A 72,089-nucleotide genomic window follows, 5' to 3' on the forward strand; every position below is an offset into this window, starting at 1 on the left:
ATCTGTTTGGCTCCTCTGCTGGAGATTAAATACCACAAGCAGAGGCAGGAAAAATCGACATTTGTTTACACCTCTGCTGCCCTCATGCACAGCCCAACTTACTTATCTATGCAGGAGCTGTGGGCAAATGCCACATTTTAGTCTGTTGCAGCCAACGCTGCAAGAGGTCATTTCTAACTCTTGACACAAAAAGTGCACTAAACTGTATATGGAGCAATTGAGGTCAATGCTTCTGTACGTGACTTTGGGTTCTGCACTGCTGGCAGGTTCAGAATCACATCTATTAAATTGCACACTGTTTTAAAGCAGATCTGAGAAAGAGCAGAAAGACATAACTTACCTGTTTTTTTCTCCATCTTCTTCTCACCACTTATCTGAGCAAGAAACTGACTGCAATTTTTAATGTTGCACCAAAGCAAAGACAATTGCTTGTATAGCGCATTGTCTTTTAGGAAGGTTTCTGTACATAGAGTGTGTTGCTTTTTTTGCTGACCTTCATTTGTAATCTAAAATCCACAAGAGTTCAAGCAGTGTACCCCAGGGGTCTCACGGCAAAAGGTGAAAAGAGCTGTATCTGACTTACGATAAAACAAGACAGTGAAGGTTAATGAAATACAGGCAATACACAAAGAATTAATAAATAACAATAGTATAAAATTTAGCTTATATAGATAATGACCAAGCAAGAAAACAAATATTAATATTAAAACCTGAAGTTTCACCTTGAAGATCCCTAACAGGAGAACAGCCTAATAGAGGAAAAATTGAATGCAACTTGAACTGAGAGACTAAACTTCAAAGAGGGTCTTGAGGAGTGCTTGGCATGGGCACTGTAGTGTAGACATTAGCCCACTGAAAGAGAGAAGGGAATATCTCCAAGCAAAGCACCTCTTTCACTAAAGCAGAAGTGAATTAATTAGGACAAATGATTATTATTATCACTATTTTTACCAAGTATTCCTAGTTGCTGTTAGGAGTAACGCACCTAAAACTAACACGGAGTTTTCAATTCTATATAAAGAACTCTGTATAACTACTGGTTTTAATCATCACACTTTCTGACTTCTACTTCGTGGAAAGCCCCAGCTTACTTCTCACTTCTGAATCTCTTCACCTCTGATGCTTTCAGGTTATTGTATTTCCTACGAGCATGAACAAAGCCGAGCTGGATGTATGGTTGTTTTTTTTTCATTTTTACTAATGCTTTGAAAGCTGCTATGTATATTACTGCCCCAATCTATTTTGCTGCTATCTTCTACTGCTTAATATATGAAGATCTCTTAAAGGAGCTCATGTTAAACGATTGATCCACTAAGGAGCAAATGAATAGCTGAGGTAATAATTGCTTTCAGCATCCCAGCTAGACCTTGAAGAGGGCATCCTGTTCCAAATCATCTTAGATGTTTGCAGCAGCCAGGAGTGATTCTTACCTGATGTGATTAGCATGGGGCACTACTGCTAATGCAGGCAAGTTCTCTGGATTAATGAAAAAGGAAAACAAATGTGAAAGCTATCTTTTGGGAAGAAGCCTTAGCATAGCAATGGATTTTACAGGAAAAACAGAGATCTGCTAAGGATGTTGTAGCCACTGTTGGCATTACCTAATGTGATTTCTGTGTCAGTTGTCTCCAGAGCAGGGTGCACACACCCCAAGGAGTGTGCAAGACAATCCACTGGGGTGCAGGAAGAAAATATTTTTGTACCATTAATAAACAAAATAGAAATACAAGTTTTTAAAGTAGTGTGTATGTCATCTTTTTCTCATCCTTTTTAATTTCTATTTTTTGTAAGTTTTATAATGTACATAATATATTGATACAGAAGTACATGTGTATAACTTATTTATAAATAAACATACATATATTGGGGGGGTGCTCAAAAATTTTTTACTTTTAGGGGTTCATGATCAAAGAAGTTTGGAGACCACTGGTTTGTGTCATATTTGAGCCACCTTTTGCTGAACGTCTGTCTGACCAGCTGCAGGGCATAAGTCTTAGTACAGTTTAGGACATCCTCATGTGGCTAATCTCAAATAAGTAGCACTATTGAAATAATTTACCTTTTTTTTCCACCATGGAAAATTAATCTTGTGGGTGAATGACAGAGGCAGAGCAGGCTGGTAACATGGAGACAATCATACTTGTGTTCATCTTCTACTTGGATTGCACTTAGTATTTTAATAAATTCTTTGCAGTTTTCTTTGCTTTAAAGAAAAGGTGGATACACATTGAAATGTCAGCACTGCAAAACCATATGTCCATTCTGGAAAAATACCTCTGGTGATGACTGCAGCATTTGTGATGCAAGGTGAGTGAAACAGCCGTACAGCGCTCCATGAGCAATGGGTTCATCTTCCAAAAATAGATTTTTGAATTGGGGAAAAAATATGTATCCTTTTAGCAAATATTCTAAAATAGCTTTGTCAGTGGTTAAAAGAAATGAAAAGGGGAAGTAAGTGTTACAGTATAACACATGTTTTTATTGGCAACCAACAGCAGAAATGGATTCCGTGAGAAAAAGCTGAAGAAATTCAATGTGCATTAAAAAACAGGTAAGAAAATAATTTATTTCTAAAGAATTTATAAAGTCATTAGGAGCAGAAGTAACTCTTTTCACAGTTTGTTTGACTGACAGGAGTGTTTGATTTGTGGAAGTATTTGTTCAGTCTTTGTAGTTTGAGGAGGTTGAGTTTGTCTAGCCTGGAGGAGTGTTCAGAGGGCTTATGTAGGAAGGAGCTCATTGTCTGTGTTCAGGGTGGGTAAGACAGGAGTCCCAGGCTCCAGACTGAGTACAGAAAAGTCACATCTGGAAGATTTTTTCTTTTATCTGATTTAAAGATGGCACTTGAACAAATCGCCTGAGGAAATTACACTCCCTATCATTCTTTCAAAGAAGATGTTCAATAAACATTCTGTGTCAGAAATTGAATGGATCTGACACAGGGAAAGGATATGAACAAATAAGACCCCATCCAGCCCTATTTGTTTTGTGAAATGGTGATTGCTAATTCTTATATTGTATTTTGAGTTATACAAGGCTAAATCCAGGTTTTGGTCTACCTTTATTTTGTCTGTCAGTGACCAAATTCCAAAAGACAATTCCCACAGATGAATATTTGATTTATAAATTCCCCCAAATCCCATGAATTATAAGTGATGTGCTTTTATTTTGCTATATCAATTGTATAATTATGTAAAACTGTGTAGAACTGAGTACTATAACAAGCCACATTTTATTGAAAATGTCTGTATGGAATTTAGGCCTGACCATGGTTAAATAAAGATGTGAAAAACTCCCTTATTAAAGTCCTATTTAAGCTCTTTTCTGAAAACAGGGTTTCAGTGTTATAACTACTGATATAGTTAATTTATTTAGCTAACTGTGTATTTAGCTGGCTATGTATTTAGCTCTTGCTCAGTTGTGTGTTTCCACTCACGTTTTATGTTGCTGAGTACTTTACATACATATATCCATCTCAGGAAAAGGCTGAAGTTTTCAGAACTGCTTATGTAATTTAAGAGCATAAGTCAGATTTTGCCTTCTGAAGTCTCTTAGGCTTCGTAAAGAAACATTTTACTCAGCATCTCTTTCCAAAGACCTGCTAGTGTGAAACGTGGGCAAGGTGCCCGCAACAGCAGAAAGCTTTCACTGTCCTGGACAGACATCTCTGACTTTAGACACTGTGAAGAGGCATCTGCATATTCGTGCAAAGGTGGTGAAGATGCTATTGAATTAATACTCACTGCATTCAGAGCTTATGTATACTCAGGTTGGCAATATACAGAACTTTTCAAGTATTTCAGGTAAAGCCAAACAATTAGAATTGGGCAAAACGGTCTTTCCATGGAGAAAGGCTATTACAGAAGTGGGGGTTTTGGTGTTTTTTTTTTTTTTCCTGTGGAGCAGTTAGTGTGAAAAGTCTGGTTTCTGTTTTCCCTCCACTATTTTCCTGTTTCCTTGACAGCTTAGGATAAATCCCAGGGAGCCACTGGAAAAGTACATTGGCTTTTACTAGTTTCTATATGACTTTTTTTTTGAAAATGGTGAAAATTATATAAGTGAATTGATATTGTCTGTAGAAAGTCCCATTAAAGGATTAAAGCGGAGCCTGAAGTCCTATAGCTTTTCCTTTTCACTTTGTTTGATATGACGCCATAGCCAGGGAGTTCAACACCGTAGCCTGATACCTCTACCTCTCTATTGAAAGGTTAACTCCTAATGAGAAATCTGCAAAATATTTCATTTTATGTTCGGTTGTGCTCTTTTGATCCAGTGCTTGCATCTTTACGAACACACACACAGAGTAGCTGTATTCTGGTTTGGTTTTTTTTTTTTTTTTCTCAGTTTTGTGCCCTGACTTCCATTTAAGAAATTACCGGAGCCTGTAAAACCAAGTATGTACACAAATTAGAGTAGCTGAGAAGTGAGCAGAGGAGCGCCCTTTTTGCTTTCATTGTCCCATAGGGGCTGTAAAGGTCGTCTGCCCCACTGGGGCGAGCCAGGAGCTGAGGGTGGCCGTGAGGCCAGCAGGGCCATGGCCTCCCCAACCAGGATCCATCCAGCAACACTCATTGAGGGAGCAGGGATGGGACAGGGATGGCAACCAGAGTCCTGCAGCCGCCCAGCAAGGCTGCAGTGATGGGGCTGGTGCAAAGTCCAGCGGGGTGCAGCAGGTGATGGTCAGCAGGTACAAGGTTGGGCACAGACTGTGGTGTAGCTCAGGCAAGGACCGAGGCTGAGGATCTGGTCACAAATGCCGTTCCCAAGAAAATGGGAGATGTAAAGCTGCCCCAGTGGTACTCCGTCTCTTTCTGCCCCGGCTCTTTCCCAGCGGTGTGATCCCAGGTTACCCAGCTGGGCTGCAGCAGGAACGGGGATGGGCGGCAGAGCTGGGGGCTGCACTCGGGTCCTTGGAAAATGGGGGCTCAGCAGCAGAGCTGGTCTGAATTGTTCCTGTGAGTATCACTGAGAAATGCCGTTGTTTTACCTAAAGTGTTTTCTTGGAAACTTACTGCACTATCAACAAAGTCACTGGGTCCCATCTGGGGCTCTCAGGGTCCTGGAGCATGGGGCCAGCAGTGTGAAAAGGCTTTAGGGTCTGGCATGGCCTGAGGAGCCCATGCTGGGAGTGGAGGCTTCAAAGTATTTGCCTGCTGCACAGGCAATGGGCATACTCAGCAACTCAATAAAATTCTTGAGGCTTTGCTGCATCAAATAAACATGAAACTTTCAGAAACATCAGCCTCCTGGAACAGGGGCAGCACCCAAAGTGTCCTTCATCTCAGGAAACATCATAATTTCTTGGTATCTTTGGCTTGTGAGAAATTAAAAAAAAAAAAAAAAGTCTCTGTGTGTATAGTTTTGTTCTGACTCAGACGAAACCCAAATCTCAAAAGTGCCTGAACTTCCCAGAAACCTCAGAGCTCTTTCTGATCAGCTTTGGAAGGAGGCTAACTCTACTGCTCACCATTTGGTTCCTTAGAACAAAAAAAAGTTGATTTCTGCGCAAGTCTTTTTTCAGGAAGCACGTTGTTCTCTTGTGGCTGTGGTTGAACTTTTCAGAACAGAATGTTAAAAGAAAGACTTTCACAGTAGAAAAGAGAGAGGAGGCTACAGCTGTAATGAGATAGGATAGACTGGAGCAGCTAAAAGCCTTGACCACTGAGAACATCACCTTTATTTGCATTTACAAACAGCCACAAAGATACTGACTTTTTGTAGCGTGGTATGGACTTACTGCTCTCAGGAGGGGATAAAGGCAGACAATTTTGAAATCTCTCTCTCTCCAGGTAATGTTTAGACCGTAGCAGAAATGTTAATTTGTAACAATGAGGTTTATTTGTATTTTAATATGAAGTTTCAATGCGCCTCTTCAGCACACTAAAAATATTGCTAAGGATGTTACTGACATGAGCATGCAAATGAGCTTCATATTACTTGTTTTAGATATTAAAGTGTCTTTCCAGGCAGTGATGTAGCTGAAGTTACACACAGGTAAAAGGTCTAATCTGAACAATGTAGAGCTTTTCCATGTCTCATCAGAGGTTCTTTTTTCTTTTTACTTTGTTTATCACTACCTCACCATTCACAGGCAAGTGTAGGGGTGTGATTTGGACTAAATCTGTGCTGACTTGCCAAAACCATCTCAATATAAAAGTCTTAATGGAGTGAAGGAGCTGGTTTGTATAGTCTGCATGACTCCCTTTAAATGGCTTTTGGTTTTGGCAGTTCCACGCAAGGAGATGGGCTTATCTTCAGCTGGGCACAACAAAGTAAAAATTAATAGTGTCTGGTTTCTGGTGAGATTCTATGGGGAGAAAACAGAGCTTTGTTGACAGTGTAAGTGCAGTTTCATTTACGGATTGAGAACATGACCCAGCCATGCCATAAAAATAAAGCCGATGATAGACTTGGCTTTCTCTTGCCTCATGTATGTATGTGTGGTGGAAACTACTTTTCCTGTGTACACGGTAGGAAATCAGTCCTGCTTTAAATAAATTGATTGGATGTTGAGCTTGTCAAGTTGTTTTGTGTCCTTGCTTGAAACAGCTTGAAACTGGTTCTGTGCCAGTGAAGCTGCTCAGAGATAAGGATGGCTTGAAGTTTTTAACTGTTGGATGTTGAACTGACTGGGTAGTAAATCAAGGCCCTGGCTGTAATTTATAGACAAGTCATGAGCTAGCTGTAGAGGTCAAGGACCCCATTGCTAAAACACAAGGAAGGGAAAAGGAAAGTGATGAATAATTTGCAATTCAGTGCTTCCTTTTTTTATGCCTTCTCATGCAGGTGATGCAAAGTCCATTTTTCAAAATCTGTTTGTGAAACAGCTGAAAAACCGCTCATGGTCCTTACAAGTGAGGAACACCTAGCAAAAGGAAATACAAACACTATTTTATGCCTTGTATTGTATTTATGAGGTTAAAGTTCAGCATAAAATCAGCATGAAGCCACAGCATTAAGATGAAAAGACTTATGGCACCTAGTCTGAGTCAGAGGAAAAATGTCCCTTTCTTCAGAGGTGTTTCAGGTGCTTTATGACTGTCACAAGTACAGTAATATGGGAATGAGCTTTCAGTTACAACCCTTTTTTGGGGGGTCAGAAAATTGCCATTTCAGTCATACATCAAAGCCATGGCATTAAACATGTTCTTCCTGCCCAGTCTTGGCAGCAATTCCCTGGAAATGAACAATGGGGGTTTTCAGCAGGTGCTACCACCTCAGCCCCGGGAATCCAAAACTGACTCAGCACTGTCTCTCTTGCTGTGATCCTGCTCAACCCGAGGCAGCTTTCCATCTAGCTGAGACGAGGACACTTGCCCCTCTGTCCCCAAGTCTCAGGCACCTTCGTCCAAGGATCTCCTCTGACATGAAGCTATGCCACCTGCGCTGAGCCCCAGGCCAGGGAGCGTGTGCCAGGAACTCTGAGGCAGGTGCAGGTGTTTTGCTTCCAACATCTGGAAACTCTGTCACCCCTCAGCTGGGCATTCTAGGATCCTACGTTGAAATTGCTATATTCATGGTATCCCAATGCCTTGCATGAGGACCGACTCCTTGTAGTGTTTGTGAACAGGACTGGCTCACTTTGAAGTTATTCATTGGACAGTACTGAATTTTGATAACTACTGTGGGCCATTGCTTCCTAGGCTTTAATGTTTTCCATATTTTTTTAAGCTTTTTGAATTATACTTCTGGGCTATCTAGGTGAAGCTATCAGGACTCGGCAATTTTTTGCCAACTCTCTTCCTCTCACTTTCATCAAAGCACCAAACAGCCCAAAGAGCCCCCCAAAAATGGGTTGTATGGAGAATCCCTTCTCACCTTCTGCCTATACTGCATTATTTACCTCCTGCCTCCAAAAGTGCCAGACTTTCCTGCTGCTTGCCTCTCCTCAGCCCTGCAGATGTGCTCTATCCAGCAGGGGAAGTCAGACACAGTAGATACCTTGGCAGGAATGAGTCAAATGGAAAAGGGACAAAAGGAAGTCAATGTTCGGTATAGATGAGTAAACTCTCCTTCTTAGGGAGTTCATGAAGGAGATGGAGGGCCAAGGGGTGAAGATAACCTACTTTTCAGTTTCTTACTGTCTAAAAAAGATTGTTAAGATATGGGGGGTGGGGGGGTTAGGGGTGGGGGGGAAGGGTGTGCTAGTAAAAGTAATTATGAGGACAAGTGGAAGAAAGAGAGTATTGCTGGATGTCAGCACTCACCTCCCACTCTAGGACAGCAGATATACATATTTCCATCCCAAGCTGTGTGCTGTCAATCTTGATATCTGCTGACCAAAACCCAAAACTTTTTCATTATTGTAACAACAGTTTTCCTGCTCGTTGCTGATAAGGACAATCTTTTTGACACTGAAACATCAACTGAAACTTTTATCTCAGGACTGAATACATGATTTTCAACACTGATGGGAAAAAAAAGTCAATGGAGACAGTGTCAAAAAATGTATGAATTATATCAATAATTTCTTTCTTGTTCTTTCCTTCATGTTTACTTTGCATTGTTTCCTGAAAAATAGAATACAGATCCAGAGAGCAGGGAGGCAACACAGTTGGAAGAATTATGTCCTCGGGTTGATGCCTACTACAACAAAAAAAGAGTGCTTGCTCATATGTGGAATAACTCAGATTTCTACAGAGTTTGGAGGAGCACAAGTTCCTTGCTGGAGGTACCACTGTAAACCAGTGATGATAACTCTTGTGCTTCCATGGCACCACCTGGTGGATAGCTACCCATCACTACAGCTTCCAAATCCTACACGCATGATGGCAATTGCTGGACAAGTTTTTTGCATTTTGTCTACAGCTGGACTTGCGCTTGAGCCCAGATGCACCCACAGCCCAGTCCATGGTCAGGCACAGGCATAGCCGAGTCCCCAAGCCTTTATCCCTTCGCTGGGTTTCAGAAGGATGGGGCACAGGTGAGGTCAAGTGTACTCCAGGTTCATCCCCATGCAAATACTTGAGTCTGGTTATCCATAAATACTGAGCCAGAACTGTGGCTAGGTTAATGTGTAGATACAAAATAAATGGGGTTGTGGGGCTGGGACTATGTAACCCTGGCTCCTGCTTCAATGAGCAGTATTAAGAAAACCTGGTTTTATAGCATGCATGATTGGCATTAATAGTCCTTTACATCCATACAGTCAAGTGAAGCTGAGGTAGCCTACAAATAGCCATTCTCCGACTGAGGCAGATGCACAAGGGAAAATGGGGAATATGGTTATGTAGTTAAAGAGCAAACTTTCTCAAAAAGTTTGTGCAGAGGGAGAGTGATTTTCACACTATTATCTCCTAGTTCCACAAGTTTGACATTCCAAACTACTTTTTAAAACGTCATTTTACATTTAATAAATGGTTGCCTTCCTTTTGGCTTTTCCTGTTGATCTGGAAACATTTAGCTAGCAGCCTATATCTCCATGCTGCAGCTGCAACAATATCCTTCAGAGAAGGATTCAGCTACATCTTGCACCAGCAGCGTGACTCTTGTGTCAGTGCAGCTGCCTGGGATTTTCCACCCAATCATATTCGAAATGGCTGATGATGCTGGATTTCTCTCTTTTCCCTGCAGAGAGATTTTTTATGGATAAATGGAACCGGCTTAGGTTCAACTCCAGATCACCTCAAATCCTTTTTTAATTGCATTAATTGGTTCCTTTTAATTATAATTTGAACTTTCTTCTTCCCCATTTTTTGCTCTTAAGGGAAAGTTTTTCATCCCCATAGTTGCAGAAAAGGGTTTGAAGGTATGAGTAACAGTGAATGACGACCCATAAAGCAAGTATTGAAGAAATAATGTGACTTTTAAAACAATCTTTTAGTATTTCTCACATTTAGGACTTCTAGATCTAGAGACTAGCAATAGGACCTCCAGGTAAAAGTGTTAAAGAATAAAAATACAGTGATACTTTCTGGTCCCTTGCTCTAATTCTGCCACATTTAATTTGACAGGTCTATATGCATAGCTAGCAATACCCAGACTTAATCTGCTAGACCAGCAGTTGCACCAGCTGGTACTAACTTGGATTCATGTTTTCAATTGTTCTAACCTGTACACCCACAGAATTGAAATAGTTATATCTCTTTATGAGAAATGGCAGGAGGGGGCGGGAGGGGGGAGAAAATCACTTTAATACTCATCTGTTATCAGGTTTCATCTAAGTTTCTCTCTACAATAATTTAGTTTCATATACTGAGTATACCAAGGCCAGTTTTGGGAAGCTGTATGCTGAATACATGCTCGACAATGGCGGTAATGAATTTAACTCATTAAAATACCCATAAGTTAAAACTTGCCTTTCTGGAGTAGGTCGCAAAGGATAGGATTCAGCTCATGTAAATTGATAGGTCTAAAATGTGGGTGTCTGGGTTAATCTTGTCAACTGGGGAGAGATGGGTACTTCCAGAAAGAGATTTCATTGTATTCCAGGACAGCTATTTCAGAAAGGTGGGACAGACCATGCCTCTATCTTCAACAACCAAAATCTAGCCAACAAGGGTCGGCAGCTTGTACACAGCTAATGTGATTCTTATCCACAAAACTGTTGCACTGCCAGTTGATTAGCACTGGAGCTTTAAAATCACACTTATCTGGCTTGACAGGGTAGAGGAAGATGAAAAGGAAATGGTGTTTTAGCTGACAAGACAAGGCTGAAGGTAGCTACAAACTGTAGCTCAGCCTAAGAGAAAACGTTTATTGCCAATCCAACCATTTTGTACCACCGCCCAAGTCTGAGTCAAGCGAAGTAACGGTGGCAGTGAAGAGGCGGCCGAGGGAAGTGTTTGGGTTGCAGTTGCTCCTGCAGCTCTGCAGCTCGGTGCCGGCCTGTGTCCGGGCTTTGGCCTAGAGGTTGGTGGTCAAAGCTCCCTAGTTCCTGTTGCATCTGACCGTCAAAGCAGAGGCCGGACAGGTCCCTGAAGACCTCTCAGGCTCCCCGAGTCGCAGTCCCGGCTGCCCGGGGAGCGCACGCTCCGCTGTCGCATTGGGTCAGCGGGGCATGCGTGCCCTGCAGCCGTACAAAAATGTACTTCCCGGGACAGAGCGCCGCACTGCATCCAGCCAGAGCCTGCTGGAGAGAAAGAAGCTGGGGAGAGGGGGGATAAGCAGCAAAGACTGACTTTGAAATCGGCAACTTTGTTTTTCCTGAAGCTGACCTGGCGTAAGTGACAACACCAGAGGAGCATTGCAGGCGCTTGGAATAGGGGCCGGGTGGGCCGTCCCTCCTGCTGCTCTGCTTCCTTTCCCTGGGACAGCAATTGTTTGCTCCTGCCTTCTTCTGGCAGGAGCAGGAGGATGTTTGTGGTGCCAGATGTTGCTGTTAGGGAAGGGACAGCACAGCTCATCTTGAAAGGGGGGGGCAGGGACTTTCTCAGGGAAGGAGGATCTCGCTGCGTGCGGGAGCGAGGTTTTAGGGTTTCACACTCGTGAAGGTGCATGCCTTTGTATGGGGGAGGAAGGTGGTGTCCAGCGAGGCTTCTGCAAGCATGATGAAGAAAATCAGCCTAGCAAAGAATTTAATGTAAATGCATTGAGTGTAGCTCAAAGAGCTGCAATTACTGACGCACTAGCCTTAATTTCTATCCTGTTTGCTGGAATTCTTTCTCCTTTATAAGTTTTGCTATTCCCCATTGCTTCCTCATTAGGGAATGCAAACTAACCGTGTCATAAAATCGCTGATTTAGAAAACACATTTCATTTTTCCCATTGTTATGAAAAACAATAGATGGAGCTGAAACCTACAGGAAGTATCCCTTATCATTCCCAGCCACAGGCTCGTTAAAGACTCAGCCTCTCACATTTGCAGCTATGTTTCTAGAATCAGAAATTATACACAGGTCACTGCATATTAATAAAAGCTGAGGCTGCCCCTCATCTATGTGTGTGGGAGTCAACAAGGAAGGTGAATAATATCCCCCATATCTGAGGTGAAGCAGGAGGAATCTGCAGGAGAGGAAATCCAGTACAAATTAGTTCACGCCATGGGAACCAGGGAAACACAAAATATTTTGGTCTTTTGATCTACTTGTGCTCAGAGACTTGAAAATCTACCTGCTGTCTAGCTGCCACTGGAAGTTCAAAATCAAAACCTTTCAATTTCCCACCAAAGCCTTAAAGTTAAGGTTAAAGATGCTTCAGCGTTAGATGGGGAAAAATAAATCAAACCCAGAGAAGAGTTTGCTTCACGTCCTAGCAAGGGCCTTTTCTTTTCACAAAGCCATAGTGCCAGACTACATAGAAACAAAGAATTCCTGGAAATTAATTTTTTCTTTTTTTTTTTTTTTTTAATAATTACTTTTCTCATTTGGCTCCTAGCTGCTTCTTAGGAGTTTGTTCAGTGCTGAATTGGTCAGGAAAATGCTGCTGCAGATGCTTTTTGACTGAATTTATACTCTCAGTCAGCCAAACAGACTCGTTTCTCTGCCACTGGATTCAGCTTCCCCAAAGGAGTCCAGGTCATGTAGGATAAGCAGCAGCTCATAGTGGTCCAGCAGGTTGGCCACCTCAACTGGGATAGCTATTGCTGCTTTCAGTGTCTGTGTTAGAGCTAAATATGCTGGGGCCTTCCTCCAAACGTCTTCAGATTCATTTGTTCACTCATGTATTTTACTGCAGCTATAGTAAATGCTCCCACAGTTTGCTGGTCAAGAAGCTGCAAGCCCCACTCAGTGCAGCTCCCTTGCCTTCAAGGGAGGCTTGGAATGGGAAGGGGCTTCAAGCTGGCATTTGGCTGCTGCCATCAGGCCTGTAGTATTTGCATGTGACAGCATACAGGATTTCAGTGCCCGTCAAATAATTGAGGACACCCATGCTGACTGCTTCAGGAGCTGGGCATCATGGCAGAAGTCACCAGGAGGCACTCTTACCTGTCTCCTCTCACACTGGCTGGAGACTCACTTCACACCTAACTTTGCAACAGCAGGAGCTGTGGCAGGTGCAAAATTAGATTTTCTGAGGTGGCAAGTGGGTCCTCTTGGGAGGAGGGACAAAAAAGGGAAACCCCACATAGCACACAGGGAGGAAAGCCAGGTGGGAAAAGCAGGACTTTCACTGTGTTCATGCAGGGAAATGCGTTTCAGCCTCCAAATTCCTCCCACCCCTCTCCTCTGGTTGTGGTCATGGCAGTCAGTGGGGTGGGGAGCAGCAAGCAGTGACCCTCCCACCTTCATGGAGGTGACGGCAATCAGTGAGGCTGAGCTGCTCGCTGAAAACGAGCAGCTGGGTGGGCAAAAAGCAGAGGTTGTCTTTAGGTTGATTGCCCGCCTCCAGCACAAAGCAAGGCAGGTGCTGCAAAGGTCTTCCGAGCAGCGGTGTTGGCAAGTGCTTCCCCACCAGCGCGTTACCTGACAAGGCCCTGGAATAGGCTGGTGACAGGGCTCCGTGTTTCCCACCGCCACTCCACTTTTCAAGCTGCAAAGCTGCAAATACTCTGGTCACAGGTGCGAGAGGCGGGAAAAGGCACCTTGCAGTGCTGCCTGGTGATGCAAATGAGGACTGATGAAGTGCATCCCTTCCTGTATTAGCAACCAGGTTTTCACCCCCACTTGGGACAATATGCCTTTTCCAAAAAAACAGCATAGGCTTGAATCCGACTAAATTTAAGAAATCTAAATACGTAGAGCACCTTCTAACCAGAAGCCTGTTAGCATGAACTGGACTAAATCCGGGTTGACAAGAGAAGATGGGACTCAGAGAAGAGAAAGGGATAATAATGGAGTGGGGGTAAGAACATACATTAATTGAAATGTTTATTTGGTGGAACAGCTATTCAGAGTACCTAAGATAACATCCTTTCCTGATGCATTATCTACAATGCCTAAATTGCTATTACAACTGGGAGACATACTAAACAATGCAGAAAATAACTTTAAAAAAAAAAGGTGAATGAAAATGCATAGTGTTTACTGAGATGAAAATAAAGAAATTAAAAGGTTTCTGACATGTAAGGGAACTTGCTGCTTAAATATAGATCATAAATAATTTTTAAAATAAGAAATAAATTGGGTTTATTCTTTTCCCATTTGGCCTTCTTCCATGAAAAAAAAAAGGCCTTCTTATCTAGAAGGGTAATTTCAGAAGAGATCACGCAATCCATCCTACCGCTGTGGCAGCATTAGGTAACAAACCAGGGGAGATACCCAAGAGCGGATGCTGTGTGCTGCCCCACCAGCCCTCTGCTTGCGCGCTCCCCTGTCAGCCCGGTCTCCTGGCTGGTCCCCTGCAGCTGCGGTGTGCCTTGGCCTCCCTCTGCAAAGTCCCTCAACCCAACCTGCAGCACTTTGCTGTATAGCACGACAGCCTACGTGGTCTGCCATCTCCAGGAAGCAGCCCCAGGGTCCTCTGCCTCGCCCTCTGTCACCCTGTGGCTGGTGCCATCTTCAGGAACAGGCGATGCTCTGGTTCAGGCCATGGGCAGCAGCCTCGGGCACTGCCTGGAAACTGCTCATTCAACATTGCAAACGTTTGAGATGTTCAGGACTGCTCCTCTGGTGTGCCTCTTCTTCAGCTCTTTACTTCCACTTAGGAAGGCACACCGCACTTTTCAGCGCAGGAGTAGCAGAGAGTGGCTCACTTTGATGTGTTTTGTTGCCCTGAATGATGTTTTCCTTAAGAAACACTGCTTACCTTAGAGGCACTGCTTTGGCTCACGGGTTTTTTTGTGCCCTCTCCCCCCTCACTGGCAATGGCATCGCAATTATTCAAAAACTCCTTACGGAAAACTTCCCCTCGTACACAATTTGGGGAAACCAAAAAGTGCACTAGTGCTTTCAAGTTTGTTTTGTGTAAGATTTTTATGATGTGCTATATGCTTGATACAGTGATAACAGTAGTCCTGTTAGCCTATATTGCCAAATTGAAGTTTGTTTGGGGTTATATAAGCTTTCGCTGGCATTAAACAGTCTCTGCTTTGATCCCGTTGTTTATTATTGTGCTGCAAAGAGTTTCAACAAAAGGCACAAATGAAGATCTGCAGATGCATTCCTGAGACGTGCAATGGAAATGAAGATATGCCAAGAACTTCCTGAGAGAAGAATTGCAGAACAGAAAATATATTTAATCTTTATTTGGGACCTGAAAAGACTGCTATTTTAGAGCTCAGATTGCAAACACCACAGAAGAGTGCACGCTGCTCTTTGCCAGAACATGATTGCAACTTCTCTGGGAGACAATTATTGGCACTTAACAGAGCTCAGTGTGAATACCAAGAAAGGAACTGATCTTCCTTGGCATCAGAATACTCCAGCATATGAATGTGTCTGAATTAGAAATGCAAAGTGTACGTTAGTGCAGGGGCCCCGCACCCTGTTGGACTACATTTCTTGGGCTTAAAAAAATTCTTCTAAAGCTTCTTTCCCGTTCATGTTGTTAAAGGAAATGACTGAAGACAATACAATAAACAGTCAGTCATGCAGCAAAGAAATATCTGGACTGAGAGCAAAATTCATTGTTGCCTGGGTGAAGGGTAGGTACAGATGAGCTGATAGAGCCTGCCGTTAAAAACTGAATGGCAAAAAGACCCCCAGATTAGCTTTAATCTGTCTACATAAATTTGGGTTCCTCTTCGCAATCAGTATTTGCATTGGTGATACATTCAGTGTTATCACATTGTATGTACGTTTTCTAAGGGTGTCAGTGCTTTTATCAGCCATCGACGTGCACGGCCCATCACGTTATGTAGCCCCTAATATATGAAGTATATGGCGTAGCATAGCACAGCGGAGCAGAAAATCAACCTGGCGCTTTGCGTCTCTCCTCCCTCCGGGCACCGGCCCTACAGCCTTACCTGCTGCCCGGAGTTTGGCCCTGGGTCCCCGTCCGCTGCCAAGGAGCACCAGCCACAAAAGCGGCTCCGTGGGCTGTGCCCCGGTGGGAGCCCGAGCCGTGCCGCCGCTGGAGCGCTGCAGGCGGGCGGCCGAGATGGCGGTTTTGCACGTGAGGCTGCTGCTCCTCTGGAAAGCTGCAGCTGATAGGACTCCTGCCAAGGGCAAGCGGCCCGGGCGGCTCTCCTCCCCAGCTGCCTGGGCACTCCTGTACAGGCTTTCCCGAGCCCTCCTGTCTCCTCCTGGGCTTCTTTCCCCTCCCCGCCGCCCTTGGCGCTCGCTGCAGGTCCAGAGGTGCTGCACCCCTTACGCTCCCTCTTAGCTGGCTCCCCGCACCCCCTGAGCATCCCAAAAGCCACGTGTGAACTGGGTTCTTCCCCAAGTCACCCCGAAGTACTTTCCCTGCCCTGAGAGGGAGCTTTCTGCATGCACAGCTTTGCCAGCAAAAGCAAGGAGGACATGAGGAGCAAAGCTGGAGCCCCCTGAGGATGGCAGTAAGCGTGGAATCATTCCAGGAGCCGCCGTGGTGTTACTCCCACCTCGGCAGGACTGGAATCACAATCTGACCCTCACCTTTTTTTTATCTGATGGTCTGCAGGGTTAATTACGAGATTGAAAGCACTGACTGATGTCTGTATCATAGGAGTAGAATCCTGGTTTCTGATTTGAGCGACAATACAGACCCCTTTGGAAATACACACCACCTAATTTCTCTCTCTCTCTCATACCCCATTTCCTTTCTGTAAGAAATAACACTATATCTTTTTATATCTTGCTGGAAGGATTTCTTAGCAAATGTGCAGCTGGAAAAATCAAAAGCTTTTCTGTGTGTAACTGCCATACAATTAATAATTAATGAGCAGTAAGATCATCTGCCTTTTTTTTTTTTCGCCTTTTTCTTAAAAAGAAGGGGAAAAAACAGATTTCTGTTGAGACATGGATGACACCTTTAAGCAACGGTGCATGATAAATTAAGAAACTGGGTGGAGTGCTTCCTTCCTGTAATCCGTTTGTAATCAGTGAGAAGTTAGAGACAAATACGACGTCTTACATAACGTCTGAAAAACAACCTTTTTACAGTAAAAAAAAAAAAAAAAGAAAGAGGCTCTCACAACTCCCAGGTGGGCGCCTAATCCTGAGACCTTTTAAAGGCCTGGATTATGGTCTCCCTGCTTTGGCAGGTGGAATTGCTGGTCCTGGCCAGCACTTTCACCTTTTGTTTCCCCTTCTCGTTCAGTAGGCAGGCTTGTTTCTTGTCCACCTACTGTTGGAGGTAGAAGTAAACGTGTCTTCAAGGGATTTTTGGTGGCAGTCAAGACTTGACAGCATCTGCTTACCCAAAAAGGAGTGAATATATTTTCCCAGCAGCTGTGTGATGCAAGAAGAAGACAGAGGGGCAAAAAAACCCTACAAAAACCTACAGGGACCCCACCATCCTCCATGTGACAGCCACAGCCTTTTTTTTCAGCACCTGCTGCTCTAGAGCTCACAGCCGCTCCGAAATATCTACTCAGCATATTCCAATTTGTCACATCCTACACCTGGACAACAAAACAAAACAAAAAAAAATCCACTTTCCAAATCGGTGCGAAACAAAACCGAAATATTTTAGTTGTTAAAGGCAAAAACAAACCCAAAGCATTAAAAAGCTATTATTTTAAACCACAGAAAAAACACTTCGCTTCCATGAGTGTATTGACCTTTGCAGGAGCTGGCCATTTTCCTGCCTGTTTTGTCCCAAGGGGTAGAAAGCGCGCTTCCAAGGAACTAGGAAGCTGGGCAGCCTGAAGAAAGGCTTTCCCACTTGCTCATCCTTCATTTGAGGCTGGACCAGGTGATCTTTAAAGGTCCCTTCCCACCCAAACCATTCTGTGATATATCCATCAGCTTGGTTAATCAGGGAGCAGGCAGACAGGAAGCATTGGTTTCCTGCCAGTCTGCCCACCAGTCACTCAAGTGTCTGGGTTGGCTGAGGTCTGGTAGGAAACAAGCCCTACTTGTGGCTAAGGTAACCAAACAACCTTGATGACCACCAGCAGAAGTTTTGCTGGAACCTATATGACCCTAGTAACACACTTTTTGACCTAAGCCTTGCCCCTACTGCCTTCAGTTGGTCAGTTCCCAGGTGTTTCAAGGCACGCTCCCAGAAATTGAGGCCCAAATATATGTCTACTTTGGGAAAACATCGGTTGAAGTGGTCTTACTAGCACCTCCTAGGAACTATGGGGCAGAAGACCAAGACAGAGTTCAGTTACTCTATTGCTTCAACCGTAAGAGTGTAGAGGGACTACCAGATCAGTACCTCCTGCAGAACTATAGAGATTTGTCTCTTGAGCTGACACACTCTTCTTCAGAGAAATGGGCATGTGGCCATATCAGCAGATAGCATCATGTCTGTCTAATCTTGGGGGCTCAGCTGAAGCAAGTCCCTGGAGAATGGCATCAACTGAGTCCATTTTCTTCCAACACAACTCACCTGAGCTTCTGATCACTCTGCTGGTCTCTGTTTTAGGAGAAAGGTCCCTCTGCAAAATGTAGTAACCTGATGGACTGAGGTCTGGATCCTGCCTCCTCCCAACCCTTCTCCCACGGAAATAACACTTAAGGTCCTCAGTCCTGAGCCCAGTCCTTAGGCTAAATTTAAATATATCTTTAACAAAGATAAATGACAAACAGAATTGAACTGTATATGACTGGTGGAAAAATACCTCCAGTAATTAAATACAAAGGAAGAAATTCTGATCCCTGCTTTATTTCTTTTTTTTTTTCCTATTTAACAGCCCCTTTACACTGTGTGAGAAAGTTAAAGGAGACCCACTTACGTTGGATAAACAGAAATACGAGCAAGGGGAAGTCACTTTAAAAGTTTGACTGAGTATCGGGATTATCAAACTGAAATCTGCCTAGCAGAGGTTAGTCAGACCAGCAATCAGTCAGAAAACACAGAGTTTTCTAAACTATTTCAAAAGCAGTTATTAGTTTTCTCGAAGCTGAGTCAATTCAAGCTAAGGCTCCATCCACTTTGTGCTCTGCAGGTGGTTTTACTCAGAGTGAGCTTATGTGCTGCAGCATTTCACTGCAGTCTGCAACGGAGGCAGTGATCAAAACTGCAGTGGCGGGGTAGTCAAAACTCTAAAACCCCTGGCAAACTGAGGATCAGGGATAAAAATTCCAAGCATTTTCAATGAACCAAGAAACATGTATTTTATTTTGAGCTCATGAAAATTTTATTTTCTGCCCAAATGCATATTTTTATTTGGGAATTTATTTCTAAAAAAGTCAGTGCTAGATTCACAGGGGCACTGTGAGGTGGCAGCCACAGACCTGATGCAGAGCTCTGGTGCTTCATAAAGTGGGCTTTACTTTCAGCTGCAGGAAACTGAGGCACCTCTTGGTTCTGGATCCAAGCATCGCTTCCCTCTCAGGAACAGTCACCTGACTGCAGAGTGGTTCTGCACAGAAAGTAGTTCAATATTTTATCCAACACAGAACAGGAAAGACACATTCTGCATCTGGACTTACGCTTTGATGCATGCCACAGTGCATCTGATGAGCCTGGTTATTCCTAATTTGCAGGCTGTGCCCCCTGCCTATTCCTACCTAAGGGCTATTTCCCCTTTTCCCTGCTCCCCTGCTTCTCCCTCCCTCTTGCACATTGTAAACTATTCACTCCCCTCTGCCATCTATCATCACTCTCCCTCTCTTGTTTCCCAGAATTTTTCTCTCCTTTTGCTTGCAATAAGCTCTCACTCACCTGTTCCCACTCTCCCTACACACAGAACAGGAACACTTGGTCAGACCACAAGAAAAACACATGCCAGGAGTCTCATTTGGAGAATTCCTCCAGTTTTGCCTAAAAACCAGGGGGCATGTGTGTGTTTGGAGGGGGAGGAGATGTTGAGAATCTCAAAGTCTTGAGACAGTTTGGGCCTGGGGTGTAACCAGGAAACTCACCTCAATGTACAAAGTAAGAAGTTTCCCTGGATGTGATAGAACAGGTCTAGTTGGAGAGATCCTGACCCCAAGCTACGCTGCAGTCCAGTCCATGTTTCCCCAGGAAACAGAAGGCCCATCTCAAGCAAAGCAAAGACCCATATCATATACTGCTGCCGTTACCATTGACTTAGGCAGCACTCATTTCCTCTGACAGAAATGTCCTATGCTGAAATGAAAATATGTCAGTTTGAAAACACTGAAAAGAATCTTTTTGTCTTTGAGTGTTTTCCCTTCATTTTCTCTTGGGCAGAATCACCTGAACCTGATGTTTTGGGGATGAATAACTATCAGTTGAAATGTTTTGACCCTATGAAGGCTCTGCTGCTGGACAAGGAAGCAGGTCACACCTCCTTGTGCAAGGAAAAAGTGTTAGGCAGGTTTTCTTTCTCACCATACTACCCCTTCATGCGCTTAGGACATCTGGATACTGAATCTAACTTTAAAAGTAATTGACCGCGATTGTCTGCTTATTCCCTGGAGAGTTAAGAGGAGTGTCTTTCTGGAGGGCTCCACAGGTGGTGTCATGTTAGCACTGAAACAGTCAATCAGTCATAGCTGAGGTCTGGAGTTTCATCAGATGTGTAATGGTATCATAGCACAGCCAGCTCAACAGCATGGGCAAAAATGAGGTTTGCCACCTAGACGATGAACACCAAAGTAATGTATTCTGTCTGTCCTTGTCACTGTTGGCATCACAACCCAGTTCTGAGCTCTGGAGGTGGGTCGGTGTTAGGGAGCTTGGAGATATCATGTTGACTGTGAGACGGTGGTCTCCTCTTTCTTTTCACTGGTTGCCTGCCTTCCTTCCATCCCTCTGCAAATCTCACCTTGCTGTGGGACACTGTGCCATGGTGATCTCACTTGCCTAGAATGGACCAAGATCCTGAGCCCTTGAGACCTGCCCAAAACGCCCTGGTGCTGGATGACAGCGAAGCAAAATTCTCCCAGAACACTCTTCTCCTTTCCTTCTCATGTGCTATGATACAGGATGGACAGCACCAGACCTCCTTTCCTCCCCTCTGTTCTGCTTGCCCTCCTTCCACAGTTCTGGGACTCGTTCTGTCAACCTCCCTCACTCCTACCACCTTCCCTCACTTCTCCAGCCCTCCCGGCTCCTCCTTCTTTCCACACAAATTTACCTTTCCATCTTTTCACTCCCAAAGCACAGGACTTCTTTCTTGAGGTTTCCCACCCTCCACCACCTGGTTCACACTCCCATATCGCTGTGCCTACAGACCCCTCCACCACCACTGCCTGTGCAAGGTCTCTTTGCCCCCCAGTGCACCTCAAGCTAAGATGAACAACCCTTTAGGAAGGGTGCAATGACAGCTTGCCTCTCTTGCTTGTTTTCATGTCACAGCTAACATCGTGCCATGCCCTCCAGTGGTTGGGCCTTCCTCTGTTCAGTGACTGCCAGGCCGGATCCATCAGAGGGACCCAAAGCAGATCCTGTATGTAGCCTGCAATTGTGCATTACCCCAAACCCTCCTCAGCTGCAGAAGAGAAGGTAGTGTTTGATTCTCTGGGAATAACATTGCCATTAATAAAGAAATACATTTAGCCTTAGTGCAGCTCCCCAAGGCCATTTACTTTTTCTCTGTTTTCGTGCAAGGAAGCGGTTGGTATGTCTTGAGGCTGGGGAGCCCTCAGAGCCTTGTGCAAATCAGACCTCCCTTTGCATCTGCTTATTCCGGGCACCAGGAGCCACGGCCACATTCAGGTTGCCCTCAATGTTGGTGCAGATTCACCCTAAAGGAAGATCAGTGCACTGGAGATATACTGAGGAGCTTTCTAACATCACTTAAAAAAAAAAAAAAAAGTCTAAAATATTACCAGTCTAAAATGCCTTACAGAAAAGTCCCGTCTCTGTCTCCCAGGAGAACATAGTCAAAGTGCAGATTCTTACCAACAGAAGCAGGAACCCAAATACTCACAGACTGCTTGAGAGGGCTCCAGGGAAGATTTGCAGGATGAACTCCTGACCCTACTGAGCTCAGTAAGAAGCTGACTGTGGACTTAGAGAGGGCTAGAACTTCAACCAAAGGAAATTGATCTGTAAAAATACACAGTATTGCTCATAATCATTCTGAAAGACATGATCAGTCTTCAGGGTGATGCTTTCTTAACACCTAATTGCTTTCTGAGGAAATTTTAACATGGCCAAACGAGTCCCATCAAATTGATTACCTTGTCATAAATAATAATTAACAATTAGCAATTCATACTTAATAATAAAATGTTAATTCATGCATAACTTTCTTTTCATTATACTATGTTATGGTATACCATAGTACATTGTACAGAAGCATTAATTATGGCTTATACTCATTGCATAATATAATACTCCAGGACTGTCAAATTTAATATTTTTTTTACCAAAAGTAAATGCTGGTTGTTTTTGTTCTGAAAGTTCCTGTCGTGGGAACAATTGGGCGCCAATTAATCTGTCGTGGTTTAGGCCAAATCCACCACTGGGGACCCGAGGGACCCCAGACGGGACCGACAGATGCTCCCCTCTACCCCTCTTCAAAGAGAGAGGCAGAGGAGGAAAAAGAGACTTATGAGTTTAGGAGGAACTAAACTATTTTAATGAAATATTAATAATAAAATAAAAACAAATAATGAAAAAATATATAAAAAACCGTATCAAGCTCCCGAGATGACAATCACATCACCGGCTGGCACTGGGGCAGTCCCAGGCTGGACTCTGTGACAGACGGGAATTGGATTCCGGATCTGGATTCAGGATCAGGATCACAGGCAGATGAATAGAGTCCTCCTCAGACGTCGGCCATTGAAGGGAGAGTGACCCTTTGATGATCCCTCAGCTTTTATACTGAGCATGAGGCAGATGGGATGGAATACCCTGTGGGTCAGTTTTGGGTCACCTGTCCTGTCTGCTCCTCCCTGCAGGTGGGACCCCACTATGCCTTTCCGCTTCCGACCCTCCAACGGGGCAAATAACAAAGTTGGTTGGCCTTCGGGGTTATGGCAATACGTATAAGCAGGAGCCTCTCTGCATCCCATGCCTGGGCATCAGCTATAAACATTGGTCTTATCACTCTGAGAGAGTGAACATTGTCTGCACAATATGCAGTTAATTTCAGTAGTTAGAAGAGGCCCAGCTAAGAAGCGAAGTTACTGAACAAAATTGGTTCTGTTGTACCTCAAACCAGGACAGTTCCTTTCCCCAGTTTTAGAGGGGTAATGAATACAAGTTTTAACATTTTAAATATTTATAGCCTTAAGGATCAAAAAGTGGAAAAAAGCTCTATTTCTCACCTGCTATATTTGAACTGAAAGATTGTTGTTAAAAAAATAACACCCTAGGAAGCATACCAAATCATCTCATTAGCTTTTAGGAGGTCTGATTCAATAGCTTTTGCATGCTTTGAGGTTGTGAGACTGAAACTCCTTCCTGTTTACCTGTAGGCTCATGGTGAGAAGTCTGACGGCAGCTGACAAAGACTGACAGTTAATTCAGTTTTTATATGTGAAAGTGAGAGGAGTCAAGGCAAGAACTTGAGTCTCTGTCCTGCAACCATGTTTAATATAAAACTCCCCAATGCTTCCGCATATGAAACAATATAATAAGTAGCTCTAGCTTGTGGAATCACCCGAATGTTTTGGCCACCATTCAAAAAAAAAAGCAACTAAGCACCTGCTTATATTAAGGATCCTGAGTATCCCCACTATTTTTGTGGCAGACTGTGAAAGGATGAACATCGAGTGCAGACCACAGTCCTCACTGTCTCAGGAGCATCCCTCAGGAGTCATTATTACTGGAAATAATCCCTGGGAAGTCAATGGAAGAACGTAACTTCAAGACAATAAGGATTTTATTTGCTGTTTTTAAAAAATCTTAATTGCATAGAAAATTATGCGAGTATCCATACACAGCAAAAGGAGCTCTTACTTGGCTGTTAAAACCCCCAGATAAAGAACCTTGTAAAGGTCTGTTTCTCTCCATTGCCTATATTCGAGTGCCTTAAATGACTAGCTGTGGTGTAGACATCCACAGTGCAAACACCCAGAGCTAGGTGAGACAACCCCACCCCTGCCTCAGATAACCCAAACATGAGGTCTCTCCACAGACTCAGAAGCTCTGCAGGCTGCAGGCTGAGATACCAGATCTGCTGTCATCTCAGGGAGGGAGAAAGCACCCCGTGATGAAGTCTGCCTGCCCAGAGGAACCGGAACCCTGTCCAAAACGGGCCCAGCAGTGTTCTCCGCACAAGGCAGAGTGGCTCTAAGCAGGGCTGGGGAAGGAGGTCCTAGCCACCCTCGGTGCAGTAATCTGGAGTACTGGCCCAGGCAGTGGAAGACGCTTCAGTCTGGACAGGTTCAGGCTCCCTACTCCCACTTTCCAGGACAATCCCCGAAGTACACAGCTGGGATGTGTATCTTTTCCTGTCCTTTTGGTGAAGCTGGACCACTCTGCTGAGAGGAAACCAAAGCCTGACTGACCAGGTCTTGTAAGTAGTAATAACCTAAGAAGAAAACTATTTCTGAAACCTACCATCCACTGAGAGCTGGACAACGCTGAGCTCTGGTCCTTGTTACTAAAGGCATTTATGTAGTTCATACAATGCATCTCCCATGGAAAAGTCTGTGGAGCACAGGCTCGCTGACATGTCAAGTCCTGCTTTGTCAGCTCAGCTTTGCTGAGAAGAATGGATTAGATTCCTCTCTTTTAGCTTCTACGGACTTTTGACATGTTTCAGGCCTAAACCACAGATTTAGCTCTTCTTAAAGAGAAGATTAAACCCAAACCATCATAGCTGAGTGTTTGAGTTATGAAACTGTTTTATAAAAGTGCATGTTGGTGACATTTCTATTCTCTCTTCCTCTACCAACAGCCCAAATGCAGGGAGTGACACTTCCCTCCCCCATAAGGTTTTTAAAATAAAGCACACATGCCTAGGTGAAGAGACTTCAAAGCTGTGGAAAGGACATGCATGCATGTATGTCCAGGGCTTGTTTCCTAAATCATAAAAAAAAGGAGACATGCGTCTGTCTTCAGGGTTGCAGTCTGGATTGTTGGAAGTGTTTTCTTTCTCAGCCTGCTGTTTTGGTTGGGGGCAATCCACTTTGGGGTGCCAATCCGCTCTGCACCTGCACGCAGAGAGCCTGGGTGCCACCTGGGGTTCAGCGTGGAGATGCCTGCACCTCAAAGGCCGCCTGTCCTCTTGCCTCTGCTCTTGTGTGGAACTTGCATCTACTAGCTTTCAGGCTAATGGTTTTATATCGTGTTCGGGCAGATAAAAGTATCATACACCGTATGTACATCAAATGCCTGTCCAGACTGCAGCGGATGATGCTCCTTTAAATAACTTTTTTTTTCCTTCCTCTGTTGGGCACTGCAACACTGAAGTCATGTTGAGAATATCGCTCTAAGCCTCTTCTCAAAATGAGGGTTAGGACCTCAAGCCATTACTTAGTCATTTCTACACTTCATCGCAGAAGCTTTACTCAACAGTAAAATGTTCTTGGTCAGTTATGTAGCAGACACTGCAGATTCTCTCTTCCATGGGTGTGATTAGAGTCATCTCCTCTGGCCACCTGCATATTCTCAGTGTGAAACAGAAATCATGTGTCGGGCATGGCAGTAGGTACCAAACTGCAGTGGAAGAGTAAGATGGATTTTTTTACTGTACTTGAAAAAGCGAAGACAATTAGAAGTGAGGAAGGAGTTAAAGTTGCAAAATACACGGTCATTTCCTGAGCCCTGTGGTTGGATGAGTACAAACTTTCAACTATTTCTAATTCTTCTCTGTCATTTAAGAGGCTTTGAAGGTGCACTGTACATCCCAGATCAGGTAAGGAGTACAGCTTTTCACTTCTTGATTGTTTATTCAAAATTGGTTTTCAGTGGAGTCAGTCAGTCAAGACCGATTTGTTCTCCCTCCTATTTACATCTGAAGGGAGAACAAATTTCACTGCAATCAAAGAAGTACATATGTGTTTCTGCGAGATGGCTGTAAGCTGTAGAAATAAAGAATGAACTGTATGGGTTAATAATAGAGTAATGATAATGAAGAACTTATGTTACACAGTCATAATTATTACAGCAAATGCTGCAGCAAAAGAGAAAGAAAACACCGCCAGTTTTAAGGAGTTCACTCTGCACAAAGCACTATCAAAATAAGGGGTTATCAGGTGTATAGTTTGCTTTAGTAAGGAGAGTAGTAAAAATCATAGCATGTCTTCAATGGCATTTTTAAAAGGAGGAAGAATGAGTTTCTACATATTGGGGGAGGAAAAAAGCAGATAATTTCGGACCAGATTTATTTGTAAATCTGGACCTGAAATCTATCTTTAGCTATTGCAGAGTCACGTATTGTAGTCATCCTGAGACTGTTCCTGAGGTCTGCAGCAGTGAAACATACACACAGAAGTGACTGTGGAACCATATCGTAAAATGATATTATTTCATCGGGGGCTTTTGATGCATAAAAACTGAACTCAGACAGACGGGCACCAGAAGGAAGTCTCGTAACACAGTGCGCTCTTGCATACTGCATTTGTTGTCTCTTAATAGACAGGGAGAGAGACTGTTTGCGTGAAGTTTTTTTTTTAATAGTTCAGAAACAAGCATAAAATAGCCATCTGTAGGGCAGTTATTCTAATAATGCGCTGTCACCAGGTCACCCTACAGAAAGTGAAATTGTATGTGCTGTGAGGATCCCTGGGTGAAGTCATACAGTGGAGATTCAGGGTTTTGGTATTTGATTTAAGTCTTTGCTTGTAATCAGTTTTAATGTTTGGACATTGGCTCCTTGAGTGTACTCGGTGTTTGGTATAAACGCTTTCTGGATTTTATACGTAGGGGCTGGGAGAATCTAGCTGGGGTTTTCAAAAGCATTTGATTGATTCAGACAGGTAGGTGCCATCAATGTTTGGACTTCATTCCTAAATCACCTCCACCTTACTTGTGAGATGGCTGCTATGGCAGACCTCAGACCGCTGTAATGAATTTCACCCTTAAAAGACTCTGTGAGCCACAGAAGTTTTGTCACTGTCACCTACAGATGGGGAACGCGGATGAATCCCAGTTGACGCCAGACTTATCACCTGGTTTTCGCAGCTCCCCAGTGCTGGTGATCTGATCAAGAATCCCAGGTCTTCCCTTGCGAACAGCTGTACGTCAGTTTAGACACAGCCAGAGCGCATGTCACCGTTCTGCTGGGGAAGAGGCTATGGCATGGGTAGAAGCATTTGCATCAGCCTTAGTCTTCTCAATTGGAGTATCAGTGCTCAGCAATTTGCTGTTTCTTACAGCTCTGCATGGCCTTAGCTGCCAAATACTTGCAGCCTGCGCTACAGCTTGCTAGATGAAAGCTGGCTGAGGTGTGCCTACCCATCCTGCAGTCACCTTTCCAAGTTACTGCACAGGCACAGCTCAAGGGAAAGTACTCAGCAGCTTTGTGTGGGAAGAGCAAACTGCACCCAGGCCTCCCCTGTCACCAACAAGCAGCTCACCCACCACTTCTGCCTTCAGTTTTTAGCGTCCCTGCAGGTACATTTATTGAAAATGTGTATGTATTCATCTTCTGTCTTTCAGGGTGGGTTTGCATTCAACTCAGACGTATCTGCCTGTGCAGACAATTTTGCTCTCACTGATGACTGTAAGTGCAGAAAAGGCCAGTTGAGGGGATTAAAAATGTTTGCCCTCAGTGCCCTTTTTCAGCATGAGTGCCTTTGTTTGGTGTGAGAAAAGGGTGTAGTTCTCAGCTCTCTGTGGGAGGAAGGCGTACGTTATATGTAGCGGTGTAATAGGATGGAAAAGAAACAAACCCTAGAAAAGCCATTCCTTGTATGGTAAATGTGGTCTCCCCCAGTTACTGCTGTGTTCTGGTCAAGTGGCTAGAGGGGAGAAACCCAGCAGCCCACAACCCGGCCTCAAGAAGTTATCCTGTGGTGGGCTCCCTCGGTCTTGCTCAAAAATGAAGAGACACCAAGACTATTCCTCAATGTGTTTAAAAGATGTGGTGGTGTTTTGCACATGTATTGCTGCCTAACAACCTGACTTCATATTTGCATAGTTTCCAGATAAAAAGTTGTTTTGAAGCAGAAGACCAGGGGGCTTCATCACTGACAACTAATGTTTACAAAGCCTTCAACTGGACAGAAGGACATTTTTTCTGTCAGGCGTATTTATTGACACTGTTCTTATGCTTTTCGCAGCGTGCAAAATGAGCTTGAAAATGGAGCTCTCTGAAAAATGACTTTACGGAAATGGGAGCATTTGGTCCTTGACAACTGCCTCAAAAATTCCTGGATGAAATGAGCTCATATTATAAGTAAATGTCTTTGGGACTGTTGTTGGGCTTGTTTTCTCTTCCTGCCGGCTCTCGAATGGGAAGGTCAAGTTGGTGTTCCTCCTGTGCTTACTATTTATATGCAGGAAACCTGAGAGGGACTCTTAGCCTGAGAGTTAGGGTTGTTATTTTAAAATAGATTTTAAATGAATGATATAATCCAATTTTTGTCTAAATTTAGGTTCTAATCAATGAGAAATATCCCACAGGGTTAATTTTCTACAACCTTTGAAGCTGGTAACATCAGTTTGATCTGGTCTCTTTTCGTACCTTTTTGATTAGAAGCCTTCTGTCCTTACTGAAATTTTCCACTGGTAGTCTTATTTTTCAGCATTGAGTGTTTAACTGAAGCTAAATACTCAGCCAGAGGAAGAGAGAGAGAGAGAGCTGTACAAGCTCCATGCAACAGCTCAATTTTTTTAAATGCTGGATTTTAGCTCTCATTGATATCGTAACAGAGAGATTCTGCCTTTTCGCGCACAGATTGATGAAGGCCCAAGAGTTGTTCAGGCTGGGGCAAGGCATCTATAATCTTGTTCATCAGGAACTGCACATTTTTGTCACGTTTTCACACTACTGTATGAGGAATTCAGGCTCAGTAGCTGAGGAATTGAAAATAATTTTATCATCACATCCTCTCTCTCCTATCTACCGATTAAGTCTTGAAATAACAACAGAAACTACACACCAGTACAGTCATGATGAAGCAGCTAGGGTTACTTACTACCAGATACACTGCACCTGGTTCAGATCTGCAAAAATAAGAAGGAAAAATATCAAGTCACCAAAAATTATGTGCTCTTTTATCTTCTCTTCATCTTCAGATGTGGATATTATGCATTTTTAGTAATGCTACACAGGTACGTAATGCTACAGCTAGTGAACTGCCTTTTAAAGCTATGAAAGGCAGTGTTATCAGTACTTGTCACTGTTTGGTGTTATCTTTAGATGTGCTGCTTCTATTTTTTTTTCTTTTTTTATAACAACTGATTCTTAAAAGATTTCTCTGGTCCTTTCTGCAGCTCTTACTCGTAGAGGAAATCTGATCTGCTACAGCACGGAAACATCAGTGGTGACCACGGCGAGACAAATTCCTTAGGGAGCTGCCTGTAAGTCTGATCAACATTTAGGATGAAAAGTTTTGCATTTTCTTTGGCAGGATGTTACATGCAGAGTTTAGCTGTATGAGGCAATTGTTGAGGCAATAAGGGAATATTCAGGAACACAAGCCTCTGCTTTGAGTAAGTGAGTAACCACAAAGAAAGGAATCATCTTGTAAAGACTTTTTCTTTCTTTCTTTCTTTTCCCCACAACTTTTCAAAAATCTGATCAGTCTGTGAGAATCTCTAAATCATGCCCAATTGAAATCTGTTCTCCCAGGATCCTGGGTACACTGAGTAGACCCAAATTCTGGGCTACAGTGGTTCGGCAACTAAAGGCTGGGAGAATAAACTTTTCATATTTTTATTACTTCATCTTGTGACAGTCAGGCAGTGCAGGGATCAAAGGGAAATCCTCCTGGAGCACAGGGGGGTGATGGGAGGTAGTGTAGGAAACCATGGATAAGCAGGAACAGAAATGGTGAGGGAAAGAAAAAAAAAAAAAAAGAGGAAAAATGGTAGTATGAAATGGAGGCAGATGACAGAGGGCGGTGTCTGGACAGCACTTAAGGGGAGTTACATGCCACAGATGACATAAGTGGGTTGTAGAGGACAGCAAGGTCTTATCCTTTTAGCTCTTTTCCTCAAAGACTCTGGAGAAAACAACCTCAAATATCCAGGTCTCCATAACCTAAAAATAATCTTCAGGGCAAAGTAGGTTTGCCTGCACCCTCTAGTGGTCTAGACAAAAAATACGTTTTTACTCAACTAATTTTGCTCTGCACCCATTTGCTGGGACTTGTCGTACTCTGGTCTTTAGCTTACCTGACACGTCTGTAACAACAACTGTTCTTAGCCTCTAAAATAAGATGGCTGCATCCAAACTTCTTTTTGGGAATGGTCTTTGGTCTATGATAAGTCCTAACCTGCACAAGATGGTTGTGTGGGGCCCAGAGTTGCTTGAGGGAGGGAATCAAAACTGTGCCAGAATTGTAACAGCCCAAGGAAGTGAATTTCATGGCCTGAGCCTAGGTTCTGGCAGCATTTAATTTACTAATATTGACATACCCTTTGTGTGGTAACAGCTCCCTTGTGCATGCGGACTATGGTATAGGCCTCAGTCATCTAAGACTGAATATTACAGAAGAATACTTCAGCACAAAAAATCGATCAACAGGCCATTCAGAGGGAGCCCATTCAGATCAGAGGCCTGTCTCCCTGATCAGCCCTCATCTACTTGCTGCTGGAGAACACGTGCTGACTGAGAGGTAGGACTGCAGGAAAAGGCAAAGTGGCCTTGTGATTTTGGTGACTGAGTGATGTCCTGGGAAATGAGATTCTGCCACTGATTCCACCTGAAAGTCTTGTGTGACGCTGAGAAAAGGGCATCTCCTTAAGAATTAGATACATGAGAAATGCCTGAAATGGAGGTGGGGTGGAATTTCAAAACCTCATCTCCAAGTGGGGACAATTCTCATACAGTCTCTGACTACTAGGGAATTATACCCTTATATATGTATTATACAGTTGCATCTCATAACTTAGGATAGCAGTACTTAAGATAGAAGTACTTAAGACAGCCGTACTTACAATACTTAAGGACAAGTATAGAGCAGATATCCAGTTGCAATTACAGAGCAATTGGATTTTGACAGGACTGGGAGACCTGGTCTAGCACCAGTAAAGAGTATGCTTAAAGCACATCAATAAGACTTGGTTTCTTTTTTAGAAATACAAGTGCCCTCTTTTCAAACACAGTCAAGGAGGAGGAAATGGCGTAATTCCTCCTTTAGAGCACTCTCCTATGAGAAAGTGCATGCATGTTCAACATTCTCTTTAGAAAGTATTTAAAGCCTTATCCACCTCCCTCCTTGCTAGCTAGCAAGTATGGTAGCTACCACAGTCTGAGCTGATTCGCACCCAGCCAGTTGAAGCTGGAAGAGTGAGCAGTGGTCACTGGACAAAAAACAGAGCAGATGCCTGAAACAGCATTCAGCTAGAGGACAAAATACCTGATCTATACTCTCATCTTCAAGGACACTCTTTCACATTAAGTAGTCACTGGATAACCCCAAAGGCCAAACGAAAGAGTACAGACCAGGCCATGCCCTCTCCCTTCCAGATGACTGCCCCTGTCACTAGGCTAGAGAATCTCTTGGCCTCCTGCACGGTGTTTTCATCTTTCACTGAGCCGTCATATCTATAATTTTTTTATTGCACATCTTTGATGTGAAATATGGGCAGTACCCAGCAGCTCTGTGGTTAAAACAATCTCCTGCTCAGATAATAAGTTCCATGGTCAGACTTGGGAGGCAACTTGAGGCATCTATTTCCTGACCTTAACCGCTACTCTATCATTTAGACAGGGAAGGGAAGTGTTTTTCTTCTATCAACCATCTTAAAAGATTGTAGCAAATCATATTCAGTCCCCAGAAAGAAAAGGCAACAGGGAATCTTCATAAAAGGAAACTTCACAAAGAGGTTCAAGGCTCAGGTCTCTCAGTAGTTTTCCTGTGTGAGAGAGGATGTTCTGTGAGACTCACTAATATTTTTTTCCAAGTTTTCATGTTTCCAAGACTCATCCATAGTCTCCTCCAGATGGTCTATGTATGTAACACTTGAAGTGGACTGACTTCATGCTGTACCTCATCATTTTGCTGACTCTTTCAGATCCTATTCTGAGACACCTAAGTCTTCATTGGTGTCTTAATCCTTTCACCTATGTGACACTCATCTTACAGAGCCTGAAATCCTGTTTCAGATCTGGCTTCAAGGGGTTAAGCTTTCAGAAAGAGACACCAACTCTGAGTTCCTCATTTTGAGGTGCTTATTAAAAGACACCTGAGTCTAATTTGCAGAAGTATTCACAGATCCAGATATAGTCAATAGAAATGTGGCTTTGAAACAGTAACATTTTCTGTAATGCCAAAAGCTCTTAGAAATCAAGTCCTAGGCAACTCAGGGGCCTCTGTGCCTCACTTTCCTGTTTGTAATACAGGGTTAAATAATCTTCATACTAGATTATGGCTGCAAAGAAAAAATTCTTGGGTTTTTGATGCTACAGCACTGGATGCCACAAAAATGCCCACAAATAAATTATTTATTTGGTATTGACAACAAGAGTTTGAACAGTGCACTGTACATAGGGCATTGTGTCACTCATTGAACAATGCGGAGAAAAGAGTCTAAACCTTTCTGATGGGGGTATTTTGCCTTTGGAAAATTGCTGGGAGGGCATTGGTTCCAACAAAGATCAAATGGAAAAGGGCAGGCTTAAACTTGTCCATTTTCCAGCCACCTGACTTGTGAAGTTTCTTGGCAGCTGGCTCTCTTCTGCTTGTGGACTTCCAGCTTTTCACTAGTAGGATCATTAAACTGCAAAGCAACCAGGGGAACTCGCTGATGAAATTCAGGCTCCCAGGCTCTTCAGCTGTTTATTTGTCCAGGCTGCTAGAGCTGTAACCCTCCTGAGGTGTACGAGCATTGGGAGTATTTTGGCAAGGAAGGAAAAGACATTTTCATTATGGACTCCTTCCCCTCCCCTCAATCCCAGCTGTCTGCAAAGCTGATGATCTCAGTTACTCAGTGCTTAAATAATCAGTGCAATGATCAGAGCTGTTGTGGTCTTTAGAAATACAGGGTTAGTGAAAAAGTTGGCAGCTTATCCATGATGGCAGCTAGCAGAAGTTGACTGCTAGTACAAGAATGTGAGACTGACCTGAGCAGGAGCAAGATCAAGCCCTCAAGTTGAACTAAACACTGCTTTACACATTTCATACGACATCTTTTTATAAGCCCAATTCGTGACCTAAATCTGTACGTACTTGTCAAAGAAAATATTTGGAACCCACTCTCACACGAAGACATGCCTTCTTAGTTACACGTTTCTCCCATTGGGCATAAAGATATCGTTAGCACCTCTAAGAGGATCAAGAATGAACTCATCACTGAGATGTTTCAGGTTCAGCATATGTTAAATGTTTGAGATTTGAAATTATATATACTTGTGAAAGCTTTTTTTCAGCTTTTTAAATGAAAAAAAATCCATCAACAACACTTCTCAGAGAAACTACCAGGACATGGTGCAGTTTTACATGTTATAGTGGGCTGATAGGTTTGCTCAACTCTATTTCTGGTAATGTTTGTGGGCTGTCTTACACGACTACATGAACCCCGACATGAGAGAGGCTGAGATCACAACCGATCTGAATATCAGCAACATAGATGGTTGGTCTACCCTCAGCTTGAAAATGTTGACACTGAGTGAGGTGAATTCTCAGCACCTCCCTGTTTTTGCTGCTGCAGTACTGCAAAAACGAACTTTGAAGTCTCTCACAGCAGTGCCTAGGGATCACTTTGTTATAAGGGGAACACCAGCATGTGCAAAGATTATTCCTATGCCAGTTAGCAGTAGGAGAGCAGAGAAAGGCAAATTGTACTACAGAAATACCAGCTGCTTTGATCGTGCCTGCTCTTCTGGCTGCTTTAACTTGTCTCTAGGACTAGAGTAGTCATGAGTGTAGAAGGAAAAATAGGTGTTCTGAAACATCTTTGCTTCTTCTAAAGAGCATGGGGGCACCTGGGGATTTGACTTCCTCATGTTTGTAATAAAAAAGGTAGTGTAGCAGCTTGCCATTGCCAACAATTTCACAGTTCAGACTAATGTGCTACAGGAGCTGCAAATGCTCCTCTACCCCCACCTGTCTCAGCAAATAAAAAAGTTCTCATCTCCCATATACCATCAGCTTAAACTTTTCAAGTAAATCTAAAAAAACCAAAATTAATAAGTAGGGGCTTGTTCACAAAGGACTGGCCAGAAATTCGAATTGTGCCAGGCGTTAGAAATAAAGTCATGCTTCTGTATCAAAGATAATTTGGTGTCCAGCCGTGGGCCCAAGAGAGCCAAATACTAAATGCTTTCGCTTCCTGTTGCCTTCAGCAGAAGATAAATGTATTCACTGGGTCTCAGCGCATTCATAAATTGGGTCTGTCATGTGTTGAGTCAAGCAGGATTTGGTGTAGGATTTGCAGACTGTTTTTTGTAACCACATGGAATACTCTGCCGTTTTTTCTGAGGTACAATCTTATTGCTTTGATCCCAGGCTGCAAAAGGGATGGGTGAGAGGCATTTTGAGCAGTTAGCGTGAGACTCACGGTGACATTTTCCCAAAAGGGGAGATAACACCAACAAGCTCTTCAGTGGCTCTGTGGGCAGTAGAAAACACTAGCTTATTTTCTTCCTAAAATTATGTGACTTGAGGTGGATTACTATATAGTGAACATTGTAATTGTTGTTACTGCACATATCTACAACCTTCTGAGTTATTATGACCATAATGCACAGAAAACCATATGCAGTTGCAGAAATCAGGGAAAAGAACTAAAAAACATTAGGTGGAATTATAAATGTTTGAACCCCAGGCTTTCATCCAATTGGCCAAATATTTTTATGCAATGCACAGAAACTTAGATAATCTTGCGACCTATACCCTTTATCAAATTTAGAGTTAACCAACACATTCACATTTATTGAGGGAAAGAGGGGAAATACAGACCTGTGAATATAGACCAGAGATCCTTTTCAAACAAAGCTGAACAGCAGCTGGGCTCAGTAGGTTTTGTTTTTGGATTTTGCTTATATTCTTGCTTCTAAATTAATGATAAAGTGAACAAGTGGAAGCGTTTGATGCCTGCTCTGGCTGACAGTCACCCAGGACTCTCACATTCCCTCCTGGATTCTCCCACATCACATCCTTCCCCTACAGATGAGGCCCCACGCTCATCCACAAACCTCATTTCTCAGGCAAGAAGGTGTATTGAAAACACAGAGTCTTTCACTTTTAAGTCCAAGCAGTCTATGCTGTTTCTGTGAACAGTATTTATTGTCTGGCTTATAGAAAGCATTGCCTGGTGCAGCATCTCTGTGCATGTTATCCCCACGGTGGTCCAAAGAGACATGGCCTTTGCCTTCCATTTCTGCAGCCCAGTGCTGCCGTGCCCTTTTACTTTCTTCTGGGAAGAAAACAAACATCAAAGTCTCCCCTGAAATAGATTCAGTCTGCGCTTTCTATGTCAACATTAATGTCTCAGTGCTCTCCTCCTCCGGACGAGAAATGTGCTGTAGAGACTATCTTGTGGGTGCATATTTCCTTTTCCAAGATCTGAGCCGAAGCTTAATTCTCTTGATGTGTAGCCATCAAAGGCAGTGAAGATAGACAACTCGCAGTGATGCTGGTAAATAAAAATCTTAAAGACTGTTACGTGCTGTCTTACTGCTTCATGCACAACCATTAAATGGCATTATACAGAAACAGAAAGTTAAGCTTGCAGCAATTAAACTACTAAATAGCTCTGAAGATCAAGATGAAATATTTTCAATTTTATATATATATTTATTTTATATTAGTTTTGTACATATTTATTTTGCTTATGCAACAAATTAATCCTAAAACATCCCTAAACTAAGTACTTTTCCACAATCACTCACACTGCTGAAACATGGTGCCATAGATTTTGGCAATGCCCTACGTACAGACAGTTGCAAATGACAGCACTTTTTTGAACACACATCTGCAAGACACAGACTTTAGTGTTAGGACTTTTTTTTCTATGTTAGGGCTACAAAGATTGTACTGCTGCTGAATCACTACTGTTAATGATGAAAAATGACAAGTGTTTCCCCAGTGGAGAGACAGCCAAATATCGTATCATTTTTAAAAAGCCAGCATAGCATTCTAAGATCAGAATTACAGACTATGTAAATGTTCTTTGCAAATCAGTTTGTATTTGTCTTTTTGACACTGACAAACACCCTTTTTGACACCCCCCAGAAAAAAACCAAACCAAACCAAACCAAACCAAACCAAACCAAAACAAAACATCTAGTTTGGGGCTCTTCTGTGCTGTTTATACACTCTGTTTAAAATGTTATCAAGTCTTTTTTCACTTTTTGTATGCTTAAAAGCAGATTGTTTCAACCACTACTTCCTTATTTCTCCTCCCTTCCTCTTAACTCTTTCATATACAATATTTTAGATACCCGTGCTTTTCTTCTTCGTTTACAGTCTATGAATAAGTTGATCTACGCATCTTCCCAACCAACTGGGATTATGAAAGCCAAGCAAACTTTCAGGTAGTTCTCATCAGAAAAGCAAGACCGGGTTGAAGAGGTGACAACAGTTTGGTAGGAGTGGGGTTTTGTCAGGCTTTTACCACCGAGAATCTCATGGACTTCTCATTCATCCTTCTAATAGTGTTTTATTTTGACAAGCCTACATCACACATTGCATCGGAAGTATCAGGATAGCTTGCTATCTGCTGCCACACAATACTGAAAATGACCCAATCATCTCTTAACTTTCCTTAAACCCCGTCCTTCACAGTGATGCATCCATATCCCCACTGATATGAGTTAGTCATACCAGCAATGACAGGATGTCACAAGAGATAGCTGAGGTCTCGTGCTGGGGTGAGGAGGTGTGTGTAAATGACTCTGTGCATGTCCCGTGAGCCCAGTTCTGTTAAAAAAGCATTAGGGTGGTCTCCGCTCTGAGGACAACCTGCCCGGTGTTGTAACTCCATGGGCCTGGATTTCATTTTCACTCAAGTCCTTTTCTCTGGCCTTAAAGCGGAGAAAACAGCTTCCTAGGTATCTTCCTCTGTAATTGTCCCTCTTAGTAGGTAATTGTAGTCAGTGTAAGCATAGGATCTTTATATTGTTATTCTCCCATCCCAGCCTGGGAAGGGGCGGGTAGTGTATATAAAGGACCTCAACAAGAGGTAGAGCAAGTAGATACCTATAGGCCTGTAAACCGACGCTCATCATCCGTCTCAAACAACCCAGGAAATCAGGTATGTTTGTGCAACAAGAAACAGCCCTACTTCACCCCTGCGTGTCAGGAGGGAAAGGAACACTCGCACTCCATCCAGTGATTTGTAGTGAAGGCACCATATCCGCCTGCCAGACTCACCCTCGTCCACCACCCCAAGTCCTTTATATCCAGACTACTCTGTCTGGAAGAATGCTACAGAAATGCAGAGTTGAGCCAGGTAGCTTTTCTCTGCTGAATGCCTTTCCTTGTCTGCTGAGACAGGATATACAGACAGGATATACAGACAGGACATCTGTTCTCAAGGAGTTTAGCAAGGGAAAATTTAAAATGTCTGTGGACATACCATGATCTGGGAAGACTGGGTAGCTGAGTGGCAGTACATACCTGCCAGGACTTTTGACCTAGAGAAAAGCCATTGGTATTGACGCAAAAGCAGGAAAAGCAAGTACTTTTACTTGACTGCTACTGAGGCTTACAATAGACAGTGCCGGCAATCCATGCAGCATGGGACTATGCTCATCAAGGGATGATTTAGCTGCACAAGCCAAGGAGACTCTTCTGGGAAAGGGGCACAATCCCAGAAGGCAGAGTAAGGCAAATGTGCATTCGTGGCTCACATTATATGCCCAATACCAGGCCTCTGTGTGTTCATATGTCTGAATGACTTGTTGGTATTCACCCCAACCTCACACTAAAGGAGAAAAGATTTCTTCACTGGTGGAATGTCTAACATCTGACCTTAATGCTTGCATTGAAAAAAAAGGCTTTAGGAGTCTAAATACTCCTTGTTGTCACTGGAAGGACTAAAACTGAAGACTGTGGTCTTCAACTGCCCAGCTTTTGCTTAGGGTGTCCAATATCAAAACTATGAAGCCCAATCACTAAGTGCTCAGAAGCACATATATCCTAATACCCAAGTCAGAGTGAAGGCCTGGAATGGTCCACAGTTGTGGAGTGGGGAAAGACTGCTCCTTGCCCTGTATCATTTTGAAGACGCAGTATACCATAAATAGTCAAAGCACTTATTGGAGACTTAATGGAATGGATCCTGCATGGGATACAGGCAGAAGAAAGGTGTAATGCCATGTGCCCTCTAATCCTGTGGATGCTTAGAGCACTCTCTGCAGGCTAGGGATGTTTACCTAATCTGATTGGAACCAACCATTCTTGCAGAAATGCATTAACCACCATGTTAAAGTTAGTTATCTGCAATTTATCTTTACTCTTGCACCTGAATTTGCTCCAGTTTGCATGGTACAACTGGGATGTAAAGTCCATGGGTGAGAAAAAAAGACTGTAGTGTTTTGTTCAGTACCTGAGAGGAGAAGACATCCAAACTGCTGTTCCTATTTCAATGTAATTTATATGTTTTATATGAAGTGACCAATAGAAAATCTTACTGCTCAGTGCGAGGTGTAGATTCAAATCTCATCACTCTGAAAAGAGAAATAAATTCATATCTCCCACAACCCCATTGAGTGATATCTGGAAAATGTGAACAGTACTGTTGGTGGTGGTTTGGATCCTTCCATTTTTTGTGAGATAAGACTGATGCAAACATCTTGTTCCAGGAGGAATTTCAGTCATAATACATGGTTGTAGCTAGAGGTCTCCTTGAAACCCTCAGCAAAGTGTCAAAAGCTGCAGCCTTCTCGGGGACCAAGGTGTTTCCTGCTGTCGAGCTTACTTGCTGCTTGGCGTCCTGGTTTTCTGGATCTCATTCTAAAATGCCTAATTGTGAGCCAACGAGGTATGGGACATCTCAGCTGGGGCCATGGAGACTCCTGGGCAGGCAGGTGTCTCTGTCTGCTTGTGTTTCTACAACCCGGAGTAGAGGAGATGTGGATGGTGGGTGCTCTAGGTTCTCTCTGTGGACTCACATTCTGTATTAACTGCCTCTAGGTGCTTGTTGCTTTCCTGTGTCTCTGCCTTTTTTTTTTTTTTTTTTGTGATTGAGCAAAACTAACCACAATCTCTTTTTATACCCAGTTTCTAAAGAAACTCTTCTAACTGGTTTTCAGCTGAACTGTGTGTTTCTTGAGCTTGACTAGTGACAAGAACAAGAGATCAGAAATCCAGTGCACAAAGTCATACCCTGTCTTTCATAATGTGAGGTATTCAGTCATTTGAGAACCAGAAAATGCTATTGTACTGCAGTTTGTGCAGATTTTTCCCCTTAGGATATTATTGCATTATTCTAATTTCAGCAGGAAAAAAACACTACCTTAAAGAAAGAATTTTCTGTTTTGGCAATTGATTTGGGAAGTCTCATTATTTGGGTATCCCAATTTAAGGTACAAGGAAGTGCTCAATTTAGAAAGAAAAATGTCTGAACACGGTTTTGACAAATTCAATCCCTTGAATGTGGCTTGAACTGGACATTCAAAAAGATGTCACAAAACCTCACCCATTCAAGAGCTTTCTGTCATAACTTCAGCATGATTCCATCAAGCTTACTTCATTGTTTTAAGAAGTCATTTAAAGGTTTGCAGGGATTATAGCATAAGAGATCTTGATGCTTTGTCTGGGAAAAACACAGTTAATGAACCATGAGAACAAGTCCACCGTTTCCAGTAAATTAATGTTAATTAATTGGATGAATACTTCCTGTAAAACTCGATACAGAACATATCTAACTTCTTGAGGCATTCTAGAAAAGAATGGAAAATCTTCTAAGTAAATGGGTAGCGTATAACAGCAAGAGTTTTCATCTTAGAGTAAGCATGCAAGTATGGTTTTTACAGATTGCTTCTTCAGTTAAATGAAAGCAGGCGCTACGCCGGCAATTTGAAAAGCCACTTGTTCTCTTTTTAACACTTGGAGCATTTACAAAGCAAGACACTAATATTTCTTAAACCATCATCAATGAGTTAACTGAGCAGTGCAAATACATTAGTATTATAAAAAAAAAAAAAGAAAATTAAGTCAGAGAATCAGAGTAGGAAAGTGACTTTTTAAAAGGCATTGAGCAAGTGAGAGAGCACTGGAATTGAAGCCAATCTGATTATCATCCTCAAGGACACACCTACAGTCTTGTCAACTCCCGTAAGAGTCCTGCTTCTTAATCACCTGTCTCTTGTTATTGCAAGGAGGCTTTTTCACAAAAAGATACAGAGAAGTCAATAACTTTTTCATCTTCTTATCGACATGGCTTTCTGCAGGAGTGATAATGAGGAAGTTCATTGGGGGTTTTGTCCTCAGCCCACTTCATCCCAGCACTTTGGAAGTGCTCTTGGAGTGCCAGGCCCATCCTTTTACACAGGCATGTTCAGCAAGTGGATCCTTACTCTAATCTAGAAGGTCACAGTCTTTTGGTTACCGTGCCATTGCGGAGAGGTCACTGACCTACTGATCTCCTGGTCAAAGTGTCATTGCTACTTTTTCATTGACAGTTTTGGCAGCAGGAGACAAGCTTTCTTTTGCTTTGGCTTTTACTGAAAGGTGCATGGAAACCTGTCAGGAATGCTACTGCTAAGGACTGATTCCTCAAAAATATTTGGATGTTTAGTTCCTTTTGAGGACTTAGGCCCAAATTAGCATCTTTCCCAAATATTGTTTTGCTGCAGGTGCTTAAAGAAACAAGAAAAAAGGGCAATAACTATGAGGCAAACAAAAGGCAAACATTTACTTAAATGTAAACTAGCTAGTTCTCACTCTACTTCTGTCAGATTATGAATTTGAGTATAGCAAGTAAGAAAAAGCAAGAATGAAGTACCATCCTATTATTCTTGAAGGCTGCAAAAGTTATTATTACATCTATAATTAAAATACAAACGGCAATGGCAAGGAGATGGCATGTGATGTGACCTAAAAATAGGAGATGAATATAAACACATGTTCAGCCTAAATAGTAGTCTGTCTTGTGATTACTGTGACCATTTCAAAATATTTCCTGTTGTGATTGTATAACCTTTAAAAAGAAAGGACAGGTTTTAGCTGATGAATTGCTATGTGTCTTCACTTTCTACTGGCCTTGGTAAAAAAAAATGATAGATTTCTTTTACATTAAAGAAACGGGTAAACAAAACAAAATAACAAGCTTAATTTTTTTTGTGTAGGGTAGTTTGTACAATGAGGTAACAGAATGCTCTAAAAACTATCAGTCTACTCAGTGCAAGCACAAGTAACTTTTATGCGTAATTTATAGTAGATATTAGAGAGATCTATAGAGATGGTGTGGGAGTGATGGGAGGTTTGAACTGAGGAAACCGCTTTTTAAATTTGTTTTTTGTGTTTGTGTGTGTAATTTTTTTTTAAGGGTTTCAGAGAATTGAAAGAGGAACCTGCACTAAGCAGCTAGTCCTAACTCGTACAAAACTTTCCCCACATCATGTGATGAAACGTCTTTTATCAGTGCACTCTTATCTTTGGTATCTGAGATTTTAGAGCACTATGCCTTTGCTTACCTGCATGGCTGGATGGATGGTACTAGAAGGGGCTGTGAGAACTTATTTTGCCTTTCCAGGCTCTTTTATGAAAATGTAATGCACAACCTTTACCAAACCAAATCCTCAAGAAAACAAATTTATTTTAAAGCTTAAAACTCTGCTTTTCTTTTCTTCCTCTCTCCCTCTCTGTATATGTGTATGACAATGTGGCAAAGCGAGGCAGAGAAACACGCACAGAAAAGAAAGGATACTAAAGCTGCTTTCCTGGAATTTACATTGTCTTCATGTTTTTATAAAGGACTTGCCGCGATGTTAAAATAAAAAGGACTTGTACCTCTTTCCTTCAGTTCCCTGAATGAGATTCAGAACACTGGCTTTTTCCATCATTTGCTTGCCAAACCACATTAAACCACTGTGGGCTGTAAGGCTCAGTGTCTACCACGGGCACCGGTGACTCCATCTCGCATGCCCTAACGGGCCTCTCCGCTGCCTGGGTGATGCCGCGTGGAGAGGCGCTCTGGCCACCACGCACACATACGTGCAGAAACCAGCCCCGCGTGATTTCAGCAGGGCTGGGGAGAGCCTAGGCTTGGCAGGTCTGTGGGATTACCCTGGGATAGCCCCGAGCCCCTCAACTTCCGATGAGCGAGCATGAGCCATGGGTCCCAAAACAGAGCTGGGAACTAAGTAGTGGCAAACATTAAATGACCTCCACTATTCTCAGAAAGAGAAGTGAGAAAGTAGTCGGTGCTGACCTTCCTTCACAGTGGGCAGGGGCACGGGTTGTGCTTTCAAAAGCGTCGTGTCGTCTCTACTCCCAGGAAGCTGAGGGCTTCCTCGGGGTTTCAGAAGAGAAGGTGGCTGCTGTGGGGGCTGTGACCACGTTTCAGCCACTGCCAAAGCATCAGGTGCCTGCCAGTGAAGGAGCTCCCAGTGGCAATTCTCCTTTGCGCTCTATGGCACTACAAGCGAATGAAAAAGGGAACCAAAACCTTTCGATAGGGAAGCCCTCACGAGAGCCCAGGCTTGCCGTTTTCTACCAAGTCTCATTTCTCATCAGATACTTCCATGTATTATGCATTTCTTTGGGGCCGATAAGGTGTATTTTTATGTTATATTGGTGCTAATAGATTAATCAGCTCCAGGGAAAGTTTTTAGTCGCCGGAAAGTGCTTCTCTGCACAGTTAGCTCACAAGAAGGCTCTCTGGTGCAGATTTAGTATGTGCTAACTGACTTCTCCCCACCAGCTCCAAGCACAGTTCAGCAGCCAGGACCATTGCAAGTAGGTGGGCTGCATGCCATCGCCCTGCTGAAGAAGCCCGATAGTGTGAGCACAGGCTGTCCCTGGCCGGCCCACCTCCACAGCAGAGAGGTCCCCAAGTGCGTGTGGTTTATTAGTACCAACCAACACTTGGGGTACCAACTAAGGGCCCTCTCTACCTTCAGTCAGAGCAGCTGCTCTTCTAGGGACAGGAGAAGGTGTTTTTAAGAGGAAAGGGGGTTCTTCATTTATATTAGAATTTCCTTTGGTATTTCTCCAAGACCTAATTCTGCACCCATGTAGCAAAGGGCCAGGCTCACCAGTAGGCTCCCCTCTCTGTCCCAAAGCAATAGCTGGGACAACCCAGTGCGTATCTGCCAACCAAGCACTTTAAGGATCCAGAAAAAACAAGTAAAGGAGAAGCTCTGTCTCCTTAGACACATCCACTAAACACAGGTAGGGTCAAACCTTACACTCAGACACAGAATATTATTTTTTTAATTAGGCAGCTGAAGTTGTAGAAATTCATTTGCAATAGGCTACAGGCCAAAGCTCTTGGGTGTCCTGAGGGGAGTGGGAGACCCCAGGTCGGTGCTCCTGCCACTATGGAGGCTCAGGATGTCAGAGGCCTGAGTCAAGAGCTGCTTCTCCTAGTCTTATGAGGAGGTCCCCTCTGGATCTTGAACGGGTGGTTTCCATGAGTCACACTTGTGGTGCCTGAACCCACATCTCACACCTCAGTGCATTTGCCCAGTTTGTTTAGGGGTGCTTGAAGGGTTTTGTTATTTCTGTATTGTTAGCTCTCACAGCTGTTTTTCTATCCCAAGTACGTTGCTGCCACTTTTACTATCCTCGTTATGTGATTGATGATACGGTCCTGCTGTTACAGCTTTCAGCCCATGAAAATTCCGTCTCATTTGTTGATGCAGCTGAATTGTTTACTGGATGTGACACAAAGCTTCCTGCAATACAATAGTACCCATCCTTCAGTGACACGGCCCATTTTGGCAGGGCTGTATCAGTATGTGCCCTGGACGTATCATTTCCAACACTTACTTTCTTTCATCAGACTTCTCAGATGCCTAAATTAGGTCAGATTCCCAGCTGAAAACCAGTGTACTCAGCCTTAGCATTTTTGCACTTTTTACATATCTGTAGAGACACAAATACCTTTTTTTTTTTTCTGGCTGTCTGTTTTACGTGATCTGCTTCGTACACTACACACATAAAAACTGTTTGTCTGGTTCCTTCCTGGACTATATTAATGCTTTTTCCTGTCCTTTTTTCTAAGAATACAGAGGATTTAATAACATTCCCACCCCTAAGTATGTGTCATCCTGAACCATATGCTTTTTTTGTGCCAGTTGGTTTTCTGTAGTATTTAATTTAAAAACTATAACCTTAACTTTTAGTTACAGAAGCCTTGCCCTGGCTTTGTTTAGGTCAAATCTTATTTTCCTGAATAGGCACCACCTGCACCAAACATTTCTTAGTACATTTATATCATTTTCCTATGCAACCATTTTCAAGTTACACACTGAAGCTGCAGGAATGCAGTACTATTTCAGAGCACATCACTTAGAGGACTCTCTAGGGCTCCTAACAACCCAAATTTTGCCTCCAAAGAACTGTCTCCTACTGCTCTATTGTTATTAGCATCTTATAAGACCATAAGTGTACCAATCTTCAAAACTGCCTTAGAGTTTGTCTTTATGTATCCTGTGAGTTTCACAGTCTTCATCTCCCACAGGCAGTTTTCACACAAACTGAAATACCTACAAAGCCCATAATCAGCTCCCCAAGGGCTAGAATTTCTCTCTTTTTTATCAGGTGATACGTTAATCTGTGCTACTGAAGGACCTCCCATCTGTAGGAGCTCTCTCTCCAGCTTGCTGTTCCTCTGTCAGTAAATGTCCGTCCTCCTCAGAAAAGCAGAGACTGCTCATCCGTGGTGGCACTGCTCCTTTATCATGTGCTTGAAAGTTTCTTCAGCGTATTTCTTTTCTGCCAGATTATTGCGTTCATTTTATTGTGTTAGTAGGTTTTAGCGGAACACGAGGGGTTTAATTTCCTTTTCCTTTTAAACTATATGGGTGAAGGGAAGAGTGGGGTCTTTTTTTGTTGTTTTGAATTGCCAAAGGGTGTTTTCTTTCCCTACACGTGAAGTCACACCACAGTCAAGTTCCTCTCTGCCGTGTAGACTCACTTTGAGAGCTCATGCCACCCAGGGGCCCCCTTCGTGCTCTGACAATGCCATATATTTTGCTTGAGGTTAGAACCCAGCCTCAGCTAAACCTCAGCTAAACCTCAGTAGTTTGATCCACAGCCAGGAGGTGATTAATTAAGGGCAATTAATTAGCTGTCACAGTATGTGGCACCTCACTGAAGACTGAGTCACACCAGACCTTATGTATATAGCTACATTTGGAATCATCTAAAGCTTGCATATAAATTTGTGGATTTGTTTTATGATAAAACATTAAAAGTTCTGAGTTCTCCAGTCTAGGGGTTAAGCTAAGCAAATTTCAGAAAACTAATGCAGTTTTGTGTAGTTGTCCTTGTCACTGCATTTCACAGACTTACAATACTTTTCCAGGTGGTTGAGTTTTAGGTGTTACCCTAAAAGGAAATTCTCTTTAAGACTGGCTGAACTCTGGAGCCCACATTTTTCTCTACAGTGTTTTGAACCTAGTGAAACTCAAATTTTAAATGTTGTCTAAGCACTTTTTACATTAGGACTTGGAGCTCCTTTACTGTAGGATTGCTTTCCTTTCATTTAAAGGTTTATACTAGTAACATTTAATGCCCCAATAGCTGAAATTTCACTTGTAGTCATGAAAAAAGGTTTAAAACCAGAAGAATGTTATCAATTGTAGCTATGCTACGAAACAAGAAATAATATTGTATATCATTACATTGATCATACAATAGAATACCATAAGATATATATCGTGCACATATATATGTACACACACACATATATATGATGAATCAGTAACACAGGCTAAAATATCATTCGATAAAAAAGAGAGAAAATCTTGCACTTGGGGTGTTGATTATGGGGTTTATAGGTATTTCAGTTTGTGGTACCACTGAAAAAAATATTTATAGCATACATATATCATATAAATTATTTTTAATCTATCATATTTATTATATTACATTATAACAGCATAATATTCTAATAATATCTCATACATAATATTTGTTTTACAAGTTGGTTAAATAAGAATGCTGACCTGTCCTCACGATGGCTTCCCACCTCTCCTTTACTTTGCTGGTGTACCCTGTCCTGAGGCGCTGCCTGCATCAGAATCACGCTAAGGCTGCTCTCACCTCATACCAGCCTGTGCCGCTTCCATGTGGTCACCATTTAAAATATCTCAGCTGTGTTTATTTACCTTAAGCATGTGGGCAAGCAGACAGCTCATGGCAGAGACAAAGTAGGGCGTAAGGTGGTAGTATATTGGCTGCAGTAATAGCATGTCCTGTGGTATACACTTTCTCACATGGTAACCTGGAGCTGTTCTGCAAAACTTTGTCCCAGAGCCATAAGCCAGCTCCTTTGTCTGTATGAGCGAAATCAAATGCATAGAGTGGCTGATGAGATATGGATTCATACCTTCGCTTACATTGCAAGAATGTGTTGTCTTGCCCATACGCTTAAAAATAGCAGACCACAGATAAATGTAGTAGAAGAGATTGTGAGATACAGACTTTTTACAAATGGAATACCCAGAATTAGCTCTATTAAGTTGGAGCTAAATGCCAAGGTCATAAAAATTCTAGTTTAGACACTAATTTGTAGTGCACAGGTCAATAAATAACACCCTTCAAAGCACAGCATCTTCACGTTCATTATTTTTTCTCGAGGTGGCAAGATTCCTGTAATGATTTCCAGAGCAGCGATGATCCAGATATCTCAGGGCATCTTGCTAGCAATAAAGAGGAACTCAAGCAAAGCCAATAACAAGCTGTTGCAATGTATTGTCTGTTAATAAGAGCGGAGACTCCCTCCCCCAACAAAACCGTCTGCAGACCATGTTTAACTTCTGCCTGTGGTTATTTCATAGGTAACATTCAAATAATAATATATTAGCATAAATCTTGACTACAGTTAGGGCACTTACATACTTCTCAATGCAGAAAGAGTGTGTTAGACAAGGATAGAATGCAATTTTTGTCTTATTTATGCATTTAAGTTACCTAAATGCAGTGAGGACTTGAGAGGAAGACCAAAGCCTGAATGCGAGGCACTTAAAGTTTGGTGCAGCTGAAGAGCTGAACTTTGGCCTACTCTCTCACCTGCACTCGAGGACTTTCAGAAGAATGAAACAATAGCAGATGTGGTTTCAGGGTGCTATTCCTGTTGCATCTCTTTGTATTAGTGTAATAGCTCAAGTAGTCACAAAGAAACTGAACAAGAGGTGAGGCTTTTATTAGAAACATATTTCTTTTCTTCCCATTTTATAATCTCCACTTCTTGTACATTACCAGTCATACCTCTAACTGGTATCAAATTGCCAAACTGAAGAGAAGTCAGGAAAAAAGGGGTAAGTCGTCAGTCAGGGAAAAATTAATAACAATTTTGTTGGCTCTTTCTTTTTCCTTTGTGTGCATATATTGCGCTGCTTTTAAAACTAGGTCATACAGTATATCTGCTCCTGTCGTTAGCTATTTCTGAGGTTCCTGTTACCTGTGCACTGTGCCTTTGGGTACATCTGCTCAGCACTGTTCAGGCCCGTGTGAATTTATACTGTGCCCCGTTCCAGCCAGAAGCAGCGCAGCTGCCGTTATCGATGCTCAACGTTAAGCCGTGAGCTTTTGCAGAGAAGCCAACTTTCAGTTCTTTCAGCATGTGAATGAAGTGAGTTTGCATGAGGTGAGGTGGTCAGGGTGAGCTGGCTTCTACCCGCCGAGCAAAGAGCTCTGAGGTGCCGTGCACACAGAGCTGCCGCAGGCGTCACTGGGAGTTGCGTGAATACCAGAGTTGCAGGACTGGTCCCGAGATAAACGAACCCTGGTCATGCCACCCGGGCTCTGTAGCGGTAATGCATGTGCCTGAAGTTGCTCCTCTCAACACAGATGCAGGTGATACATGGCTGTCCTGGTAACACATGCCCTGATCATGACATGACTATAAGTAAAAGGCAGAATCAGACAGGGTACCCCATGATTGTAGCTTAAATACTATTGACTGCTGATGGCAACGTTTAAAAAATGAAGAAACTTTCTCTAGCAGAGAATCACAACCACTTTTAAGACCATATAGATGGGCAACTGAACATCACTCAGGAAAAATACAGCGATATATAGCTCAGCAGTACAGATACGATTCAGGGTTCACGCTCAGAGCTGTGACAATAAGCAGTAAGAGAAACTGTGCAAAGGAAAGAGTGGTGACAGTGCAAGATTTCTCATGGAGATGACCCGAGGTGGGCCCCAAACACTCCTTCCTTCGGGCAAGGCTGGGAAGCATTGTCCAAAGTGCCAGGGAATGAGGAGACACCCAGGCCGCTGACACGTTTCCCACTGCCTTGGATTGCATACATGGCTGCCTGCTGTCCCTTCGTCAGCCCAGGCACACCAATACACTTGGTCAACTCTTTTCAGTGGGTGTTCACAGGGTGTCCAGGGGTACAAAAGAGCTTTCAGCAGCCCAGCTTTTGTATCAAAGCCTTCCAGTAAGAGGCACAGCTTGACAGGAAGCAAGGCTCATTCTTTCTATATATCTAGCTCTTCTGGCCCTTTCAGGAGCAGAGAATTAGATTCACGAGAAAACTGCCAAGCACATGTCAGTTTAGCTCCTACAGAGCCCCTGGTCTCATGTATTTTTCAGCCAAGACTGTTTTCACTGGTGCTGATGTGAGAATCACTTCTAACTGGTGTGTGAGCTAGGAGAACGCCCAGTCTGCCAGGAGTCTGCCACCAGCACATTGCAGAAGGCGTCTGGGGAGAGAGCAGATCAGTCGGTCCTGTAGATGGGCTGTCAATAAAGGCTAAACGAGATGTGCTGAGCAAGTACAGCAGCAGGATCAACAGAAGACAAAATAATTTTTATTCTGAGTCCCAGCTGTGGCATCTTTGCTACACAAACAGTTTTACAATTACACAAGACTGACTGTGGGTTTTGACACACAGGTGGAAGCCGTCGGGTACAGGTAAAACCATGAGTTTGGCCCTATTCTGTGCCAATTCATTTTCACATGGAAGCTGGCCTGGTCATTTTAAAGTGGCAGCTGAGCATTCCAAGTGTGAAAGGGGACAATTATGTTTTAGTGGACTAGTTCAGATTTTGGCAGATTCCAGGCAATTACGAGCCTCCAGGAAAGCAGGATCTGAATCAACGGGATGTTTAAAATGGGCTGGATTCAGCTTCAGACACCTGCATTTACAATGGAAGTGACTATATATGAGTCTGTTACAGTCACTGGAGATCCGCCCAGTACAGTCAGTGACATGCACACTTTCCAACTCACCCTAAAATAGACACTTAGATTTCTACGGATGCTAAATCCACGGCTGTAGCAAAGACCAAGCAAAAAGGGTGCCAGCTATACCCAAATCCTGCTACTAATCCAGAGCTACTGCTCTGGAAAGAGAGTTGCATATTCATATAGATCTTACTTAACAAGAGGAGTAATAATTTAGCCTGTATTCACAAGTTGTTTGGATCCAGCATGGGATTTTGGGGGACATATCTGTTTATCTAGGAGGTCGTAAGAGGTTTTGTACATACTGAGACCAACTGGTGGAAGTAGGGAAAGAAGGTCTATCTGAAGACAGCCTACATGCACACTCAAGTTCTTTGATTCAATCCTAACAATACTGCTTCCAATTTCTGGCCCCAGTATGTTACATGAATATTAGAATTACCCTACATTCTTTGCGCAAAACATTTCCCCAAACCATGTCCAATTATCCTTTCAGCTACATCTGCAAATATTGGTTGACCGTCCTGTTTATGGACTCCATCATGTGTTAAATCAATCAAGAGCTACAGACTGTCATATCCTTAGCGCAAGTGCAAGAAAAAATGACGTGTGAGCTTTTTTGCCTTTTTCTTTTCTAATCTCTAAAGATTATCTTAAAAAACACGCATGCAGCTCTACCTCAATTCCTTTGTGGACTGAACAGGAGAGGAAATATTCAAAAAGAGTTTCACAGAAAAGAGAGATGAAAAGATCAAAAGTACAGATTTCAAATAGAATAGATATATATACACACACATATGCTTACATGTGTGTGTATATATATATATATACATATACATTTATTTTTGCTCTAAAATGCCAATCAGACAATACAGATTCAATATAAGACCATCAAGCTTTGGGAAGACTGAGGGATTCTCTTCTGGGAATCTGTCATATTGTCTACCGCAAACACCTTGTGCCAACAAACTGTTATGTCTTTTCCTGGGATTTGAGGTCAGAAAAGAAATGACTGACTATACTTTTTCCTCTGACTTTCACAACAGCTATGTGAGGCAATTACTTGTAGTAGGAAGTAATTGCCGACCGGAACTCATCGTCTGTCAATCCTGGCCATAGATAATATTTGAAAGATTTAAAGTTATAAAGGAAATCAGTTCATGTGTTATTTAAATTTAGACTTGATTGGCCACTTTCTGTGGTCAAAGTTCTATAAAAACATAAATCTTCACCGTCTTGCCATAACCCAAGGGAAGGCTACCTGCAGGAGGGTCTTTTGGTGCAGGAGAACTCCACAGTACCCAGGATGTCTTCCAGAATGGTTAAAAGGAGCTTTGCAAGCTGTTTGTCAATGACCATGCACCATCTGACAAAAACTGTGGTCTAATGAAGTCAAGGTTCCCCACCAGGCGTCAGCAATATTTCAGCAACTGCTTGCACGCATGCTCTTCCTCCATGATAAGTGCAAGATAGCATCATTTCACCAAGAGGCACGTTACCTTGTGCTGTTGGGAAATAAGAGCGTGCACATGGGCAGCGGCCGCAGAAGAGTGCAAGCCCTGTAGAATTAATTCCTCAGCTGTTATGTTGAATTCTTAAAGAGGGTTGCCTTAGCTTTGCTAATCCTTTTAAAAATATCAGACTTGAAAAAATTAACCTTACAAAGTCTGTGTATGTAGGAAAGACCAACATATATATATATACACATACATGTATATAAAATATTCTAGCTATTAGCCCGTAAACTGGAACATCTTTAAATCCATTTGGGGATGCTGACTCTGACTGAACTTTAAAGCAGCCTAGAAAATATATCAGTGGAGTTACACAAGTTGGGTTTCAATTGACCTAAGTTTTGGTCACAGAATTTTTTAAAGCTGACTTGCTTTGGACAACCTGGTCTAGTGGGAGGTGTCCCTGCCTATGGCAGGGGGGTTGGAACTCGATGATCTTCCAGGTCCCTTCCAAACTAAACCATTCTGTGATTCCGTGATTCTATGACTGTCTTGCACACCAATAAAGAAAAGTGCAAACGGCTTCATTTTGTACTGTAACTGGCACATAAAGTCATAGAATCACGATTCAGATGCAGAGAGGGTTTTGTCAATACTGGCTCACAGCCTTACTGTTTCCATAAACCTGACTACTGCATAAATGAACTTTTTAAAGACTGCATTGACTAATTTCACTCCGAACGGGGTTATTGGCACAGATGATAGCGGCTGTGTTTATGGGACTCTTATCTAAATTAGGATGAATGTTGCTAACACCAGCACAGAATCCTGACTTTGCTACTTTACGGTTAGCAAAGGTGAAGGTTCAAGCGAACTAAAATTCAGCTATCAGCAAAACTGCATAGTCCAGGGCAGACACAGGAAATGTAAAGGTAGCTATGTACAATTAATTTTACTACTTACCAAGTTCTGAAGAATCGCTACAGTATTTCCTTTTGATGTTTCTTTGTTTCTCACCTGTATGTTTAGATATCACACTTGGTAAGATTTCTTGAGCTAAATCTGGGAAACCGCCCACTTGCACTCTCTCAAGCTGGAGAAGAGAAGTACTCTCTAACAGGCAGAAATGATAGGATTGTTTTTCTTCGCTTTTGAATAAAGCTGCTTTGTCTAGATTGATATAGCTAACAAGCTCAACAGGCATTTACCCCTCACCACACTAAACCTGGCAATGCTTCTACATTTTCGTATTGAAAATATAGAGGGTTTTTTTTTATCTCTCAATGTGAAATTCTTGTGGAGAGAAGACTCTCTTGTTTTACCTTGCCCTAACTATTTGAGGTCAGAGCTATAACCACCATAGGGTTTACTTTGTCTAGGTGTACTGAGATAAAGACTGACGTCTGTCTCTGCAAGAGTTTTTGATTAATATAGTGATTATAATGTAACCCTTTCATTGTAAAAAACATGCCATCTTTTGCAGTGAAGGCATACATATGGTTTCGTTATGTCCTTTATCTGAATAATCTTTGGTGAAAAATAAGAAATAAAGAACAGTTTTATTTTTCTCAAGCTTAATTTCATAGAAGGTCAGGAATATTGCAGCTAGTTAGATGTTTTCAGGTTTGTTTTGTTGGCTCAGAAATACTTGTACACGCAAGTGCACCGAGGGTAGAAGTCTCATTTCCCAAATATATTTACTCTTAAAAGAAGATAAGCTAAAGCCTAATGTGAAATAATGCCTTTATGATAACATAACTACAGGCTCAGCAACAGTTTCTGATCTTTGCAATAACGATACTCAGAACAAACCAACAGAAACAAACAAAAAAAAAGAAATCGGCAAAAAGAACAGGGAAGGCCCAATACAAAGAAGTTTCTTAGGAGACTTGGGTTCAAATTTTGACTGAGTGAACCAAACCCTCGGCTTTTAGAGATGTAGAGATGTAACCCTACAAGCTAAAATTTGCATGAAAGTTTATTGCAAGGGTGAGAAAGAACCATCCAGACAAAACCTGCAACCTCTTTCGGTAAAGCCCGTGTTCAGTTTAAGGAACACGCGATCAGAGATGCGCTCATTTACATTCCTCAGTTTGGTGAACTTGAACATTTGCAGAAGTGTTTCTCTGAATTGCACCAATGATGCTTTAGGAACGATAACTGAGATATGTCACAAAAGGGCACTTTTTCTTCTTGTTCCTCTATTAAAACCCCTTACTCTACCTAAATATCAAAGTCTTTGTCACTTTTCCCCCAACTGAAGGTGGCTGGCTCCTGGCCCTTGGTTTCCTGTCTCCTTCTCCGCATCATACTTGGTCTACAATAGAAATTAAATGTCTGTTTTCTGTGCTTGTCTAACTTTCTTTCATCTCACTAGCAATTCAGACAGTCCAGGAGGGGTTGAGTCCCCAGCAGGAACACTGCACACAGAGGATCCTTAAGTTTTCAGCAATTTTAGTTTCATTTAGGTAGACATAAACTATCCTAACCCTTTAGCTGTTATTACTGCTTTGTAATAGTATCAAACTGAGCAAGTAAAAAATAATAATAAAAAATTTTTAAAAATGCAGTCTTTGAGAAAAAAATATACATTCTTCAACCACATTTGCATTGATTAAAAACTGTTAATATGACTGCACTAAGACCTTACAATAAAATCTGTCCTTTCATTTTACTTCATTCTGAATCTGTTTGCAATTGAGTTGAAATTGCATTTCAGTTGGTTTTCCTGTAATCTGAAATATGCCATCCTACATTCTTCAGCTGGAAGGGTGTCTTTCCAAAAGTGCAACAGTATCAAAGAATTTATGAAATAAGATGCTTTTGTTCTACACAATAGTGCTGAACCAAAATTTATAAAACAGAAGTGATTTTGGAAGGCTTTCTGCTGCGTGATATGCTTTGAGATTTATTTTTCCATCTCAAATCACAAAACAAATCACAAAACTTTTTATAAATGGTAATTCTGTTTTTCAGTTGGCTCACAGGCTTCTCAGTCTTTTTCACAGGTGCACTTGACATCGACAACAGGAAGAGAATAGATGTAAGAGAGGAAACATATCAGTTTTATTTAGTAGTCCCCTAAAAAGAAAGTAGACACATCTCTAATGTTAGTCTTCCATGGCAAAGAAATAACACAATCCTCTTCTGTTTTTTTTACTGTTTGACTTTCAGTATACCCTTTAATGTTTTATTTGTCGCATTTTGTCAACTGAAGGGAAAGGAATCACCATTCCTATCAAAAAGGCAGTAAGCAGCTGTCACCTTTGCTTACAGTTACAGCTCGGATGAAAACCTGGTGTTACTGAATTTCCAGGTGAGGTTTCTGTGCAGAGTGCCATAAGCCAGAAGCAAAAAAATCATACCTGGATTTAGCGAGGGTTACTCCAGAGGCTGTAGGTGCTCTTAGTACCCAATATAAAACTAAAATACATTCATCCACTAAATATTTCAGAAATGAGGTAAGCAGAAAAGCTTAACATTTCTCCTTCTATATCAGATGTTTGAAGACTGATGTAAATGGCAATGAGACTGGATCTTCTCACTTGAAGAATCCTCATTGAGTTTTTGTCTTTGTCTACCTGTATGTCCATCTGTCTATTGCAGTTTAAATATAGCTGTCTCCAAAATAAAATCAAAATCGTGTCTTTCTAACAGGGATATTTGTGTAACAGAACTATATTTTTACAGATTATGCATATGAAACCTTAGCTGAGGGTTGATGTTTTAAAATTATCCCGCAGTAAAGTTTCCCTTGCAGAGAACCCATGCAAGCTCCACTGATTTAAATTGTGTTGGAAACCTGAAATTGAAAGGAAGCAACTCATAAAATGTAAGGGGAATCTAATTCTAATCCTCATAAAGATTACTTTCTCGGTTGATTTATGACATTTTCAAGTTAAACCACAAGACGCAGACAGAGACTGTGGTTGCCATGGGGGAAGGACATAAAGTTACCCTAAACAAGCGGAAAACATAAATACAGCATTAACTAAACCCAAATAGACAAGATAATGGGAGAGGTAAAGTACATTGAAATTCTATATTGTGGTTCCAGCAGCTTAACCAGGCATCTAAAAAGTAAAGCATCACAAGTAAGGGTTGACTCAGGACAGGAATTTCTGCTGGCCCAGGCTTTCCTGAACAAGGAATTCAGGATTAGAGCCCCAGAAGGATTTGGCAGAATGAAAGGCAAAATTACGAGGAGGATTTTCTGTACTCTTCATTTTTCTTTTGCTCCTTGTGATGGACATCTTCCTTTTTGAAAACCATGCCAAGGGGACCTACCCTTTTTGGAGAGCTCTTGTAGGTACCCAATCACAAGGTTTGGTGCCTTTCAACAGCTATTCAAGAGATGCCTAAATCTAGGAGGCACTGGTGTTTTACTGAAGGTAGTGTTCCACAAGTGGGTAAAATTTGCCGGTAGCAAATGTCAATCCTGACATTGTTTTGCATACTGCAGCATCTATGTGTGCATCTTTTTATCGCTTTCTTATCAGGATATGCTCTCAGAAAAAGCAAGTTTAGAAGAAAATACATTTGTGATTTGCCCTGACACAAAACCAAATGTAGGAGATCTTCAGTAGCTTTATTGTGAATCACCAGTGTGGCAGATTTAATGGAAATTTTCACCTATACTCCTACTTCCCAAGTATGTACAATTTCTATAGGAATAGTGTCTAGGGGTGAGATCCCTTAGCCTGTGAGAGCAAATATTTGTCACTTGCAAAGGCTTATTATTAGACCTCTGTAGATACTTCGATATAGATAATTTTTTTCTATTAGTTTTGGGAAGTTTAGTGTTGTTAGGCACAAATGGGTGCCACTTGGGAAGGATTTTTGAGGCAACAGATTTCATGAATAGGTATTTTCTGTGGTAAGTCATAGATAGAAGAGTTGAAATAGCATTAAGGGCTTTTTCCAAGAGCTTTGCGTCAGTGAGTACTTTTTCAAGTCCCCCTGAAAACTGAAGAGTTAGTTTCATTCTTGACATAGCTCCGCTGACAAGAACAGAATTTCATCTGCAATGGCTTTGGCCCAAAGGGTTTTCTGCAGTTGTGATCATGTGATGTGCTCATTAGTTGGAACATGTTTTCTCTATGTTGTGTGCATGATATATTAGGAACACATCTGACTTCTTTGCAACTCCTGTTTTCTTGTGCCTTTTTCTGGGCTTCCAACAGCTCAGCGAGAAGGTCCTGAAAGCCTGGCGACATTAGTTAACATCACTTGTTTGATACTGACTCTCACTACTTCTGAATATTTTTAGCTGACATTTGAAGCACTATGTCAAATTGATCAAATCAAGAAATAACAGAAATAAGCCCCCACTGAGCTTCTTGCTGCTGTAGTTGTGCTTTTTCTGGATCTGCACTCAGTTTATTTTGAGAGTTGAGTATCTCTACTGCACTAGAGCCTTCAGCAGAGACTTCACCTTTGCCAGGTTTCAGGAACCATCAACAGCTATTTTGTGAAAGGTCTAGCAAGTTATTCAGTAAGAGCCTCTGTCAGAAATCACAGGTTTTGTCAGAATGGTTATTTCCAGCTGGAGTTAGCTAGCACCGAGTGCGAACCTCTCTGAGGAACTGACCTGTTACGCTGCTCACAGGTTATGACCACAGAATTAAATTAAAGGTCTTATTTAACTAGATCTGAGGTTAAGTGACACCAATTGACTGGCACCTACATTTCTTTTTAATCTAACCTCCTACAGCAGGTGTATCTTGCAAAGAGACGCTTGGATTAAACAGTGCAGGTGATCACAGTCCCTGAGTAGCAGCGTGTGCCTGAACCTATTCTCTGCCCCTCTTTTATTAAACAGCACAGATGTGCCCAGAGTTATAGGCTGGCTTGGCCTGACACCCTTTCCAGGCCCCTGTTGCCACTCTTCACAGAACTTAGTGTTGCTCTACCTGCTGCCTTTCTGGTCATTCATTGCCATTTCTTCACTTCTTCGACCCCGTTCTTTTGTGAAACTGCATCCTTGTACTTGCAGCTTGATGAAAGTCAACCCACGTGCCTGTAGCACACCAAGGCATTAGTTCTTGCTTGTGGCTGCTAAATGCTTCTACACTGTATAAAATAAAAAAGCTAAACCATAAGCTACTGTGTCTGCCAAGAAACGTCTATATAGGCCAGACAGTGAAAGCATGGTTTTGCTTTGCATGCTGCAAAACTGAAACTAGTTTTGCAGAATTACAGGTGATGCCAGTAATACAGCTGCCAACAGAACATTTTTTAATAACTTATATCTTGCAGAAAATCAAACTCGATAGCTTTTCTTTTTGTTAGAAGAAGGCTTTTTACTTCTTAAGCTTGGTCCCTTCAGCCTGTCAACCAGGCCAAGCAACTGCAATCTGTCCCTGGTTCTTGATTATACATGGTGTTTTCCTTACATTCTCTTTATATAATGAATATATCAAGAATAATTGATTGCATGTTCTCCTTTTCCCAATTGAAAAAAAAAAAATATATATCCAGCACTTACTTGGAATGGATCACTGTTTAGCTGGGGTGGGGTGGAAGTCAGAAAATATTGTGTATTACAAGAAGCAAGTTCATGATATCTAGAATAAATAGGATGGATTTAGCTCATGGAGATCCTATGGCATAGTGTTCTCAGGCAAGCCATCAATTTAATTTCAATTTGTGATATGTGATTTTCTTTACGTTACAATAACATAAGAGGTGTGATAACATATAGACTGCAAAAAGTATCAGAAAGCCATTCAGCAAGGAAAAAGTAGCTATTCAAAGCTAGGAAAAAGTGAGACTGGTAAAACATTGCCATGATTCGGAGGGAGGAGAGTTTTCAGGAGATAATTTTAATGGATTCCATTCATTCAGTGATAATCTGTCAAACTACATAGGGCTTTTTCTTAGTTTGATAAGTAGAAGTATGTTCTTAATTTCTGTTTTGATATACTTTTTTTCTCTTTTGACTTTTTCCTCTAGGTTTTTAAGCCAAGTCTTCATGATATGATCCAGCTCGCTCATAGGGACCAACAACCCCCTTGTGAATAATGGTTAAAAACGGATCCCACCTGGACGTTGAAACGCTGGCAATGCTCCAGAATAAAGCTATCTCCATCACCCTCCCAGTTGTGTATTCAGTGGTGGCTATGATTAGTATCCCTGGCAACTTGTTCTCGCTTTGGGTGCTCTGCTGGCACATCAAACCCAAAACACCTTCTGTTATCTTCATGATCAACCTGAGCATCACAGATCTCATGCTGGCCAGCTGCTTTCCCTTCCAGATTTCTTATCACATCCAAAACAATCACTGGAGCTTTGGCAAAACTCTTTGCAGCCTCGTGACTGTGATGTTCTACTCCAACATGTATTCTTCCATACTGACCATGACCTGTATCAGCATCGAGCGGTACATGGGTGTGGTATATCCCATGAAGTTGATCAAGTGGAGAAGAAAAAGATACGCCCTGGCTGCCTGCCTCGGTATGTGGATTTTCTTGCTACTAGCCTTCTACCCACTGGAAAGCACAGATCTGACCTATGAAGTGAAAGAACTGGGGATTATAACGTGTTTTGACGTCCTCAAATGGGATATGCTGCCCAACTTCGCAGCCTGGGTAGCCTTTCTCCTCACACTATTTGTTGTGCTCTTCCTGATCCCTTTCGTTGTAACAGTTGGATGCTATATTGGCACCATTCGGAAGCTTATTCAGACATCGAACAGATATGGTAACAGGCAGAAGACAAGATCCATATACCTAGCGATGATAGTCCTTCTGGTATTCATCACTTGCTTTGCCCCAAATAACTTTATCCTACTTGTGCATATGATCATCCGCCTGTTTTATGGCAGGAGTTTGTACCCTGCTTACAAGCTCACCTTGTGCCTCAGTTGCCTCAACAACTGCATAGATCCCTTCATTTATTATTTTGCATCCAAAGAATTTTACCAGAAATTCATGCAAGTGTTTCGCCCTAAGGTACTGCTCAGTGACAGTTTGGAAAACAGAAGGGAAAGCTTGTTCTCTGGCAGGACCATGTCTGCCAGGTCAATGTCAAGCGGACCTATGGATGGGTTAGAGGGAGTAAAGGTCTATTTGCAAAGGCAGGAAAGTGTTTTTTAGCCTTAGGCATCCCCAGAAGAAAGAGATCCATGAGTAGACACAGAAAATATTTCTTTTTGAATGGCTACCCTCCAAATACTTTGCTCCAATGAGAGAACTCAAGCCATACCTACATTGCACATCCTACTTCAGTACTTTCTGGTAAGAAATGGAAGCGTTAAAGGAACTGAGTTTATTCAAGAAGGCACTGAAGCAAACCCAATGTTGACAATTAGAGGGTGTCCTGGAATTAGTCCTACTGTATGAAACCAAGGGATAAATTTAGAACAAAAATTACTTTCAGGTTGTACAATCTCAGTGTTTAACCAAAGGTTTATGATTCTCAGTGAATGTGAAATATTACTGTATATGAATTAAAGCATACACTGAAGTTGGATTTGGGGTAGGAGAGTTATTTTTCTATGCAATATCTGCTGTGGTTTTGTTTTGTTTTGTTTCTTTTTTTTTAATGTATTGCTTTCTCTCATCGTATTTCTATAAAAGAATGAGTAAAAAGAGCTTGTCGTTTTACCATTAATGCAAAATGCATAGCCACTGTGAATTCACCACAACACTTACCCAACTGTTTATCAGAACCAAACCACACTAACCTTTGAAAAGGTTAGGTTGACTCATACTATTTATTTCAATTTTATATAGCAAAATATCTCATGCAATGAAAGGGAAGCTAGAACTAACAGTGTTTGAGACTACTTTAGCTGCTGAGTGGATTATATTTTCATTTCTTGAAGTTATTAATTTCTCAGGATGGTGGGGAGCAGTTGATTTAAGAAAACAGATTTTCTCACACTGACCTACTACAGTTATAATGCTGCTGCTCGTACGGGATTGGTATCAACAAGCCGTTTTTACCAATTCAGTATAGGCTATATGCAGAAGCACCATCAACCTCAGCAGAGAATTTAGCTTTATATAGTGCACGGACAGTGAGTTTATCTTCCTTACAGCAATGGCATGGATTATTAACCAGATTTTCAGCTGGATTTATGAGAATTCAACATGACTGGAGTGATTGCCAGCAGAAACCAGATGAAAACCTGTCCCTATGGGCAGATGTCAGAAACTTACTTCTTTCAAGCGGGAAACTGAAAGAAGAGGGAAAAAATGGAAGCAAGGCTTGAGAATGGGAGATGTACCAAATACCCGGGAAATAGGTTACGACAGGTTGGTTGTGCAGTCCTGCATTTGGGACTCCTCTCTGAAATATCCTTCTCCAGCTTGTATGCATATAATATGTCACGTTTTAATTCTTCTCACCTCAACAACTGCCTGTGTGCTTGGAAAGATAACTGCTACAGAATATGTACTGGAAACAGACAAAGACAAAGTTTTTCCTGTAGTATTTACAGCTTTTTACCTACCTTTGGCCCTCATTGACAGTGAAGAGCCAAAAAAACCCCGACAAGTTTCCCCTCACAAGCAAGACAAAGCTATATGGCATCCTTTTGCTGCTCTGTGACTCCATCCAACACTGAGTAGGAGGCCGTCTTTGACATCGTGGATAGTTGGTTGAGACACCACATGCTACACTGCTTTCTGCAGCTCCTGTGCCTAAGTAAAAGACAACACCCAAGGCCCTTAAAATCTGCCTTTTTTCTTTGTGTATGACATGATTAAAACACAATTTTCCATGACTGTTCACCACAAATTTATTCACAATAGAGGCTGGATAACCACAAAATCAACTGTGAGATATTTGTATGACCTATCTTCTGCTAAAGCGCCATCGGTTGTTGGAGCAGGATAAATGTGAGTGGAGCTAGTACAACCTTTCAAAAGCCATCTGAGGTGTTCTTTGGCTTTTCACAGTGTTAGTTTTAATTTTCTGCCCACAAGGCCCACCTTAGTGATACGTAATCTGTCCAAACCTTCCCATCAACTTGCCTGGAAGCCACCCAGCACTACCAGCCTGTGTGCTGGGTGCATACGTGCGGTGAGGTGGGCTTGCTACTTTAAATCGCCTCGTGTGTGCTGAAAGAGAGGAGCCCACTGAATATGTTCCCGTGTGATTCCGGGGCTCTGAGCTCCCATGTCAGGTCTAGCACATGCTCCAAAATGCCTGCTTGCACCAGGACCTCCAAAGAACGATGGCTTTTCCTCAGCCATCCCACATCTGTTAGGCAGAAATTCAGTTAGTTTACTTATGTTTTGCAAATCTGTGTATTAATTTAGCAGTGCATGGTTTCACCTTGCTGTTCAAGTCCCTTCACCATCCACTGTCACAGAATTCCAGCTTTCTCACCACCAAAACTTTTTTCAGCATTTTGCTGTGGCAGAAACTTTTTTGGAGATTATACTGAAACCTCTCCTTTTTCTTCTTTTTTAAACATGCAAGTATTTTTACAATGAAAATCATTACTTCTCTTAGCTATAATGCAGATTTTCACTCTGTTTTGTCTTGAACCTGATCCTCAAGCGCTGCAATGTGCCTGAACTGTAACTGACACCAAATAGAGACAAAAGGGCAGAAACTCAGAAACTTTGCACTTTGGACATCAACTGCTATATTTTGAAAAATACTGAATCACTCATTTTGCAAGAGGGAAAAGATGCTCACAACTGACAGAAAATGTTCTTCTCTCCAGCCTCGTGCAGCTCATCACAGCCCTTCATGCCTCTTCTGACATTGTCTAAAAAAAGAACAGGAAGGATGCATCCTTCAAGTACCTCTTCATGCCATTTTACTAACTAACCTCTAGTTAGCTCAGGTTAGGCAAACTTCCTATTTGGGTCAGCGGGATTGTTCCTTGAGAAAGCAATACAGAAACGAACCCAATGACTGAAATCTTTTGAGTCTGACGGTGTATACTATGATGTTTTGGAGGGGTTCTTTAGAGAGGAAGAGAAGAAATCATTAAAGTGGCCCAACATACTGTTCTTTGACACTGGAAACGTGTCCCTGTGGGGCACCACAAGGTAGCAAGACTTCTATCCTCCTTGGTCAGTGGGTGTGAGTTGACATACACACATGTATATCTAAAAAAATATATATACACATAATATAGATTGCCATTTGAGATGTTATCAAGAAGTTCATGTCTATATTGCCTTTGTTTTGGGGAATACACGTCCTGGGCAATGTGCTTACTTGATTGTCTCCGTGGTTAATGTAATTTTCTGAGAAGATGTGAATGTATGGACTTCTATTTTGTTTTGGATTTTGTTTTTTTCTGTTTTGTTTTTTTTTTTTTTTTATTATTATTACTGTTTAGCAATTTAATATATGAATGTGCTTGGATTTTTTTGTATATACAATAGTAAAAAAAGCACCATAAAAAAGTCATGATTTAAGTTTCTTTCCTTTGTTTGCACCCACCATATGTGAGAAACTTCCAAGCTTAGAAGAGAGCAGGGAAACCAAGTTATGAAATAAGATGGATCTGTTTCCCATTGCTATTGTGTCTTTTTTAGGTTTCTGTATCGGTTTAAGTCTCTTATTTTTCCCAAACATTTTGAAGATTCATCTTTTTTTTTCTTTGCATACCTGTTCATTTTTTTTCTTTTTTTATATATATCTTCGAAACTGGCATTGGCACACCCTCTTCACACAAATTTTAAAAGCAGCAATACTTGAATGAGATGTTGGCTAATTTGGAATCCTTCTCTTTGCCCAACAGGTGTAACAAATATATATATTTTTAAATTTCAATGCATTTCTGAAGGGGCAGACGCAGGGAAGATGGGGGCATGGGGCAGCCCCAGCTCCAGGCATTGGGCACCTCCATGGGGCCAGGGACGGGCCGAGGCCAGGATGTGGGCCCACGGTTGGGCCTGGCTCAAGGGCCCCATGGCCGGGAAGGGCAGGGCTGTGAGGAGCTGGAGACCGGCCCTGCTGTGGCCACGGGGGCCAGGGCTGATGGCCCCGGGGGGCTGACATGGGGTCCTGGGGCCTGGGCAGGGTGCGGAGAGCCCCAGGGGGCTGGGCAGGAACAGGATGGGCTGGTGGTGCATTGATAAATGTTCCCTAGACTGACTATGCTCCATTGTGGTTTCAGTGTCTGTTTGGCTACGTCTATGCTGATAGAGCAGAGGGACAGAGCTTATCCTAAAGTCACTCAATCATTTTTTGTCATTTTTTCCAGTTCAAAAGTATTTAAAATAACATGAGGTCTACATTGAGTGGTGTTTCCCTAAGGAGATGCTTAGGGTATATGCTACACACCCAAATGTGTGCATGATAGCATGAATGTTTGAGGGTGAAATTCAGCATTGGTAAGTGTGAAGTAACGCACATGGGGAAATCCAGTCATAGCTTTGTGTACAAAATGATGTTGCTTGGCAGTGACCACGATGAAACATAATACATAATTCCATGCATCAGCTCAGCATTGTAGAAATCCATGGTTCACCCACACCTTGTTTACTTTGTATGCTTCTGGACTCTTCATCACAGATAGGATCTACAAGAACTGGAAAAGGTCAAGAGAAGGACATGTGGGATGATCTAAGGTATGAATTTAAAACCTTATGAGTTAAATAGTTTAGGAGCCTTTAGCTCAGAAAGGAGACAATGTAAGGTACGTAGGAAAGAGGTCTACAAAATCCCCAACAGAGTGCAGAGGCTGATAGGGATGAGTCTCACAGTCCTTGCCCAAGGAAGAACTGGGGAATAACATATTAAGCTGTGGTGGATTGACCCTGCCTGAATGCCAGATGCCCACCAAAGCTGCTCTATCACTCCCCTTCTCAGCTGGACAGGGAAAAGAAAATATAACAAAAAGTTTGTGGGTCGAGATAGGGACAGAGAAAGACTAAGACTACTCACCAATTGCTGTCGCAGGCAAAACAGGCTCCACTTGGGGAAATGAGTTTAATTAATTACCAATCAAAACAGAGTAGGACAATGAGAAAAAAAAACTGAATCTTAAAACACCTTCCCCCCAGACCTCTCTTCTTCCCAAGCTCAACTTCACTTCTGTTTTTCTCCACCTCCTTTCCCCAAGTGGCACATGGGGACAGGGAATGGGGGTTGCAGTCAGTTCATCACACGTTGACTCTGCCACTCCTTCCTCCTCAAGGGGAGGACTCCTCACACTCTTCCCCTGCTTCAGTGTGGGCTCCTGTCTGCATGAGCCCACAGGTCCTGCCAGGAGCCTGCTCCAGCACAGGCTTCCCATGAGGTCACAGCCTCCTTTGGGGCATCCACTTGCTCCAGCATGGAGTCCTCCATGGGCTGCAGGTGACTATCTGCTCCACCATTAACCTCCACGGGCTGCAGGGGGACAGCCTGCCTCACCATGGTCTTCACCATGGGCTGCAGGGTAAACTCTGCTCCACCACCTGGAGCATCCCCTCCCCCTCCTTCTTCATTGACCTTGGTGTCTGCAGAGTTATTGCTCTCACATATTCTCATCCTCTTCTTTGGCTGCAGTTGTTGTTGCACAGTTTTTTTCCCCTTCTTAAATATGTTATCCCAGAGGTGCTACCGCTATCGCTGATGGACTCAGTCTTGGCCAGCGGTGGGTCCGTCTTGGAGCCAGCTGGCATCGGCTCTATCGGACATGCGGGAAGCTTCTAGCAGCTTCTCACAGAAGCCACCCCTGTAGTGTCCCCCCCGCTACCAAAGCCTTGCCACGCAAACCTAATACATAAGCTAATAAGATCCAGGCTCAAAACCAGGAAAAGTTAGTATCTCTTCTCATAACTCATAGTATAATTGGGGAGCATCTTGCCAAGGATCTTATGGATGCACCTAGTAAATGGGTCCACAGAGAAACTGGAAAAGCACCTGAAAAAGTAATCCATTTTAGGTTACTAAATAGGTAAACTGCAACAGACTCAGGAAAACCCCTAAGCTTAGAGTGGTCAGAGGTTGGCGGAATATTAAGGGGAAGTGATGTTATGTGATTGCCCTGTTCTTCCTTTTTTTGAAATGCCAGTGCTTGAGGCAGGACACCGTAAGCTAGACAGCCCTTTGGCCCCACGCGAGCCAGTCTCACGCTCCCAGGTAAGACCTGCCAGAACTGCCTGGGAGCCTGGTCTCTTCCACCATGCCTGATGGGTGCTGCCAGTGACGATTCAGCGGGGAGCTTTGCCTGCTACTGTCTTGGAAGAGGCTGTCCCAGAGTCAGGTGGGGAGCTGAAAGTGCCCCAGGGGAGCGTGGGGCAAGCTCCAAGCTTGGCCCTCTGTCACTTAGCCCTGTTGACAAGTCACAGAATCACAGGTTGGTTGAGGTTGGAAGAGCCCTCTGAAGGTCACCTTGTCCAGCCCCCCTGATCAAGCAGTCCTTCACATTCAGGTAAAGATGAACTCATGTATCACCCTTCAACAAACCCCTCTGGATGCTGGTAAGAGTCAACCCCTTTTGCTTCAAAGCATATCATTATTAATAACATTTCTAACATCTTTGCTCTCCTTTGTTCTCTTTTTTCCATCATCCAACTCTCTTGAAGGCTGCTGCTGTTGGAGCTGACTAGCAGCAGACCTCATTGTCCTCTTGGGGCAGGACCACTCGCAGTTGCTGGCTCTCTTTCAACTTCTCAGGTAGCAGCTTAGTCTACTCGTAAAAGCTGTCACAGCTGCATTAGTCAAGAGTAGGATTCCCTGGCCTGAATTGTCACAAATACAAGGCAAGACCTCTCGTGTCCCTCTGCTGAAAGAACATGTAACACTAGTCTTTTTCAATCACCTGACAAATTCCTCCAGAGAAGCTGATTTAAGATACTGTGACAGTAACTTGTCCTGGCAAAATCCATTAGGAGAATCACTCATATTGGCAAACCTTTCAGATTCAGCTAAAGCCGCAGTTCTTTTAAATTCCCCAAATGAAAATTCTAATATAAAATTACTCTCACAAGAACGATTAGGATATAAGGCTTGGTTATTGTACTTCGCAATTAATTCCATCCTGAAACAAAGAGAAACTTTTTATTGGAATAAATCTTGTGCTGTCTTTCCTCATTTATGCTGCAGTTCACAGTGTTAAAAGGAGTTATGGAGAGCAAAATTTCAATCATACTGTTCCTCTTGATATATCTGGAGTACATTCATTCTGGAATAATTTTTTGCAAGTTTTCTCTTGTCAAACCTATAAAGAGTAATTATAGAACACATAATAGAGTACAGTATGATGCTTAGTCAAAATATCTTTTTTAAACCTTGCTTTTTTATTTGACAAAAAAGAAAAACACCTGCCTGTCTGAAGTCTGGACTCCTACTGAACTCCTGTTTTTTCATGACTTGGTTGCAAGTCTTATGACTTCTAGTATTTTTCCCTAAAGCCTAAACAGCTGGAATATGTTATCAAATGAGGAGACTCATGCCTCTTTAATTATAAAACAAGAAGTTCAGAGGTGCCAGACAGAATACCTTTGTAGCCTTTAGCATAAATAAATACCTCATCCCCCTGCTTGACTATCTTGGCTCATGACGATGGCCTGCAGTCAGTCTTTTTGTCTTTTTCTGTTCCTTCTGCAGAAATGTTCAGCGCTGGGACACTGATGGCCCTCTTTCCCCCATTTCTGCACCACCGCCCTCATGACCTGACTCTGGCATGCAAGAATTACTCAGATACAGAAAGTAAAGTGTGCATGTCATCCTGCTGGGAGCTGCCAAGGCTAATTGCCCTTTGAAGCTTTCTCCAGTATCTTCCACACTCTTAACTGCTGTTGTTGGATACAGTGAGGTACCAGAAAAATGGGGAAGCGTTTTGTTGACCGCCTTAAATCTGAGAAAATTCAAAGGTTTGGCTCCTCTGCTGTATACCTGAGCAGCCTCATCAAGGGAGAAAGGACAACAGACTTCAGGGAGGTATAAACAGATTCAAAATAGAGATGGGAGAGAGACTGAAGAATTAACTTCTGTGGCAGCAGAGGGGGAGAATACAGTGAGAGTTTGGAAAAAGATCCAGAAAGTTAGTCTCTGCAAGAGGCCAAGTGCAGTATGAGAATGTCTGTAAATAGTTTTCTTCATAAACAGGCAGGTTTGTTTTAGAAACATGGAGCCCATACAGTGTGAAAGCTGGAAGAGGCAGCAAATCGCCAGATCTCTGCGATAAGAAGAAGAATGTGCTTAACAGCCAAATAAACTACTACCTAGATACTGAGCAAACACTTCCCAGAGGGACTCAGATATCTGGAAACATGGGCTTGCCAGGCACAAAAGGTGCAACTCACCCAATCAAAAGTAGATATTACGTGTTGTGCTAAGGATCTTATTGCTTGGCAGCATTCATATTGACTGCCACCTCCGTTTCCAAAACCTACACGATAGCTGCTTTGGCTGTTAGCTGCATTCAGACATCCAGATGTTGGTAGACTTCCGTGTTACTGTGGACCTACACCAGAGAAGCAATGTTGGTATGCCAGGACTCTTACCACCTTCTTCTTGACAGCTGTCTTTGGATTTTGCCACCTTGCTGCTTGTAACAGCAGCTTGTTCATCTGATGGAAAACCATGTTTTTCATGGTTGAAAAGACCTGGGAAACAATATTCCTGGGGACCCCAGCAAACACTTAAATAGGCTGTAGGTCTTTCTCACCTCCCCAAACCCATACGGCTTCAGAAAATAAAGGCAAATATATAAGTTAAATGACTGGAGGCCTCTTCCCATCATGTACTTCTACAAAGAGACTGTACCACCTTCTCAATTAGCAGCCCTCTATGGAGATGCAATGGCTTTTTCTCCTTCAAAAAGTTTCAGCACTGCAGCACTGATGGTTCTGTCTCCTCAGTTCCTCATTAGTGTCCACAGGCTGACATTTTTCCTTTCCCTGTTTCACCTTGCATTCCATAGCACATGCAGAATGCATCAGTATCTCACCCCATTCTGATGAATAATGCAAATCACTCTGTACACTTTTACCTAAAATGTCAATATATTTGAGCTTTTTTAACAAGGCAAGTGTTCCCACATATTGCTGCTAAAACTAAACCTTTAAAGGAGTACAAAAATAAAATACAGTAAACAACTTTTCTTCAGTTGATAAATCTGATAATATTGAGAAGACAAAAGACAAAAATAAAGCCTTTAATCTGAGAATTTACTCCAAATTTTTAGTTTCATATTCAATTTGGGTTGCAGGGTGGAATTATTGCTGTTCTTACAACCATGCAGATTTGCCAGAGGAGCCTTAAGCTCTGTTACAAACATATCTTAGCACCTATTAATGTGTTTATGACGTCCCTTTATACCTCCAATCTCAATGTGTCTCTTTCAAGATATTGTTAGACCTTCTGACATTAACATTAGCTCCGGTTATCCCTATATGTTCACACATGCGTGCATACCCAGCTATATTAAGTAATCCTTATACTTACAACTGGGACTTCGAGTGGTCCTTAGTCCTTATGAGTTACAGCTCTCTATAGCTACTCCTAAGTTATGTGAGGAAATACGTAGAAAATTATGGGATGTAGTGCCCTCTTGTGGAGATTTAAATAATGACCGTATTCTTAAGAGCTCCACAAATGTTCTGGACCTTGGAGCCTAGGAAGTCAGTTTTTGGGAGAGCTGGGATTCCAGCTGAGCCCATAAACCTTCTCTTCACGGAATCACGGAATCACGGGGTTTTCAGAGTTGGAAGGGACATCTAGAGATCATCTAGTCCAACTCCCCTGCCAAAGCAGGATTGCCCAGAGCACATTACTCAGGACTGCATACAGGTGGGTCTTGAAAATCTCCAGAGAAGGGGACTCCAGAACCTCCCTGGGCAGCCTGTTCCAGTGCTCTCTCACCTGAACCATAAAGAAGTTTTTCCGTGTATTTGAATGGAACTTCCTGTGTCCTAACTTGTGCCCATTACCCCTCGTCCTGTCACTTGGAACCATTGAAAAGAGCCTGGCTCCATCCTCCTTCAACCCACCCTTTAGATACTTGTAAGCATTAATAAGGTCTCCCCTCAGCCTTCTCTTCTCCAGGCTAAAGAGTCCCAGCTCTCTCAGCCTTTCCTCATAAGGGAGATGCTCCAAGCCCTTCATCATCTTAGTTGCCCTTCGCTGGACTCGCTCCAGCATTTCCCTGTCCCTCTTGAACTGGGGAGCCCAAAACTGGACACAGTATTCCAGTTGTGGCCTCACCAGTGCCGAGTAGAGGGGGAGAATGACCTCCCTCGACCTACTGGCCACACTCTTCCCTATGCAGCCCAGGATTCCATTGGCCTTTTTGGCAACAAGGGCACATTGCTGGGTCATGGATAATTTACTGTCTACTAGGACCCCCAGATCCTTCTCCCCAGAACTACTTCCCAGCAGATCCGCCCCTAACCTATACTGGTGCTTTGCATTCTTCCTCCCCAGGTGCAGGACCTTGCACTTGCTTTTGTTGAACCTCTTCTCTGAGTCTTATCTTCATTTTCCCTAACTTTATACTGTTTTCTTTGCAGTAATCATTATAATGTGCAAGTAGAGGGAAGACTTGCTTTTCATACTTGGGCAAATATGTATTTGTATCTTACATTATACATGTGTACCTGTGTTTTATATAAATACACATATATAGCATGTGCATGTTGTGTATATAATATACAAATTATGTACACACACATTTTCTGAAAATATTTTATGAAGTTGTTTATGTGTTTTTCAAGTATAAACAATTCAGAAGCAGTGGTCTTTATACTCTGATAAACTATTTATTTTTCTCTAGAGATTTTGTGTTAACAGGAGTGAGACTGGGGCAATCCTGAGATTGGAGGTGGAACTATCCCTGCAGCACAATCCAGCCAGGTGACTTTAAAAGAGGCTTGGGGATTCAACATAATCTGCTGCCCCTCAAAGATACACATAACTCTGGATGTTGTCAGCAAACACTTATGCTCCTGTCCCAGTGATTACAGGGTTATTAGGCCCTGCGCAGTCATCTCCTCTGAGGCTGATTGTTGGCCTCAAGCTAACAGCCCAGAGAAAGCAAGATGTAGATCAGAAGTTGCTTTCAGTGGCAGACACTGGGCTGTGGCAACAGCTGGAGAAGACAGTGCTGGAAGCAGATGTATCTGCACTGCTGCTTCTTTATCATGAATATTGGGATGTGCTTGCAGCACACTAGGTCATCCCAGAAGGGGCTATAGCACACATTTGATATCAGAGGGAGACTAGCTGGAAGGAAGTGTTCTTTTCTTTCTTCTGCCCTGTGCTGCTGCTGTGGACCTGGCAGCTCGTCATCTTGGACAACACAGGGACAAACCTGTCATTTTGTGCTCCTCTCACTAGGATTTAGTTGTGTTCACAGTGAGACTTTTTTCAAGGCTCTGGGCTTCTCCACCTTGCGATACCTTCTGTGTGGTAGAGGCCAAAAGCAAAGCAGTTAGTCTGAATCCCTGACATCCCTTGTTGAATTATTCTTGGAAGGAACCTTTTTACACTATTTAAATATGCCAGCCAAGGGTGCTTCAGCAGGGCTTGGAAAATTATTTCTGTGTTGCTAAAAGATGCTTTGTGAATGGCCACGTTCTCCTCCTGGGCATTGCTACATTCATGTTTGATGCAGCTGCTTCTCCTTGTCCCATGAGATAGACATGGATCTGCCTGAGAAACGGGCTGGTATTCCTCTGGCACTAGATATGCTGCGCTCCATCAGCAGTTGTGAAGTTTCCTCACAGGCAAGGTGTAATGTCATTTGATACCTATGTGGGATAAACACCTTCAAATTAAGTATATGTAAAAACATTTACAGGGACATTACATACTATAATGCCTATGTATTTAATTTAAAATCTTATTTAATCTGACTTCCTGTGGTTTCCTCAAAATACCTCTACATGCTTGTAACACCACTCTACTTCAAATAGAAAGGAAATGATGGGAAGGATCATATAGACAAACTAGGCTATTGCAGGCCTTCCAAACTGGATAGAAGAGGAGGAAGGAGCATTTAGACCTGAGCTGAAAAAACCTGAAGTGATAGGGGTTCTTGAAAATGGACTTTGAGAACACAGATCTAAACAATAAAATTGGTGAAAATCTAGGGTACCCACTCTGAAAGCACTCCCTGAGTCTGGAAAAATGGCTCTTGAAAAGTCTTACAATTTTCCAGAAAAACTTCACCAGTACTCTGCAAGAAGCAGTGACAGAATAATTTGAGAGCCAACACGTACTTCTGTTTTATATGCCTTGCAAGAATCTGAATTTCTTTTAAAAATCTAGAATACCCCTTTCATAACCCAAAAATCTAGTTGAATATGTAAAGCAATCTTAAAAGGTCAAGGAGATAGTGTTACATGAAGCAGGTAACTCTTTGCTGAGAAGACTGCTAATTAAATACTAATTGTACATGTAAAGACAAAAATAAAACAGCACAGGTAACATTAAATTATACAATGATGTTTTTAAACAGAGGAAAGTTCCCGATGATTAGCTGGTGAAATAGAATCCATCTGTAAACCACTAATGTTCTTTTCCCTATAGTAATAGAAACAAGAGATATTAATTACTTCATGAACTATGCAGACACATTGGACTATGGCAAGGATTTCAACGGCACAAAGAGGCTCCTTGAAAGTCTGAGCTCTCAGAATTAATGAAATTATCCTAGAAAAGCCAAGCTGCCTTGTGAAAGGTGAAACGTTCACTCCCTTCACAGCAACGTCCCTAGGATTCACTAACTCCTTCACAATGGAAATGTGTGGTTCCCCAAACAAGTTGATCTTGTGCTTGCACAGATGACTCAGACAAATAAAGCATCCATGTTGAATACCTACACTCATTGCAATATACATAAAAGTAGGCACAAGAATTTGATTATCACAGTGTTCTTTACACGCTGGAAGGTATTACTGTGACAGCCATAGTGTAAATGTGTAGGCAGAAAAGCAGAGAAGTCCAGAACAAAAGTACCAAGGAAAGGTCTCCGCAGTTCAGAGCTCTAACTGCTATTTTGCTTTTGTTCAAAATACCTCGGATATTTGAAAAAGTCAACAGTTTCATAACCAACCTTGGACAAGCTAATCTTTGACTAGCATAGTCAGCCAAGACAGAAACTTTTCTGATAACTGCTGGTGTCATTGATCTTCACCTCGGTCAGCTCGCTGCAGCCTCACACTTGTTCTGCCCGGCTTTTGCCAGGCTTCTATGGAGTCGTTAATAATGATTACTTGTCAAACCTCTCCCAGCTGTGGTAGCTTCTGTGATTTTGTTTAGCTTGCTCACATAGGGTTCTTTGAAACCACATTTAGACCAGCAAAAAAATTACATAAAGGTAAATGAAAATGTGTATTTTAACAGCTTCATGGTTTTGCCTTTTAAATAAACTAAATCACTCTTTGTCACATAGGTTTATCAGAAAAACAAATTTAGTAATTACCACTCCTTAACAATAACAATCAAAAAGCTACATCTCATTTTCTTCACATAAAAAAATCTTTAAGGGATCACTATTTTTGGACATTGTCTGAACTTTCATGGAAAAGACCCAGTCGAAATTCCATGTGTTATTTATTTATTTATTTTTT

At 42.4% G+C, this 72,089-nt stretch overlaps 1 protein-coding gene across 1 annotated transcript; it reads left to right on the forward strand.

The window, feature by feature from the left end:
* The first annotated feature begins 25,611 nt into the window (after window positions 1-25,611).
* On the forward strand, window positions 25,612-59,188 carry P2RY8 (P2Y receptor family member 8). The gene is made up of 3 exons (XM_082486313.1): window positions 25,612-25,636; window positions 29,161-29,247; window positions 57,562-59,188. The coding sequence occupies exon 3, from the start codon at window positions 57,630-57,632 to the stop codon at window positions 58,701-58,703; it is 1,074 nt and encodes a 357-aa protein (XP_082342439.1). The 5' UTR covers window positions 25,612-25,636; window positions 29,161-29,247; window positions 57,562-57,629; the 3' UTR covers window positions 58,704-59,188.
* The last annotated feature ends 12,901 nt before the right edge of the window (window positions 59,189-72,089 follow it).

Source organism: Vanellus vanellus (assembly GCF_965231255.1).
Source record: "Vanellus vanellus genome assembly, chromosome: 1".
In the NCBI taxonomy this organism is placed as follows: Eukaryota; Metazoa; Chordata; class Aves; order Charadriiformes; family Charadriidae; genus Vanellus; species Vanellus vanellus.

Excerpts from the sequence above, each read along its gene's own strand:
- P2RY8 (XM_082486313.1), top strand. The coding sequence starts at position 57,630 with ATGGTTAAAAACGGATCCCACCTGGACGTTGAAACGCTGGCAATGCTC.